This window comes from Oratosquilla oratoria, chromosome 6 (assembly GCF_046742065.1).
Source record: "Oratosquilla oratoria isolate Oo_2021 chromosome 6, ASM4674206v1, whole genome shotgun sequence".
In the NCBI taxonomy this organism is placed as follows: Eukaryota; Metazoa; Arthropoda; class Malacostraca; order Stomatopoda; family Squillidae; genus Oratosquilla; species Oratosquilla oratoria.
In genome coordinates, this window is record NC_134782.1 from 37,092,780 (window position 1) to 37,157,339 (window position 64,560).

General features: G+C 38.6%; 1 protein-coding gene across 7 annotated transcripts; it reads right to left on the reverse strand.

Annotated features, from left to right (window-relative positions):
* Window positions 1-7,519: 7,519 nt before the first annotated feature.
* LOC143026398 (galactosylgalactosylxylosylprotein 3-beta-glucuronosyltransferase S-like) lies at window positions 7,520-60,623 on the reverse strand. 7 transcript variants are annotated; one of them, XM_076186699.1, is made up of 8 exons: window positions 60,248-60,622; window positions 35,178-35,234; window positions 33,513-33,635; window positions 27,676-27,771; window positions 25,279-25,462; window positions 21,885-22,150; window positions 21,637-21,735; window positions 7,520-14,875 (listed from the first exon to the last, which is right to left on the reverse strand). In XM_076186699.1, the coding sequence occupies exons 1-8, from the start codon at window positions 60,293-60,295 to the stop codon at window positions 14,645-14,647; spliced, it is 1,104 nt and encodes a 367-aa protein (XP_076042814.1). In that variant the 5' UTR covers window positions 60,296-60,622; the 3' UTR covers window positions 7,520-14,644. The 7 variants fall into 7 exon arrangements, with proteins under 7 accessions (XP_076042814.1, XP_076042820.1, XP_076042817.1 ...); XM_076186705.1 differs by lacking the exon at window positions 35,178-35,234 and adding an exon at window positions 38,231-38,335 and having other exon boundaries at window positions 60,248-60,621; XM_076186702.1 differs by lacking the exon at window positions 60,248-60,622 and adding an exon at window positions 43,928-43,970.
* Window positions 60,624-64,560: the final 3,937 nt, after the last annotated feature.

A 64,560-nucleotide genomic window follows, 5' to 3' on the forward strand; every position in this document is an offset into this window, starting at 1 on the left:
CAAAATTACAATTTGCAATATCTGCACTAAAACATGAAACTCTTTGTCAGTCAAGTTACAAATTGTCCCCAGAACCTAATTGTAATACTGCAGTTGTAATGCTTTTGGTAGTTTTTGTAGTAGTATTTTTTCTTATTAACTATTAGTGTCTAATGACCAGATATGTCATGATTGCAGTGATGATTTTTAATAGAAAGAAAAACAATATATTGATGTCTGATGAGGGTAAATGTTAGGTAGCTCATTCTTGGCAGGATTTGCCTCATATGAACAATGGTGAGTGTTGGTGGTTCTCCAAGGCTAATGATGTTGAGTGTGGAGACTTGACACTTACCTTCAATCCTGTCCTTTCCAGAGGCAATGTCAAGCCATAATTCATTGGGATTTAGCTTCTCCCTGCTTGAGGTGTCAATTTGAGGCCCCTGCTGACACAGCGCTCTGCAGGGCCCCACCTTACATATTTTTCTTATCTACAATGAATCCTGTTTAAAGATTTTGCAGCCCTTTCCATCCTATCTCCTACCTATGAAAAGGCAAGGTCTCTGAAGTGGATTCGAAAGTAGATTGAAGTGAAACTATTACCTCACCTAGAGTGGGGAAATGACAGAGACTTATAGTATATTCAGTCATCATCTCTCCCTTTTAACAATAACTTCATTCTTCTAAATGACCTTAATTCCAATGGCAATGGGGTTTGGGCCAGATAGTGATCTCTGGAAGACCTCAGTCACAACCACATGGCAGCTGGTGTAAGTTAATTGGCTGCCCTGTGTGAAGATTCAGAGTAGCACAGCTTGGCAGCTGCTTACATTATCATAAATAGGGCTGCTCAGTTGTGTGGACTACTGCTGAGCTGTTACTCTGAAGTCCCTGCTGTGCAGGTTGTGACCAAGGGCTTTAAGAGACCACCACCTGTCCCCACCATTATGCACTATCACCATACTTTTTGTTGGTAGTAGGAAGAATGGAGTTATTGTTAGTAGGAGAGAAATTTGACAGTGATTGATGATATTGTCAGTCTCAGTCACTACCTGACGTTTTCTATGAGGTGGTGAGGCAGCAGTTAGTTTTCCTTCAACCTTTCAAATCCCACTTCAAGATCTTACCTCCCTCATTATTATGCAGGAGATGAAACAGAGGGTTGAAAAACCTTAAAACAGGATTCACAGCAGGTAGGGAAAACTTCACCCACATACAGGGGGATCAATGAGTAACTGTATATTAAGGACTTCTTCACCCATATAAGGGAGGTACCCAGTCAAGGAAGGTATGCACCCATTCCACTCCCATCGATCACCCTTGTTTCCTTCCTATCTTAGCTCCTCATGGATATAGGGTCATTACTGTCTCCTGCCCAGGTCAGAGGCAATATATTCACAACAGGGCCGCTTCACTTACATGGTGACCCTCCCTCCTTGTCCACTCATGAATCAGCAAGTACAAATAATTTATGAGAAATGTTGCCAAGCAGTTGGATAGAATCACTGAAAAAAGGTGAGGATATTATTCTAACTCTGATGGATTACTTAACCACTTCGGTATGAAGACGCCTATGTAGGCATATGAGGGTTGAGTGGGTACATGAGGATGACGGTGTCAGTGTCTTGATTGTATACACATTTTTTGTAGTTGTACGTAAGTTACCCTCAGATTCTGTGAACTGATTTCATCACATTTTCTGTGTTTTTTATTACTCAAGAGTAAAAGAGAACAGGTAATACAATGGTGACTTTATACTTTATAATGAGAGTAGTGTGTTGCACTGTACATATGGCAGACAATGCTGCACACAAGATTTTGACTCATACTGAAGTGGTTAAACTATGGAGAGGTGAAGTAGAAGAAATGGGACAGTTGGAAGTGAGGACTCCTGAAGCAATATATTGTTAACAATCTATGTCCAGTATATACCAAAATGCTTCTTCCTCCTTATCTGGGAGGCAGCCAGCCAAGACAAGCACCCACCCTCAACCCATCTGTTAAAAAATATAAATAAATAAATAAATGAAAAAATAAATAAAATAAAATAATAATCATTCCTCATGGAACAACCCACTGCTTGGGTCAGAATCAATGCAACAGGGCCCAACAAGCAAAACGGGTTTATCTCCATTGCTTCACTTAGTAAATGAGGTGTGGAAGGTAGAGGTGGAGGAAGTCAAGATGAGAGGGTGACCAAGGATGAGATGGATGGATGGGGTAAAAGAGGCATTGAGAAAGAGGGAGATGTTTGTTGAGGAGGGAGGGGAGAAGACAGAAGATAGGGGTGAGTGGAGAATGGTTGTGTATGGATGATGCTGTGTTGCATGGGAGTGAAGGAGTTTGTGTAAATATTTTGATGCAGCCCAAAGGTATTTCTCCCTATCTTCTCTTTTTCTGTATGAGGGGACGGAGAGGCCTTGCTCTGGATGTGCCATCTTGCTGCATTGATTCTGACCCAGGGCAGTGGGCAAGGTGTAGGTATGACCCATCACCCAGGAGCCAAGAAAAGAGGAAGGGAGGGATGGTGAATGGGAGTGATTTGGGGATGAAATGGGAGTGGATTTATGCCTTTGACTTTGGCTACTTCCCTTGTAAGGGGGAAAAAGCCCTGGTATATGGTATGGCTTCATTTACATGGCAACCCTCCCCATCTTGTCCCCTCATGACTAAATTGTGAAAACAAGGAGAATCTCTTTGGACTGTGTTAGTTTATCATTCACTCACAGCAATTTTCTATTCACACCATCTCCTGTCCTCTCCCTTGCCTGCTCAACACATTTAGTCATTTCCTTCAGTTTTCCAGTTTCATGTATAGTTCCTAATTATTGTATACCTTCCTACCTATTCCATTTTCTCCCCCATTCAATTGTACATTAACCTTGTGTTCTCTACTTTTAGATACAGCTGTTACCATATATTGTTTTTACCTCCAACAGACCTGACCAAAATAATATACCATCCTCTACAAACCCTTATCTGTCTCTTATAAAAATATAATTTTTTTCTTTCATGAGCTCTATTTGTTGTCTTTGTACAATGCAAAGGAATTAGTTGTGTCATATCAATCAATCCATTGCCCCAATTCTCTCTTGTACAAGACATGTGGCCCCTAAGAACCCCATGGTAGGGGAATAAAACTTCTTTGATTGATGGGCTAGTAGGTGGTGTTTGTTCTGGTTCATTCTATCTGTCTGTCAACTTAGCACCACTGTTGTTGTTGTTGTTGTTGTCGTTCCCTAGACTGTCTGTCCGAGCAGTCCCATCTCCCCAAGGAATGCCACAGCCGAAATGGGGTTTTCCCACAAATCCTTTATAGAGTGTGTGTCGTGTTGTTTGCGTGCATGATTGTGTATAATGCAGTCTTCCATTATGTGTTGTATGGTATGGGGTGAAGTTTACATCCTGGGCAGCTGTTCACAATGCGGTCATCCAGCCTCTTCTGGTAGCTTAGAAGTGCTGGGTGGTGGCCACACCGCATTCTGGCCAAGTGGACTCTGTCCTTTCGTGGGAGAGAGGATTCAGAAGGGTGGATATCAGGGGGTCTGGCATGCAGCAGTGTGTTGTCTTTCAGTGTGTTAATGGAGCGGTGAGTGATATGATTGTGAATATGTTTCCGGAGGCTGGTATTTGGTGGTTGTGGAGGAAGAGAAGAGAGTATCTGTGCGTGATAAAGGTCTTTGGGTGTTGTTTTAATGTTTCTTGGTGTGTGTGGGTGTTCTGCTATGTAGTGTAGTGGGTGTGATGTGTTTGTGGTGGCTGCGGCAAGTGTTTGTGTGCCTCTCATGTCGAGGTGGTCCTTGACTTTGAGGACTTTTGTTTCATGGTGTAAATGGTCTGTAGGTGTTGTGTTTGTGCAGCCTGTAATTGTTTTTAGGGCTTTGTTTTGTATAATTTGAAGGGTGTTGTGGTGTGTCTCACTGAGATTAGGAGCCCATGCAGGACTCACATAATTCATCACTGAGCGTATGCATTGTTTGTATATTGTTGTATTGGTTTCTTTTTGTCCAAATGTCGTTCCAGTGATTGACTTAAGTGCGTTAAGTCTAGGTGTGCATTTGTTTTTTATGTTTGTGATGTGTTGTTTGAAAGACATGGATGTATCGTATGTTACACCAAGAATTTTCTGTGTGTTTGTGTGTGGTATTAGAGTGTTGTTGATGTAGAGATGAGGTATGTATTTGTGTTCTATTGTCCAGTTGGTGAGAAGTGTTGCTGTAGATTTGGTTGGAGCTATTTTGAGTCTGTTTGTGATGAACCATGTGTTGAGTGTATCAAGGTATGGCTGGATTATTTCTGCAGCTTTGTCTGTGTTACGATGTGTGCATGTGATTATGTCGTCTGCGTAGGAAGAGATTTGTATTTCTGAGGTGTCTGGTGTGGGTAAGTCATGCATGTATAGATTAAATAGTGTGGGGGATAGAACTGAGCCCTGTGGTACTCCATTCTTAATGTTTCTGATGTGCGATGATTGGCCATTACAGACGCTCCTCTACTTACGTTCATTCGTTTTACGTTTTTTCGATATTACGTTTGAACCGACTGTAAAAAAAAATTAGTGAATTTTTTAGTTTAGCGCGCTCTCCGGAGTTCAAACGATACTTGCACATGTCGCTGCGTCCATTGTTTACATTGCACAAATGACAAACTGAACATGCCTTGCCTCATCATCATCCTCCCCCTCCTCCTCCACCATCCCAATTTATGTTGCTTGAATTTAATTTATTTGAAATTAATGTTATTATTTTACAATGTTATGTGTATAATTAATTATTTAGGGGTGTTTTATAAGATACGGTAATAGAATTTACGGATGTATAGTACAGTAACAACTTACGTTCATTTTCAACTTACGTTCGGCCGTTCGGAACGTAACTAAAACGTAAGTTGATGAGCGTCTGTATATGACACGTAAGCATTCCTACCTGCCAGATAATTGGCCAGCCATCTTTTGGTGTTATTGTGCATGTCTGTGTTATATATTTTATTTGTTAGGTTGTGGCGGGGGATAGCATCAAAAGCTTTACTAATGTCTAATGTTATGAGAAGTGTTCTGTGGTGGGGCCTATCTGAATTGATGCCATCTAAAATTCTTTGTGTTAGGTTTATCAGAAGAGTGTTTGTGGAGTGTAGTGGCCTAAAACTGTGTTGTGAGTCAGCATGGGGAATATGTGGTGTGACAAGTTTAAGTATTAGGCGTTCAATGACTTTAGAGGGGGTGCAGAGAAGTGTGATTGGGCAGTGCGATGTTGGGATTATTGGGTCTTTGTTCGGTTTTGGAATGGTGATTATTTTACCATGCTTCCACATGTCGGGTATAGTGTTGTGTGAATAGCTGTAGTTTGCAATGTTTGTGAGTGCATGTATACCTTGTGGTCCAATGTGTTTTAGGTGGATGTTGCTTATGTTATCAGGGCCACAGGCAGATGAGTGCTTGAGATTATGTATTATGAGTTTTGTCTGACTGTCTATGAAGGGTGTATAGTCTGAGTCTGTGGGGAAGTCTTTCTTACGTCGAATGGTGCGTCGGTCGTCAGGGTGAGAAGTGAGATGGCTTGTCTGTGCAAAATGACGTATGAGTGCGTTTGCTTGTCTGTTTGAGGGTAGATTATCTGTTGTTGTGATTATTGCTGCGTGAGAGCGTGTAGTGTTACTGTTGGATAGTGTAATGCTGTTGAGTGTTTTGTACAATTTGCTGGTGTTTGTTTTGTGATCAAGTGTATTGATAAAATTTTGCCAATTTTGTGTTTTTTGTTCGTGTATTTTATTGGCAATCACAGTGTTTAGTATTTGTATTTGGTCTGCTATGTTTTGAGGGATAGGTGTGGAGGTATCGTGTTTAAGTGTATCACGTTGTCTGATGAGGCCTTGGATTTCTGGTGTGAAGTTGGGGTTGTGTGATTTTCTGTTGCCTCTAGGGATGTATCTCTTGTCTGCGTTTTGTATGATTGTATTAAAAGTGTGCACAGCATTGTTTATGTTTGTGATTGGTGTACTGTTAAGTGTTTCAAAATGTTGTTCTGTCTCTTCAGTAAAAGCTTCCCAGTTAGCTCTTTTGTAATTGGTGTATGTGTGTCTGTGGCCAACTGGGGTGCATCTTGTTTTGGTGGTGATGATGATTGGAAGGTGGTCAGAACCAAGGGTTCCGACCACTCTCCATGATGTTGTTGGGGTTAGGCAGGGGGAGCAAAAGGTGATATCAGGAGAGGAGGGAGTGTAGAGGGCTTGGTGTGGGATATGTGTGTTGTTCATGATAGTCAATGAGTCAAACTGAGTCTGTATATCAAGCCCTCTTTCTGTGTCAGGGTTATCGACATACCAGGCAGACGACTTGGCATTGAAGTCGCCACCCATGATCAGGTTGGGGATTGAGGCTAGTTGGCTAAATTGAGGCCTGAAGGTGTTTGGAACTGTGGGGGATGTTTGGGGGGGAATGTACATGTTAACTATTGTCAGTGTTGATTTGTTGCCTGTGCGGATTCGAATGGATTGGATTTCTGTAGTGTTATCTGTGGTAGGGAGGAGAATTTTGGTTGTGGCACTTGTGTCCACAAAACAGATGGAGTGATCAGGGTGATGAGTCCACTGACATTGCCGTCGGTCCGGTCTTGTCTGATGGTGGTGTAATTATGAAATGATGGTGTTTTGTGTGAGTGTCTTAGTTTTGTTTCTTGTATAATCACAATGTGTATGTTGTGTTGTTTAAGAAAGAGTTCAAGTTCATGTTATTTCGTGTTAATACCGTCAATGTTGTGTTGTAATATGTTGATGCTGTGTGTTTTGTATATGTTGTATGTTGCCGTTTGGGGTTGAGGTTATGGTGGTAATGGGGAAGGTGTAGGATCTGGGTTAGAGGGGGGGAAAAGAGAGATCGGGGACAAAGGAAGGGGAGTACTGATCGGGGGTAAGGGCAAAGGGAAATTGGGAGTGGGTAAGGGTGCTGGCTGTGGTTGGGGAGGTGGGAGTGGGGTTACTGGAGGGCAGGTAGAACACATGTCCAAGTGTTTGTGTATTGGTTTGTGTCAGCAAGTGTTGTACAAGTGAGGTGGGCCCAGTTTTTGCACATATTGCACTGAACAGAGCCCTTTGTCTGTCTGCTCGAAGTAATGGGTTTAGAGCATGTTGGGCATGTGTATTTTGTGGTGGGCCCAGGATTGCTCTCTACATCTCCGGCTAAAAGTAGAAGAGGGGTGATCGCCGGTAAATCACCCCTCGGTGCAGAAAATACATAACATTGCATGTTGGGAAAAAGGATTGTGGTACTCCCCAAGGTAGGCGTAGCTCCTCTTGGGGATCAGTGCCACCTGCGTAGAGCTGATGGCCAGGGGTGGTTGCTGCTGTTTGGCCCCCAACTCTTGGGGTTGGGGGGGTGGTCCCATGACGTAGACGCTGCAGCTCCAGGACCTGCACCACTGTTGGAAGGCAAGGCTCCAAAGTACCTCTTGTGGTGTGATCATATAATACCTCATCTTCAGCTTGGTCTAACATGATTCCTTTCAAACTACTTGCACTTAAGGCAAAATGAAGCAGAAACAAGATATAATTTCAAGTAATTTTTACATATTTTTTTAGGACAATGCTTACAAAAAAAAACTGAGTAAGGGGAATTTGACCAAAATATTTACAGTTTTATATCAATGTACTTCCTGGAGTGAACTTTCCACAAGTACAAGCTAAACATTCATTTAATATCAAGCCTCCATACCAGTTTCTAAGTAATTTTGAATGTGACTTACAGCATACATCTTGAACACATACATTTTTCAAATTCATTGCTTAGATTCATTATATTTACAAGAGTATTCCTAAGTACAATATTCAACATTTCCATTCATGACTCAGTTAAACATCAAATTGGTGTAAACTATCAGGTTGTAATAACACAAACTGTAGACTTACACAATAATATACAAGATCATGGCACAAGTGCTAATGTACTTGTAACCACAAATGATATGTAATTTTGTCCAAGAGACACACCAGGCCTCTGTGCCAGTTACCAGATTAATTTGAATATGACATATGACACATCTTGAACACATACATTTTTCATTTCATTGGTTACATTCACAATATTAACATCTGTAAGTACAATATTTGGCACTTCCATTCATGACTCAGTTACACAACATCAAATGGGTGTAAATTATCACATTATAACAATACAAACTGTAGATGTACACAATAATATACGAGATCATGGCACAAATACTGATCATGGGTTGTATTTTCTCTTCCAAGTCTGGGGTAACTGTAGGATATGTAATAAGCCAAATGAAGAAACACTCTGTGCATGTAATTCATATCATACTGTATCATTTATCATACCATGTTTATGTTTAACCTTGCTGCATAGCTTAGAGTATGGCAACATCTTGTCTCAGTCATATCCTTGATCTACATATGGTATCATTAATATCAATTGGGAACTATGTACGTCTGAATGCTCTGAGAATATGTGATGCATTAGTTCAATCATTATGCCATTTGTGTCCCCAGATAACTCTGTCTGTAAAACCTCCTTGGTTTATATTATACTTGTCACTGGTATGCTATGGATCCTTGATAACCTTATCAACAGTAACCTTTATTGGGAAATAATTACATGAAAGATCTTGTTTGTGTTTGTGGGGAGGGTGACTATATTGTTATGGATGTTGGTTGTGTTGAAGAGGTCTTATGGGATTGTTGTTGGAGTTAATTGTTTTGGTGGGGAATTGTTCAAGTATTTTGCATTCTCCTTAATCTGCTATTTGTGTGTTAACCTCTTCCATACGATGACACCTATGTAGGCATCATGAGGCACGAGTGGGTATATGAGGATGTTGGAGTCTTGATTATATTGACTTTGTAGCTCAGATTTTTCTCCGACTCAGTCACAAGTGCAGTGTCAGCAAACAATAACATGGTGACCTCCCACTTCCCTCCACTCTTTCTAATCATCCCCAATCCTCTGCCCATCACCCTTGCATCACCTCCTTTACCACCCCATCCATGTACACATAAAACAGCCATGGAGAATTAACATAACCCTGGCACAAGCCCACTTTCACCACAAACCACTAATTCACCATTCCAAACATTAGCACAAGCTCTATTACTTGCGTAAAAACTTCCGACTGCCCTTAACAGCAGTCCATGCCAAAATCTTCTTGCAAATCTGTTTTACCACAAAAATTTGACTCTTGTACCCTCTACTTTTCCTTAATACATACTGTTCCTCTCCTAATCCTCTAAATTAACACCCATATCCAAAGAGTCTAATAGTAGTGACACACCTTGGGTCTCCCTCTGGAACAACCAACCAGCATCATTCTGGACTCTGATCCCCATCAGGCTAGCTGGAGACAACCAAGAGAATCTTCGAGGACCCACTGGCTTTATGTCATAGCCTGGGACCTCAGGACATGCAATATCATCCTGGATCAAGTCCAGCAATAGATTTAAACTACCTCATATGTGATCACCGCACGAACACCTCATACTACAATGCCCCACACTAACACTCCCTAGATTGCAACATATCTTCCCCGAGTGACTTATGGTCCTGCCTGGAGGCTGTTGCTGGTTACCTGAAGGCTGCAGGTCTTCTCCAAGAAAGACCAGGGGCAATGGATTGATTGATGATGATGCACACAATAAAAATAGCACATACAGCAATTTATTTGTCTTCATATTACCCAATATTTTGATGCAGCCTGAAGGGATTTCTTCCACCATCTTATCTATTTTTTGTACGAGGGGACAAGTAGGTAGGGTTACCACGTAAATGGAGTGGCCCTGCTGTGGATGCACTCCATCTTGCTGCATTGCTTCTGACCTAGGCAGTGGGCAGGAGATAGATGATTCTTCATCCATGAGGGGGTTAGATGAGAGGGAAACAAATGGGTGGTGGGTGAGTGGAATGGATGGGAGTGGGTGCATGCCTTAGCTGGCTACCTCCCTTGTAAGGGGGAAGAGGCCCTTGGTATATGGATAGATATATATATAACCCATGATTAATTTTTAACAAAAGCATTCTGCTTGAACAGATTCATTAAAACGAATATGATTATAGTATTTCAAACCTATCATCCAGGAGCCAAGATGAGAGAGAGGAAAGGATGGTGAATAAGAGTGGAATGGGTGGGAAATGAATTATGCCTTTTGAATTTGGCTACCTCCCTGGTTTATGTTCACGTGTTTTTTTTTTTGTTTTTTTTCTTGTGGTGATTGTAAGTTGTCGACAAGCACGCAGTTTTCATTCCCACCCCCACTCCCCCTATCGGCCAGATGCATAGACCAATTGACATACCCAGGTCAACATGGTCAGATCAGTGGTTGTCTTTTGCCTTTGCCCTCAGGTCAAGTAAGCCGTTAGCATTGGGGCGTAACTTGTCAAGTTGTAATTTTGGTTAGGTTTCTTTTCTTAGTTTAGGTACATTTTCTCTTTATGTAATGTAACCAGATTTCCTACAGCTTGTTCTTTAAACAGTTACCAAATGTCAGTACGCTGTGACGTACTCGAATTTTTGTATTAAATTCTCAAGTGTATTTAACTTGAATTTGTATGGTAACATTTTCTATTGCTGGCAAGCTATGCATGTCGAATTGCTGGTTAACTGCCTTATTGTCCTTTTTACTTTGTGTTACTATTAAGGTTATTATTATGTGCATAATATTCTTGTGGGTGTAATTTAAGGTGGTGTAAGTGGGTTAGGCTGTTTGCTATGATTCAAGTGGGCTAGGAAAAAACTTCCTTTTTGTAGTACCCTTTGGCCTATGGCTCCAGTGACCTATCAGGTCAATGGCGAGCCCTTTAAAAGAGGGGCATCATACCTCTCTCTTGCTTCTTCTTCCTCATCTTTTCAAGTTGGTAGCCAGCCATACTGTCTCCTTGTTGGAGACTTTTTCCAACAAGGTATGTAGTAACAGCCTAGGGTTTTAGTAACACGTAATTTTTTTTTTTAAGGAATAAATCCTGTGTCTGGTGCAAGGTTTTTGTTAGGATTGTAGGTTCACCCTTTTGGGATTTTGAATTTGGTGTGTCATACGGGCTTTTACCAATTTGTTCTCGAGGGTGACCTTGTTAATCTGTTTCTTCCACCTTTTGTTTTTCCCATTACATCCTGTGTATGGTGCAAGGTTTTTGTTAGGATTGTATGTTCACCCTTTTGGGATTTTGAATTTGGTGCATCACATGGGCTTTTATCAATTTGTTCTCATGGGTGACCTTGTCAATGTTTCCTCCAACCTTTTTGTTAATCCACATTACAGTTTGTGTTTAGGTTTGTAGGTCACCTTTTAGGTTTTTGAATGTTGGCATGTCAAATAGGCTTTTACCAAATTTTTAAGTCCCATGAGTGATCTTTAATTACTTTGTTTTCTACCACAGAGTTTTTCACGAATCTGTGTTGGTTTAGGGTTATTATTATCACCACATGATTTTCTTGTCTTCTGATTTTAAGTTATATTAAAATTAAATACTTAAATTGTGATAATATTTCTGTTACAAAAGTGCTTTCGTTGTATTGTGTAAATAAAATTTTAAAACGAAACTCACTTTTCCGAAACTGGAAATCAATACCAAAATAAATCAAATTTTAATATTTTCTCCACTGTTCCAATTTATAACGGTGGTGACCTTGCCAGGATTCACATGAGATTGTTAAACCCAATATTCTATTAGTGATACAAGATGGTATTTACTTTGAATGGGACTGAAATGTTGGACAAGTCACAAAGAGTGAGGGAAGAGCCAGGAAGTGATTTGGTCGGGTAGGTGAGAAACGTGCCAGATGAAGATTTAGAGGTACGCCATCTAAAGGTCAAGCTTAAGCTTATAGAGGTGCAAATACAGTTAGTGAAGTTAAATGCAGGTGGAAGTAGGTCTCCCCAACAGTCTTTTATTTTAGATGTCTGTGCCCAAGAGACAGGCCAATCCACCTTCACTGGGCAAAGGTAATTTTAAACGAGTGCCCATAAGTAAAGTTAAAGGCCGTTTACAGTGTTCATACTATAAAAAGAGTGGTCATGAAGTACATTATTGTTGGCAAAAGATGCAGGCAGAGAAGTCTAAGCTTGTAATCTTGTCTTTGAAGGCACCAGAGCCTGAGGTTAACCCCAAAGAGTAGGTTAAGTCAATTGATGTAGTAAATAGCAGGAGTGTTAGCCAAGCACCAGATGTAGGTCACCGGATCTTTTTGTCTGTTAATAAGGTCACTGTAGACGAGGAATCAAAACCTGTCACAGTTTTGAGCAACTCTGGGGCTCTACAAAACCCCATTCATGCTAGTTTATTAGAAGAGGAGACTGGGGAGGTTGTAGTATCATCAATTGGGAGTCAGAACAGTGCCCCCCCTGTTTGAGGTGCACATGGACAGAGTTTTAAGGGGATGGCTTCAGCAGCTGTTTTGCCTGAGCTTCCAACTCTGGGTGTTGATTTGGTTTTAGGGGATGATTTAACTGGAAGGAAAATGGGGCAGAACCCCCCTCCAATTCTCCAGATTTATCCAAAGTAGAAGAGGCCATGCCCCAGCTTCATCCTTTGTGTTTGGTCACCCGCCCAATGACAGCTGAACACCCACCTCCTGAGTCGTCAGCCCCCGTTAAAGAGAACGCGGGCATCCAACCCGACGATGATGTTTTTGACACTTCCTCCCTGTTTATCCAGAGTGATAAACATGGTCAGATCAGCAGCTGTCTTTTGTTGCCTTTGCCCTCGGGTCAAGTAAGCCGTTAGCACCAGGGCGTAACTTGTCAAGTTGTAATATTGGTTGGGTTACTTTTCTAAGTTTGGATACCTTTTCTCTTTATGTAATGTAACCGGATATCCTACAGCTTGTTCTTGTAACAGTTACCATATGTCAGTATGCTGTGACGTACTCAAATTTTTGTACAAGTGTATTCATCTTGAATTCGTATGGTAACATTTTCTATCGCTGGGAGGCTATGCATATCGAGTTGCCGGTTAATTATCTTATCCTTTTTACTTTCTTTGTGTTAGTATTAAGATTTTATTATTATTTGCATATTTTTGTGGGTGTAATTTAAGGTGGTGTAAGTGGGTTAGGCTGTTTGCTATCATTCAAAGTGGGATAAGAAAAAACTTCCTTTTTGTAGTACCCTTCGGTCTTTTGCTCCAATGACCTATCAGGTCAATGGTGAGCCCTTTAAAAGAGGGGTATCACACCTCTCTCTTGCTTCTTCTTCCTCATCTCGTGTAAGTAGATAGCCAGCCATACCATCTCCTTGTTGGAGACTTTTTCCCACAAGGTATGTAGTAACAGCCTAGGGCTTTAAAAACACGTAAGTGTTTTTTTTTTTCTTTTTTAAGGAATAAATCCTGTGTCTGGTGCGAGGTTTTTGTTAGGATTGTAGATTCACCCTTTTGGAATTTTGAATTTGGTGTGTCATACAGGCTTTTACCAATTTGTTCTTGTGGGTGACCTTGTTAATCTGTTTCCTCCACCTTTTGTTTTTCCCATTATGTCTTGTGTATGGTGCGAGGTTGTTAGGATTGTACATTCACCCTTTTGGGATTTTGAATTTGGTGTGTCATATGGGCTTTTATCAATTTGTTCTCATGGGTGACCATGTTAATCTGTTTCCTCCGACCTTTTTGTTAATCCACATTACATAGTTTGTGTTTAGGTTTGTAGGTCACCTTTTGGGTTTTTGAATGTTGGTGTGTCAAATAGGCTTTTACCAAACATTTAAGTCCCGTGAGTGATCTTTAATTACCTTAGTTTGCTCCCAGTGAGTTTTTCATGAAACTGTTGGTTTAGGGTTATTATTATCACATGATTTTCTTGTCTTCCGATTTCAAGTTATATAGAAATTAAATACTTAAATTGTGGCAATATAGACGCTCCTCTACTTACGTTCATTCGTTTTACATTTTTTCGATTTTACGTTTGAACTGACTGCAAAAAAATATTGTAAAAAAAAAATTTTCGAGTGAATTTTTGAGTTTAGCGTGCCCTCCGTAGTACATACGTTCAAACGATACTTACGCATGACACTGCGTCCATTGTTTACAGGGCACAAACGACAGACGGAACGTGCCTTGCCTCCTCCTCCTCCACCATCTCACTTTATGTTGCTTGAATTTAATTTATTTGAAATTAATGTTATTATTTTACAATGTTATGTTTATATCTAATGATTTAGGGGTGTTTTATAAGATACGGTAAAAGAATTTATGGATGTATAGTACAGTATGAATGGTCATACATTACTGGAACTTGCAGTAACAACTTACGTTCATTTTCACATTACGTTTGGCCGTTCGGAACGTAACTAAAACGTAAGTTGAGGAGCGTCTGCATTTCTGTTACAAAAGTGCTTTCGTTGTATTGTTTTGTTGTGTAAATAAAATTCTAAAATGAAACTCACTTTTCTGAACCTGGAAATGAAAATACATATACCAAAGTCTCTTTTCAAAATAAATAAAAATAAACTTAAATATTTTCTTCTACTCCAATTTAAAATAGTATGTATATATACAGTTCCATTCCAATACATACTCCCACATATATATAATTTTGTTCCACCCCTCTTTTTCTGTAAAAAAAATTAGGGTAATTTGAGGCTTGATATATTTTGAGTATTAGCCATTTCCCTTTCACTTCTGACTGTTCCCAAGAGTGCATTATAAAATGGTTCTTGTTTCTCTCCATTTGATTCACTTGATCATCCCCATTTGCCGCATATTATCTGTTAGTCTCTTGATGTTGTCATGCTGGTGCTTGTCCAGTCGTAGCGACCGAGTAGGATTTTTGGTAGTTCTTGTGTGCCACACCATAACTTCTGTGCAGCCAGAAGCCAAGACTTCAACATCTTCGTAACGGATATTAAGAGATTTCAAGAAACCATCCTCTTCATGTCCAGCAATATATGGCATTGTCACCTTTGGCTAAAAGTAAAAGAAAAACAAAAAATAAACAAGTTAGAAATTATTAGAGAACTGGAAGAGCATACAATCTGCCTTACCTTCCACATACTTGTATGTATACAAGACTAATATTATACTGTAAAGTTAAGTCTGGGGTATTGGCTGCATGTTGTTATGGCAAAGTAGCATGCATGCAGTTGATACTTTAGGGTCTATATGGGGCACCATCATATTGCCTGTGATAGAGAAGGAATCTGATCGCAGAGAATGATGAAACTTTTATTACACTGCTAGTGTCCCTCCGTTATGCTGTCCCCCAACCCCTTGTTACTGTCTTGTACCATTTCTCTGAATTTCATTCCCTTGTTTTGCCTACCCTGTGGTGGGGGGAAAAGAATACTGCCACCAAGTATTTCTCGTTGGATCGTAAGAGGCGAGAGAAATGGGATAGGGATTGGGACCAGGCATCCTTCTCCCTGTAGCCCCACAGGGGACATTCCTAAAAAAAAGTAAGGCATAAGAGGGTCTAGGAGTTTTCCAACCAGCACCCTAAGGTTTGGGTCTTTTAATGTGCGTGGATGTGGTACAGATGAGAGTAAAAGGGAAGAGATAGGTAGTATGTGAGACAAAAGATGGATGTGTTGGCTTTGAGTGGAACTAAGTTGAGAGGGAAAGGTGAGTGTGAGTTTGGGAGTGTAATTGGGAGGTGTTCAGGAGTGGAGAGAGGGAGAGGGAGAGAAGGGGTGGCTATAGTGGAGTGGAAGGAGGTTTCCTCAAGGGTAATGTGGATGAAGGTGAAACTGGGAAAGGAGATGTGGGTTTTTGTAAGTGCATATGGGCCTGGTAGTGAGAAGAGTGTAGAAGAATGGGAGGCCTTTTGGATAGACTTAAATGAGTGCATAGAGGGATTAGGGAGGAACCTCAATGTATTGGGAGACCTTAATGCTAGGGGAGGAAATGAACCAATTGACATAGTGGTTGGGAATTGTGGAGTTCCAGGAAAGAATCGTAGTGGAGAGCTGATGGTGGAGATGTGTCTAGAAAGAGAGTTGATACATACATACATACATATACCAAGGCTTTTTCCCCCTTCCAAGGGAGGTAGCCAAAAAGGGAAAGGCATAAAAACACTCCCACCCATTTCATCCCTCAATACACTCCACACCCCTCCCACCCTTCCTCTCATCTGAGCACCTCCTGGATGACGGGATGACGGGAGAGTTGATGATAGCAAATAAAGTGTTTCGGAAGTAAGTAAAGCACAAGTACACATGGGAGAGGGAAGTGGATGGAAGGGTGGTAGATAGAGCGTTAATGGACTATGTAGTGGTAGACAGGAGTATAATAGGAAGAGTTAAGGATGTACATGTGCTAAGGGGAGAGAGTGGGGGAATATCAGATCATTTTTTGGTGGAAGGTAATTTGAGAGTGGAGGATAGATGGAGAAAGAGGAAAAGGACAAAAGGTAGGGAGGTGCTTAGAGTGAACTCTTTACATGAAAAGCAGGAGGAATACACTATTATCTGCTAACGGTCAACTTGAATATTCAAATGAAGGAATGTGTAATATCTTAAACAATTATTCTAGCTCGGTATTCGTAAACAAAACACCTCAAAGTGAACTCCAAACTGAAACCTGTGAAAAGTCTAGGGTAAACTTACTCACTACGGTAAATATAACAAAAGAAAAAATTTAAAGGTGTATAGATAAAATCAGTTAATAAAACACCAGGGCCTGATGGTTGGCATCCAAGAATCTTAAAGGAAATGAAAAATGAGATTGTTGTTCCATTAGAAATTATTTTCAAGAAATCCATCATATCCGGAGATGTCCCAAGAGAATGGAAGCTAGCTAACGCTCCCATATTAAAAAAAGGTGACAAAAAGAAGTAAAATAACTATAGGCCTATAAGTTTGACTTCAATCGTAGGAAAAATAATGGAAACTATCATCAGAGATGCTATCGAACATCATTTAGAAAGTAACCGTTTGATAAATGATAGCCAGCATGGTTTCAGATGGAAACGTTCTTGCGTGACTAACTTACTCGAATTCTACGACACAGTTATCTCCAATTATGACAAAAGAAACAATATAGATTTAATATATCTAGACTTTGCAAAAGCTTTTGATACCATCCCACACGAAAGACTACTTACTAAATTAGCTTTACACGGAATAAGTGATAGCCTATTAGGTTGGACTAGTAATTGGTTGAATGGTCGAATACAGAGAGTTGTTTTAAATGGAAAAACTTTTAGATGGAAAAATGTTACAAGTGGAGTTCCTCAGGGTTCCGTTCTTGGGCCACTTCTATTCATAGTATATATAAATGATATAGACCATGGACTAAAATCTACTGTTTCCAAATTTGCTGATGATACAAAACTGTGCGGAATGACAAATGATCACTTAAACCAATTAGATATTCAAGAAGCTTTCGATAAATTACAGGAATGGTCTGAAAAGTGGCTAATGAAACTTAACACAAGTAAATGCAAGGTAATGCACATAGGTAAAAATAACAGTAAGTATTACAAGTTATTTGGAAATTCGTTAACAAAAGTGAATAGTGAAAAAGATCTCGGCGTAATTATCAGTAACGGCCTCAAATCATCCAAGCAGTGCATTTCAGCCTCTGAGAAAGCAAATAAGATTCTAGGACTGATTGCGCGATCTTTTGATAACTCATTAACAAGCTATATAAATCGTTAGTTCGTCCACATTTGGAATATGCGGTTTCCGTATGGTCACCGAATCTCATTAAAGACATTGACAGACTGGAAAAAGTACAACGGCGTGCCACAAAACCGATTCCAAATATAAAAAATAAATCATACGAAACTCGACTAAAACATATGAATTTGTTTTCCCTAAAAAAGCGTAGACTCAGAGGTGACTTGATACAGGTCTTTAACCACTTCCAGGTGATGCCTACATAGGCGTCATGAGGAGCAAGTGGGTACGCAATGATGCCGACGTCGGCGTCTTGATTATATTTATTGTAGTCATACCTACGTAACCTCCATTCTCTCTAAACTGGCTTCATATTTTCTATGGTTATCAAAATTCACGGTTGAGAGAACGAATGATTGAGCACTGACTTTATTTTTTATAATGCGATTATTATGACGCAACATCGCACGTCGGGCAGCTAATGCTGCCAGACGTGTGATGTGCCCCGGAGTGAAGAGGTTAAAATTCTAAAGGGAATTGACAACATCAAAAGTGACAAAATTTTCACATTGAATGAGAATCAGACAAGAACCAATGGTCTCAAACTGTCCGGAAATAGATTCAATTTGGAAGTAGGTAGAAACAACTTTGCCAACCGTGTAGTTAATGAATGGAATAAACTTCCTGCACAGGTAGTGCAATGTAGTTCAGTTCGAAGCTTTAAGAATCATTTAGATAAACACCTAAGCAAGATGCTGTAATGATTATAATTTATCTTATATTATTTGTTTTTGTTTGGTTATCATTTGTCTGTTTGATTTTCATTTATCATTAGTTATATGTCAATTTATTATCATTTACTATTTACCTGTTTGTTTATTATTTAACTATACCTATGCATTTATTTATGTATTTTATTTGTTATTTACATTATTATAGTTTTTATTTATTATTTTATTATTATTATGATTTTTTTTTCGCATCCGACCTAGATATGGACCAAAAGGTCTCCTGTCAGCATGCTCCGCCTTTGTAATCCTTTGTAGGAGTGGGAGGGAGTGAAGGATAGAGTAGAGGTAGGTGTGGAGGAGGAATGGGGATGGTTCAAGGAAGGAGTCACAAAGTGTGCAAAGATGGTGTGTGGAACAAGAAGGATGGGAAGAAATAGAAGGAAGGGTAGTGAGTGGTGGGATGAGGAAACAAAGAAGGTTGTAGAAGAGAAGAAGCCAGCTTTCACAGATTGGTTACAAAATAGGACGAAGGAGTCATATGAGAGGTACAAAGAAAAGAAAAGAAGTAAAGCACAAGGTAAAGGAGGCAAAGTAACAAAAAGATGTTTTGGAAAGAAATTAAGAGAGGAAGAGGAGGCAAATCAAGTAGAGAAGAAAAGGTAAAAGGTGTAGATGGAGAGATGATAATGGAAGAGAAGGCAGTAAGGGGAAGATGGGCAGAGTATTTTAGGGAGTTGCTAAATGTAAAGGAGGATAGGGAGGGAAAGATAGTTGCAGTGGGAAATGCTAAGAAAATTACCATGATGAGTGAGGAAAATGGAGGAGGAATAAGGAAGGATGAAGTGAAGGCAGTTGTTAAGATAATGAGAGCAGGTAAGGCACCTGGTCTGGATGGATGCCATGCAGAATGTCAAAAAAAGGAGGTACAGTGATGGTGGACTGGCTGGTGAGGTTATTTAATGTTTGCTGGAGAGAGGGTAGAGTGCCAGAGGACTGGAGGAGTGCCTGTATAGTTCCACTTTACAATGGAAAAGGGGACAAGTGTGAGTGTAGTAGTTTCAGAGGGATTAGCTTGTTAACCCCTTCCATACGGTGCCGCACACGTAGGCGTCATGGACTTAGATCTCGGTGGCAGCAGCCAATGCCAGCCGTACGACGTGTCGTAATAATACTCGCATCATAAAATATAGTCACCACTTATATCGATTGTTCTCTCTTCACCCGTGAATTTTGATAACCATAGAAAATGCGATTACAAAAGAATTAGAAAGAATGTCATTATGGAGGGGCGACTACAATAAATTTAATCAAGACGCCGATATGGCAGCCTCGCGAATACACTCGCTCCCCATGACGCCTACGTGTGCGGCACCGTATGGAAGGGGTTAAGTGTAGTTGGGAGAGCTTATGGGAGGATCTTGATTGAGAGGATTAGGAGAGGAACAGAGGAAGTGATTGGCGGGGTGTAGTGTGGATTTAGACCAGGTAGAGGTTGCGTAGATCAGATTTTTGAGGTAAGACATATGTGAGAAAGCTAAAGGAAAAGGTAAGGATGTTTTTTGGGCTTTTATGGATCTGGAAAAGGCTTATGACAGGTTAGACTGGAAGGCACTGTGGGAGGTCTTACAGATATACAGGATAGGAGGAAAGCTTCTCAGAGCTGTCAAGATTTTTTATGAGAATAGTAGAGCATGTGTCAGGATTAGAAATGGAGAGAGTGAGTGGTTTGAGGTAAAGGTGGGACTTCGTCAGGGATGCGTTTTGTCGCCCTGGCTGTTCAACTTATACATGGATGGGGTGGTGCGAGAGGTAAATGCAAGGGTGGTGGGTCAGGGATCGGAGATGTTTAAAGAAATTGGAGAAAAGTGGGAGGTGAGCCAGCAGTTGTTTGCGGACGACACTGCGCTTGTAGCAGGATCAGAGGAGGGATTGAGGAAGTTGGTGAGAGTTTGGAAGTGTGAAAGAAGAAAGTTGAAGATAAATGTGGGTAAAAGTAAGGTGATGAGATGTACAAGGGGTGAAAGTGGCAGCAGACTGGAAGTGAGCATTAAGGGAGAGCGACTGGAGGAAGTGGATAGTTTTAGATACTTGGGTGCAAATGTGGCAGGAAAGGGTGGAGTGGAGGTGGAGGTAGAATGTAGATTGTGAGAAGTGAGTAAATACCTTGGTGGATTAAAAAATGTAATGAGGAATAGACATTTGGGAATAGATGCTAAGAGGAGATTGTATTAAGGAGTGATTGTGCCAACAGCACTGTATGGGGCAGAAACATGGAACATAAAGAGAGGAAGAGAGGAGTTTGAATGTGTTTCAGATGAGGTGTCTGAGAAGTATGATAGCGGTTACTAGGCTGGATAGAGTGAGATATGAGGAAGTGAGGAGGAGAAAAGGGGTGATAAGGGAGTTGGGAGATAGGGTGGATGAAAGGGTTTGGACACATGGAGAGAATGAGTGAAGAAAGACTAGTAAAAGATGTATGGAAGGCAGATGTGGAGGGAGTGAACATGAGGGGGCGACCTAGGATGAGATGGATGGATGGGGTGAAAGGGGCTTTGGGGAAGAGGGGAATGTCTGTTGAGGAAGGACGAGAGAGGACAGAAGACGGGGTGAATGGAGAATGGTTGTATATGGATGATGTTGTGAAGCATGGGGTGCAATGGGTGGGGGGGATGGGGGGTGAGGTAGTATGCATGAGAAAAATTTGATGCAGGCTGAAGGGATTTCTCCCCGTCTTCTCCTTTTCTACATGAGGGGATGGAGAGGGGGGTCGCCGATTTAATGAAGCAGCCTTGCTGTGGATGTGCTGTGTTTTGCGACACTGCCTCTGACCCAGTGTAGTGGACAAGATGCAGGGATGACCCGTCATCCAGGAGGTGCCAAGATAAGAGGGAGGGTGGAGGGGAGTGGAGTGTATTAGGGATGGAATGTATGGGAATGGATTTTATGCCTTTTTCTTTTTGGCTACCTCCTTTGTAAGGGGAAAAAAATCCTTTGGTATATGTATGTATGTAAAGTTAAGTTCCTTATAATACAAAATTGCAATTTAGCATTATAGGTATTTTCACACATTCAGCATCTACCCAATTTTTTTTTATGATTAGTCATGAAATATAGGAGTTTAAACAAGTAATCTGAAATGGAGATGGGAGTATCATATGCAGTGTGCAGTGGTATGGTCATAAAAAAATATAAGAAAATTAGAAAATACAAAACTGCCAGAGTGAAGAGAGGTGATAGGATAATTATAACAAGATAAATTAAAAGAATTATAAAATGACAGGGAATTTGTTAGTATGGAATGAAAGAACAACTTAGTAAAATAAATAAATAAATAAATATGAATGCATGTTGGGAAGCATAGCTTTCTATACATTACCTGTTTTTTCATATAGCCAACATTTACAGCAAACCCAGCCATGTCAACCTGAAATTTCCTATCTGCAGGCCATCCATCATAAAATCCCACTACATTATCCTGTGAAATGTTATCAGAAGTTACAAGTTAATATTTTAACACCTTAACTGTTATTTCTCATCATGAAATATGTGCATCTAAATGTAAATGCTTTAACCTTAAAACTATTCTTTCCCCATTTAAATTTACATTTAATTGTAATACCTCACCATTTTATCTACAACTGGTGAACTGACTGAATAATCTCCAATCAATCCCACAGGCCACATGGACACCTTCTTTGTTGTTCTCATTTCTTCAAATAATCGGATATCAATGGCATTGTCATCATCCAAGAAGTATACAACAGCATGATTGACACCATTTTCCTTAATCCACTGAAGTGCAGCTCGCCTATTGGAAACTCCTCTTGGGATATAGCGTTCTTTTCTATAAATCTCTGGCATTGGACTGACAAGGTGTGTATAGGGTAGACCTGTGGGTGTACACACATAAGTTAGCAAGGTATCTCAAAATAAAAAGAGGTTTCCAATATATTGTGCATGCTTTTATATAATTATATAATTTCAATAACTGCTACCTTGAGTTTTACAAATCAGAACCTGCATCCTCACAATAGCAAACAGTGGTACACATGTCATCCCAAAAATCTCTAGGAACATTGTTGTATTAGTGTGGGTAAGTTTCTATAGATAGAATGAGTTTGAGAGGAAGACAGAATGACATGGGTGGGGTGAAAGGGATTTTGGATGCATATGTCATGTCTATCAAACAGGGAAGAGGAAGTGCAAAGGATGGAGGTGAAAGGGAAATTTAGAATGGATGGAGGTATGACACGGCCCAAAGGGAAGTTCTCATCTATTTTGCAATTTCTTTTGAACGAGTGTAAAGAGGGCTTACTATATGGTAAAGTAGTGAGGGAATAAACCAGCTTCAGTTGTGGGGGCCTAATGTGGAGCAGATATTCTTTACTGTATTTATTTTGACCTAATCAGTGTGGCAGGGGATGTAACAATATTTCATCCCTTAGGTACTGAGATCATGGGGAGTGGGGTGGGGGGACTGGATGAATTTTATTAATCTATAAAATTGGTATGTGCTTTGCCTCAGCTACCCCACTGTAGCAGGATCTGAGGAGGTATTAATGAAGTTAGTGATGGAGTCTGGGATGGTGTGTGAGAGGAGGAAGTTGAAGGTAAATTGGATAAAAGTAAGATGATAAGATGTACAAGGGGAAAGGATAGCAGCAAATTGTATTCAGGGAGAGAGGCTGGGGGAAGTGGATAGCTTTGGATACTTGGGGGCATGTGTGGCAGGAAAGGGAGGAGTGGAGGTGGAGTTAGATTGTAGATTGAGAGAAGCAAACAAGTGCCTTGGAAGTTTAAAAAGCGTAACTAGAAACAGACATTCGGGAATGGACGCCAAGAGGAGATTTTATGATGGGGTGACTGTGCCAACAGTAATGTATGGGGCAGAAACATGGAACATAAGTGTGGAAGAGTTTAAATGTGTTTGAGATGAAATGTGAGACATATGATAGGGGTTTCTAGGCTGGATAGAATGAGAAACGAGGAGGTGAGGAGAGTGTGGGTGGAAAAGAAGTTGGGAGATAGGGTTGATGAAAGAGTATTGGGATGTTTTGGACACATGGAAAGAATGAATGAAGAAAGATTAGTAAAAGAAGTGTGGAAGGCAGAGGTGAATGGATGGGGTAAAAGGGGCAATGAGAAAGAAGGGCATGTCTACTGTGGAAGGGAGGGAGAAGACAAGATTGGGGTGAGTGGAGAATGGTTGTGCATGGATGATGTTGTGATGCATGGAAGGGAGTGGGTAGGGGAAGGGAGGATTAGGGAATGGTTATGAGTGAATTATATTTTGAAGCACGAGGGGATGGAGAGGGGGTGTCAACAATTAAATGAAGTGGCCTTGCTGTGGATGTGCTATGTCTTGCTGCATTGCCTCTGACCCTGGGCAATGGGTGACATGTAGGGATGACCTGTCATCCAGCTGCTGAGAAAAGAGGGAGGGATGGTGAACGGAAGTGGAGTGGGTGAGGATGAAATGGGTGGGAGTGGAAATATGCCTTTTGACTTTGGCTACATCCCTTGTAAGGGGGAAAAAATCCCCTGGTATACGTATGTATGAAATGGGTATGAGCTTTGCCTCAGCTACCCCACTGTATGGAGGAAGAAAGAAAAAATTACAATGGTAAGACATCTGTGAGGACATTTGGGCTTAGAAATTTACTTTATGAGAACAGGCTTAGGCACCTTAACTTGCACTCTCTAGAAGGACACACAGTGCAGGGTGATCAAATAGAGGTGTTCAAGTGGATCAAACAAGGTCATCACATTAAGACAATACAACAGGACTCGCAGTAATGGACAAATTTAGATTTAAGAAGGAAACAGGCAAGAACTGGTTTACTAATACAGGCACACCTCGACTTACGTCGTTTCGACTTACGTCGTTTTCGAAGATACGTCGGCCAATAATGGAATCGCATAAACACCAAAACGTAAGCAATTCTTGTTACAATAAATAACGTAAACATCAACATATTGTATCTACTGCTTTGGTAAACTGAAAATACATTAAAGTTTTCTTAAAATAGGAAATGCACAAAAGTAAAATAAAGTACTGAAAAATGGCTATTGGCAGTTTAGCCTAGGCTACACCAGGCCTACCTAGCCTATTTGTAAGCAAATTCGACTTACGTCATTTTTCGACTTACGTCGTGTCTCCTGGAACCAATTAACGACGTAAGGTGAGGTGTACCTGTAGTAGTCAACAAATGGAATAGACTTTGTTACCATGTAAAGAGTGCTGAAACTATTGGTTGTCTTAAGAAAAGTTTAGATAACTTTATTGTTTGGGATGATAGGTGGTATTGGACATGAAACTGCCTAGTGTAGGCCTTGTGGTCTCTTGCAGTCTCCTTCATTCTTATGTTCTTTTATCAATCCTTTGCCTTTTTGTTAGGAATGTCCCCTTGGGGCTACAGAGAGCAGGATGCCTAGTCCTATCCTTTGCCCTATTTAGTCACCTTTATGACTCAAGTGGGAACACTTGGTGGCAGTATTCTTTCTCCCCTACCACAGGGCCCAGTGAAAATGGAAATACACACTTAGAGAAGTGTTACAGTATTAAGTGTGGGGGGACTGCATACCAGAGGGACAGTCACAGTATGATAAAGTAGCATAATTTCTATATGAGTAGAGATTTCCTCTAACAGACAAAATGATGTATGGCTCTGATCCACAGGGGTACCCAATTTAGACCCTAAGGTATCAGCTACATGCTACTGAGCAGATTTTTACCTCACAATAACATCCAGCCAATACTCCAGACAGGTTATTGCTTCCGCATGGCTTTTGACCCAGGGCAATGGGTGAGATGCAGGGATGAGCTATCATCCAGGAGGAGCCAAGAAAAGATGGTTGGAAGGAATGGTGGTGAATGGGAGTGGAGTGGCTGAGGATGAAATAGGTGTGAGTGGAATTATGCCTTTTGACTTTGGCTACCTACCTTATTAGGGGGAAAACCCCTTGATATGTATATCAATCCTCTTAAGGAATACACTTATTCTAACCAATGACTTACCAAATCTGGTCAAAAGGTTTGATATAACTGGTGAGCATTCACGGTTGTCTTCTGCAATTATCCAATGTATACGTGGGACTAGAAGTAAACTTTGGCCTAGTCTGGTTAACTCTGCAACCATTTCAGGTCTTTTGTATGTTGGAGTTACAACATAAATGATTGGTAGGCTTTCCTCCTCAGCGGGCTGCTCAACCAAAAAAGAAAATTAGTGTTATTAATGGTATTTTCTACACAATGGTGTTCATTATCTTATCTATATACACCTAGGAAGTCTCATAATCCAACACTTGCCAACTGCCACTTGTGCGGACATTTGGGCCCAGAACATAAATCTACTTCAGGAATTGGTGTTCCATGTCCTGGGCCCAAACATCTATACAAGTGTTGGATTAAAAGACCTCCTAGGTATATACTAAAAGGCTTCTTTGGCCTTACAAGGGAGGTAACCAGCCAAGGCATGCACCCACCTCAACCCATCAATCATTTCCCTTTTATTTCAGCTCCATGTAGATGAAGGGTCACCCCAGTACCATGCCTGCTGCCCAGGTTAAAAGCAATACAGCACATCCACAGCAGGACCAACCATTATTTTGTGCTTCCAAAATACGAGTTCACCAGATATTTTTGTAAACATTATACAAAGATAAATATTAAAATATGTATATGTGGTCAGTAAGTTAATGAAAAACATTAGTTTTATAAACTGTTAATCCATTCATCAGTAACTGTTAAAGCTAATCCACTAATTAATTCTGTTGTGAAATTAATAAAAATTAACTGTTAATCCGTAAATCTGCTTGTTGACACAAATCATTCCACCCTCCTCCAAAAAGATATAGAAAATGCAATAAAAAGAGACTGAAAAACTCTAATGCTGAAGGCCCAGACAAGATACCTAACAACCATTTAAAATAAGTAGGCCCAATAGCAGTAAAGGCACTGCCTAATATCTCCTCTCCTGGAAGCAACTAAATCCCAACAATCTTGAAAAAGTTATATAAGATCCTTCACACTACATTTCATAAGTACCACCAACAGAATGTAACAAAACAAATTACACCTGCAGCATACTACTCAAAAGTCTAACAAAATACCATCCACACCACACAAAACATCCTGACACAAATACATACATACTCAGATCACTAAACAAGCCCTTCAAGACAAACCACCAAATTCAATACAACAACAACCCCCAAACATAAAAAAAAACTCTCACCTGAAAAGAACTATACTGGCATGCCTACACACAGGACACCAATCAGCATCAGAATAGTACCAACAAAGAATAGGCCTGGCCAGATTCAAACTGCCCCAGATTCAACCACCATATATAGGACACAGAACACCTTATACTACAATGCCCCACATTAACAATCCCTAGACAACAACAACACAATATTTTCTCTAGGTGACTTATGGCCCCACCCAGAGGCTGCTGCTAGTTATCTAAAGGCTGCAAGACGGACCAGAGGCAACAGATTGATTGACCAAGGACCTAATGGTGAAAACTAACAAGAAATTAATCATACTAAGATCAGTAGCAAACACAGAATTTGTGCAGAAGAAAAAAACAGTATTCACACTATACAAGCTTCAAGATTATAACTTGAATATGTCTCTACAGCATGGTTCCCTAGAATCCAGACAACAAACACTATGAATGGAATAAACTTCCTACAGAGCCATGTATTACAGTATCCGAAAACAACAAAGAGTTTCCTTGATCCAAGCATCAAAGCGCTAAGTCAGAGCTCATTTGCTAAACTTCTTCTCCGACGACACGTGTGTGTGTGTATGGATGATACTGTGATACATGGAAGGGAGTGGGTGGGGGATGGGGGGTTAGGAAGTGGTTATGTGTGAATGATATTTTGATGCAGCCTGAAGGGATTTCTCCACATCTTCAATGTTACTGCTTGAGGGGATGGAGAGTGAGGATCACTAATTAAATGAAGCAGCCTTGCTATGGATGTGCTGTGTCTTGCTGCATTGCTGCTGACCCAGGGTGATGGGCGAGGTGCAGGGATAATCTGTCATATAGGAGGATCCAAGATGAGAGTGAGGGAGGGAGGGGTTGTGAATGGGGGTGGAATGGGTGGGGAAATGGGTAGGAGTGGAATTATGCCTTTTGACTTTGGCTACCTCTCTCATATGGGGGAAGCCTGTATATGTTTTTATCATTATTATAATATTTTTTCTCCATCCAACCTAGGTTTGGATCAAAAGGTTTCCTGTCAGAATGCTCTTCCTTTGTAAAACACAAAGCGAATAAAACCCATATACATTAATATTACCCTAAACAGAATGTCTATCCCACCTACATGTCAATACTTTCTACAAATGAATTGTATAACTTCTACTATATCAAAGCAAACTGCTTTTATATACACTCACTCCATAGATTGTTTCTCTTTCTAAAGAAAATGTACAAATTTTACGAAACTCTGGCTGTGTTGGTTCACTTGGGGCTTTGGCAACAACCAGTAAAACCTGTAAAGAAAAGAAAAAGAAATGACACATAGTAACAATATTCAAACTACATTTCAATATTCTAGGTTCCAACCATTACCATGAAAAAGTAATGTTGAGATTAATCACCTACAATAAACTTGTAGACAAACAACAATCAAATACTATACTTGCATCTTGTCTTTTTTATTATTTCTTAATTTCATTCTACACAATCTTGATTTAATAAAGACTTTATTAGAGTTACCCATTTCCATGATAGACATATAGTCCTTCAATCCCGTCAATATTCAAACTACATTTCAATGTTCCAGGTTCCAACCACTGCCATGAACAAGTAATGTTGAGATTAGTCACCTATAATAAACTTCTAGACATAAACAACAATCATACACTGTACTTGCATCTTGTCTTTATTATTTCTTAGTAAAAGAGGTATGGAAGGCAGATGTGGAGGGAGTGAACATGAGGGGACGTCCTAGGATGAGGTGGATGGATGGGGTGAAGGGGGCTTTGGGGAAGAGGGGAATGTCTGTTGAGGAAGGAAGGGAGAGGACGGAAGACAGAGGTGAGTGGAGAATGGTTGTATATGGATGATGTTGTGACTGCATGGGGAGAAATGGGCGGAGGGGTGGGGTAGTGTGTGTGAGTGAGTTTTGACGCAGCCCGAAGGGATTTCTCCCCGTCCTCTCCTTATATGCAAGGGGGGACGGAGAGGGGGGGGTCGCCGATTAAATGAAGCGGCCTTGCTGTGGATGTGCTGTGTCCTGCGACACTGCTTCTGACCCAGGGCGGTGGGCAGGGTGCAGGGATGACCCGTCATCCAGGAGGTGCTCAGATGAGAGGAAGGGTGGGAGGGGTGTGGAGTGTTTTTAGGGATGAAATGGGTGGGAGTGTTTTTATGCCTTTCCCTTTTTGGCTACCTCCCTTGGAAGGGGGAAAAAGCCTTGGTATATGTATGTATGTATGTATGTAATTTCATTCTACACAATCTTAATTTAATAAAGACTTTATTAGGGTTACCCATTTCCACAACAGACATATAGTCCTTCAATCCTGTCAATTATGATAATTTAGTTTTGCTTGCATCAAACAATTTCACTCAGCTGAGAACTGGCCAACAAAATACGGACAAAATTTTATTGATTAACTGACTGGACCAGATGACATATACTGATTTAGTCCAAGCTTATATGTTCTATTGCAAGACAATTATATAAAACCCTAGACTGATTCCTGAACTGAGGGAATTTTTTAATATCCAGAAGACTTCAAAACTAAGAAAAGGGAAACTATAGAACTAATATCTATATACCATATGTATTCTGTGTATAGATTGACCCTTATTTTTTTGGCCAGGGAATAATTTATTTTTATACAGATATATGACTTGACTAAATGATTGTTATAAGTGTCAAACAAAGGGAGTATTAAATTACAGGGTGTGGCAGAACCAAATAAGCAGTTATGAGGAGTCAATGCTGAGCGGGATGAGGGGCAAGGGAAGTGCATGTGGTTTCATTCTGCTCTATAGACATCCCCATTTCATTAGCCAACATGGTATGGATGGGAACACATTGCGGCTTTGCCATGCATGTATATTTTGAGAGCAATCAATCCGTGATTGTGACGCAAAAAGCTTTTCGTCAACAATTCAACATTCCCTGCAATGAGGACATTCCTCAGGCGAACATAATTCGGTTCTGGGTTAGGCAGTTGGAGGCAACTGGTAGTATAATAAGAAGAGATACACATGGCCAATGCAAGTCCATCAGAATACCAGAAAATATATAGATGGTGAGAGCAGCAATCATGCAGTTGCCAAGATGTTCTGCTCGAAGGCATGCTGTTGCTTTGGGAATCTCCGACTGCAGTATAAGGAGGATTTTGCATGTAGATTTGAATTTCCATCCCTACAAAATAATGATGGCTCGGCTCAAGAACTGAACCAAGCACACTACGCCAACTGCCAAAATCTGTGTGAGAAATTGCTTGGACAGATTGCTCCTGAGACAGCTTTCTTCAGTAGCAATGAGGCACATTTTCACCTCCGTGGGACTGTGAATAAGCAAAATTTCTGCTACTGGACTGAAAATAACCCCCAAATTATCCAATAAACACCACTACATTACCCTAAATTAATGGTGTGGTGTGCCACATCACAATTTGGTGTGATAGGCCCATACTTCTTTGAGGGGGAAGGAATGACCATGACTGTGAATCCAAATGTTATGTCTCAATGTTGCAAAATTTTCTGCAGCTCAGAATGGAATAGATTGTTGAATATGAGGAATTGGGGGACTTGTGGTTCCAACAGGATGGGACTACAGCTCACACAGCCTAAAAGTCACTCAATGGTTTGAGAAGAATGTTTCCCGGACATCTGGTCTCTCTGAGGGGTGATTTATTGGTGGCCTGCAAGGCCTCCTGATTTGAGCATTTGTGATTTCTTTCTTTGGGGATATCTGAAAGAAAAGGTGTTTAAACATTGCCCTCACACCCAACCACAGCTAAGTGAGCAGATTATTGAAGAAGTTGATGCCATACCCCTCAGGGCTGTACAAGACTTCAGAGATCGACTCCATCGGTGTGTTGCTGCCAATGGCCACCAACTTGAGGACATAATTTTCAAAATTTTAGAATTATAAATGTTATGTAATGCTAACCCTGAGTATAATAACATTTCTTTTCTATACGAGTATACCCCCATTATTTATTTATAACTTCAAACTGCTCAACTGGTTCTCCCACACCCTCTAGAATGGCTGGCAAGATTGTTTAATGGGTGTTCAAGGGAAGGAAGTGTTCCAGTTTACTATTTACTAAGTGTAGTCAATGAGAAATATGAAAGGCCAAGAGGATTAGGAGGGGAACAGAAAGTGCAGAATGGGTTTAAGGGGACCCCCCGCCCAAAATCTTTTTTTCTGAAGGATCTTGCTGATTTTTTCTGTGTGATATCTAGGTCTGAGGAAACCTTCACAGCTTGAGTTTTATTCAGATCTGACAAGTAGTTTTTTATTTTTTAATAAAAAACGTAAAAAACACCATATTTTTGGGCTTCTTTCAAATCCTATCTCCTCTTACAATTTTTATTCGATGTCTTCCATTTCACAGCAAAAGAATCTTCTACATATATGAAAAAATAAAATAGAAAGTTTTTTTTTAATATCTTTGTTTAACGCCGAGGAAAAAAATATAAAAAAATTATCGAAAAAAAGCGCAAAATTTTGACTTTGACACGTTATTAAAAAAATTCTATTTATCATATGCAAAAAAACTCTATTTCATTTTTTGTCACTTATCTAGCTATTAATAGAGACCTCATATGCAAAAATCGGTTGAAAATTGAGGGAGGAGATAGACTTTGTGTATAAAAAACTTACATTTTTCAGAAACGAGTGTTAAAGTTTTTTTTTCCTTAGTTTGACTAAGTTTGACTTAGTTTGACTTAGTTTGACTAAGTTTGACTTAGTTTGACTAAGTTTGACTTAGTTTGACTAAGTTTTTTTTCCTTAGTTTGACTAAGTTCTCCTTTGAGGAGGAGAACAGGGGTGGAAAAGGAGCTAGGGATAGGGTTGATGAAAGAATATTAGGATGGTTTGGACACATGGAAAGAATGAGTGAAGAAAGACTAAAAGAAGTGTGGAAGGCAGATGTGGAGGGAGTGAACATGAGGGGACGTCCTAGGATGAGGTGGATGGATGGGGTGAAGGGGGCTTTGGGGAAGAGGGGAATGTCTGTTGAGGAAGGACGGGAGAGGACAGAAGACAGGGGTAAATGGAGAATGGTTGTATATGGATGATGTTGTGATAGCATGAGGTGGAATGAGCGGGTGGATGGGGGGTGAGGTAGTATGTGTGAGCAAAATTTGACGCAGCCCGAAGGGATTTCTCCCCGTCCTCTCATTTTATGCAATGGGGGGACGGAGAGGGGGGGTCGCCGATTTAATGAAGCGGCCTTGCTGTGGATGTGCTGTGTCTTGCGACACTGCTTCTGACCCAGGGCAGTGGACAAGGTGCAGGGATGACCCGTCATTCAGGAGGTGCTAAGATAAGAGGGAGGGTGGAGGGGTGTGGAGTGTATTCAGGGGTGGGAGGGGTGTGGAGTGTATTCAGGGGTGGAATGGGTGGGATTGATTTTGTGCCTTTTTGTTTTTGGCTACACCCTTGTAAGGGGGAAAAAGCCTTGGTATATGTATGTATGTATGACTAAATTTTACATTGGACCTCCTAAGACCCATTGAAAACAGGTTCCATTGTATTTTCATGATGATTTTGCATCTTTCAAGTAACTTGGGCACTTTGTACCCTCCTACAGTGTAGGATATTATTCACTCAAATTGAGGGTCTCATAAGCCGCCACCTCACTCTTTGTCGCAAAGTTTGACTTCTTGGTCTAGAATGACCCAGCAAGGTAGTCTGATTGCTGGGATTCAGCTCTCTTTCTTTTCTTGGGTTTCCTTTCTGGTGTTGGAACAGGCTCTTGCTGCATCAGGGACATCACTGTGAGGTTTGAGACTCTAAACCCAAGGTGTTGCCACAAGGAGGCATCCTTGTGGCCACTTGTTAGCAAACAGTTGTTTGTGTAGAGACAACGTGTCTGATATAGGTGTAGAGGACAGAGGATCAGGTGCTGAGGATGTGGATGTAGATGGCAGGGAGAGAGCTGCTGGAGGGATACTAGTGGTGGTGGCGGAGGTGGTGATAAAGTTGATGCTGGGGTTCTTTCTTTCTCCCCTTGTGTTGCTAATGTAGACGTTCTTATCTTCTGCAAGTGTGCCTTTTGTTTGGATAGCTTAGGCATGGCTAATATCTTCAAATATCTCTTCACTGAAAAATAGATGCGAATTTCACACGGCAAATTAGTGAATGCGGCAAGCTAACGTGTACATGTCCTTTACTTTGTAAGGCTCAGGCCACTGCCAGTCGTGCAGGCTGAACTTCCTCACACCACATACTCACGTGCATGCCGGACGTAAGAGAAAACTTTATGAGTGCATCAAACGCAAAAAAATAGAGTAAAATATGGTCAAAACGTATGTAAACAATGGTCGTGCGCAGCATGTGGCTGCCGGGGGGAGGGAGGGTAGGCCCTTTAAAAATGGCGGTACAATAAAAACACTTTACCAGCATCTAGAGCAAGATCCCTATTATGTATTTATGCAATAAAACAATTTTTTTTTTCTTAAATCTGGGGGTGGGGGGGTCCCCTTAAGAAAGGGAGAGAATATGTTGATCAAGTTTTTGTATTGAGACAGATATGAATGAAGTTTTCAGCAAAGAATAAGGATCTTTTCAGCTTTTATTAACCTGGAGAAGGTTGAAGACTGGGCTGACAGAGAGGCATTATGGAATTTTCTTATTTCCACAATTTAGGTATTTTTTACATCAAAATCTGCAAATACTGTAATGATGATTGTGTTACTGTTTTTGTTTCAATAATGGATATATCTGTAATCAGTACATATTAAGTTTAAATTGTTTACTGGCAGTAACTGGGAAATATTTTTCATCTAAAATTAAATATTACTCCTAGCCATTCCCATAATGCGTAATTTTCAATCTAAAGAAACTATTACCCATACAAAGGTTAACCCCCATTTTTTTTTTTTTTGCAACAAATTTTGTCTTCACAACTCGAACTATACACAAGCATATATGGTACATCATTAACTATGGTACCAAAGCCAAATTGACAAACCTCACTCCATTTTATACACCCAAATGGATAGTTCTAAAAATGAAATACACTGGAAGACTGACCTGTGTGATTGTGAAGTAAATAAGAGAACCTCCAATGATAATTGCCATGATGATACGCTGACGGTGACTCATTACTTGAATCTTGTCCCACAGCAACACATCTAACCTGCTGTGGTCGCCAACCTATGATTAAAGAAGAAGGTGAGGTGCTTGTGCCAGGTGGTGCATAGCTGTGACAAAAGCTGTCACCTTTGTCCTATATGCTTGGATTGTTGAGGCAGGTAACAGTCACTGCTGGGAATCTGAGAGAAGTGCAGGATTCAAACCCACATCTAAGTAAATGCAAGACCTGCATGCTTTTGAGTATGCCACCAGCACATTATGGTTAAAGATAGGTGCATAAAATGAGAACCCAAACAAATATTTAATAGGTATTCCCAATGTCAATTCTTCAATAACATTCCATAATCAATGTTCAACATAAGCAATAAAAAGGAACATTATCAGTATCAATCCCACTGAATAGAACCATGAGAGTATATACAAAGGTATTGTACATAATTCATGCCAATGGTCTCACTACAATCTAATTGATAGGCACATTTGTCCACGCAAGATAACCACTAAAATTAATCTTTAGAAAAAGGGTTGGTGTAGTGTTGACAGGGATAATGGAGAGAAAAAAAAAAAAAAAACAGGAATGGTAAAATAATAATAATTTTCTTTCATATTCCTACCTCATTTTATATCTACTCTCCTCTTTCCTTTCCTCACCTTAGGTTTTGTATCTCCTCTTCTTGTATCCCTCGTGTGTTTCCCAACTCCGACTTTGCAAACAATCCATATATACTTGCTTTTTCTCTACCACTATTACTTTCACCTCTTTATTCCACCATCCATTACCCTTCTTTCTATTCCCTCCCATCCTCCTCATCCCACAAACCACCTTTTCACTTTGTAACTTCCTCCTCCTATACTCCTACATCAGCTCTCTCCCTCACTACCTCCCATACCTCTCTTAACTTCTGTTATAAGGAATAATATTATAGAAATAGGTCTTCTCCTGTTATAAGAAATAACATTATAGAAATAGGTCACTCCATGGTAAACAGTTTCTTGGGTAGCAACACTAGTTCTTGGGCATGATCCACTAATTACTAATGTGCTTTATACTGACCAAAAAAGGGATACCTGGAGCTAAATGTACACAAACTGAACATTGGATTTCATATTTCTGGAGTATGTGGCTAGGGGCACTCCTGTGTGGTGCAGTTACTTTACCCCCAACCTAAACCTAGCCCCTGCCTAAGCCTGCCCACACGTGTTGTCTCAACAGCTTTTAAAATGCTGGAAAAAAAAAAGTGTTAAATAACTACAACTACCATCTCTTTCAAGTTTTCCTGTGCTAATATAAAAATGAAAACAAGATTTAAGAAAAACAGACAGAAAACCTGGAAGTGAGATAACAAATACAGTAGGTGTTTGGGGGGAAAAGTGATCTAAAGCACAGTGCAGTAAAACCCACAGGAGTGCATGTGTATATAACATGAGATAGCTTCATGAATGGTGGTCAATGCTGAATAATCTACAGACTGTCATGTGGTAACACTGGCATAGCTTGTAAAAATTCTCAAAAGATGAAATATGTAAATCATATTAAATCCTTCATGAAGCTGTCTTAGCACCAATCAATTCTGTGTAGGAAAATAAGATGTAGATATTAACCGTTTTTTTCAATTCTCTTTCATTTAGTGGGAAACCCATGGTTAATTTCAGGTTCAACTGAAAGGAAAAAAAAATAAAACTTAATTAACAATTGTTACTTTACTTACATAATGATTAAAAAAAATCCCATGTAATCAGCAAACATTAAAATACATTTATTGTAACTTAAAGAAAATTGTAACAGACCACTACATGAAATACAAAATGTCTTACAATTACATAAACAATTCATTCAACTTAAGCACATTTAAATGATGGGAACTTGTGGTGAAGCAATAATGAAGCACATTGATAGAGTGAAGGGGGCACTGGATGCAAGAGGAATGTCTAAGCCAGGGGTTCCCAAACTTTTCAGCTCATCGACCCCCTGGTAAAGTTTAAGATTTTCTATAGACTCCCAAACTATAAATTCGCGAATTATGTCAGTTTATCAACTTAAATGGTGTTTTTATTGTTATTAATGCTAGTAATATTATTATTGTTACTATAGTTGTTCTAGTGTGTTCTAGTAGAAGGTAAATTGAGAATGGAGAATAGGTGGAGAAAGAGGAAAAGGGCAGAAGGTAGGGAGGTACTTAGAGTGAACTGCTTAAATGAGGAAGAAAAGGAGAACGAGTATAAGAAGCTGAGAGAGGAGTGGGACGGAGTGAAGGATAGAGTAGAGCTAGGAGTGGAGGAGGAATGGGGATGGTTCAAGGAGGGAGTCATAAGGTTTGCAAAGATGGTGTGTGGAACAAGGAGGGCGGGAGGAAATAGAAGGAAGGGTAGTGAGTGGTGAGATGAGGAAGCAAAGAAGGGTGTAGAAGAGAAGAAACAGGCTTTCATAGATTGGCTACAAATTAGGTCGAGGTACAAAGTGAAGAGAAGGGAAGTTAAGCATAAAATAAAGGAAGCAAAGAGGAGAGCAGATGTGAAATGGGGTGAGAGTATGACAGAAAATTTTGAAAGTACAGGTAAACGTCGACTTACGATGGCCGCGACTTACGATTGTTCGACTTTACGATGACGACGACGACGACGACGATATGATAATTTAACCCCTTCCATACGGTGCCGCACACGTAGGCGTCATGAGGAGCAAGTGGATTCGCGACGCTGCCATATCGGCGTCTTGATTATATTTATTGTAGTCGCCCCTGTGTTTTTACATTTTCTCAAATGTGCCCTAAATCCCATTCTCTGTGGTTTTCAAAATTCGCGGGTGAAAGAGAGAACGATCGATATAAGCGGTGACTATATTTTATGATGCGAGTATTATTACGTCACGTCGTACGGCTGGCATTGGCTGCTGCCCGCGAGATTTAAGAGTCCGTACTGAAAATACATATTATAGTGTTTGAATATGGTAAAAAGGATAAAAATAATTAAATAAACTACTGTACATGTTTAATAGGCTATATTCAGTATCTCTGGTGGTTAATATACAGGTAGGCTAGGTACAGTGACCACGGAACAGAGTGGGGATCGACTTACGATGAGATCGTCTTACGATGGCTCTATCGAAACCTAATGCCATCGTAAGTCGACGTTTACCTGTAATAAAAATATCTTTTGGAAGGAAATCAAGAGAGGAAGAGGAGGTGAATCAAGTAGAGAAGAAAAGGTAAAAGGTGCAGATGGAGAGATGATAATGGAAGAGAAGGCAGTAAGGGGAAGATGGGCATAATATTTTAGGGAGTTGCTGAATGTGAAGGAGGATAGGGAGGGAAAGGTAGTTGCTGTGGGAAGCACTAAGAAAATAAGAGTGATGAGTGAGGAAAATGGAGGAGAAATAGGGAAGGATGAAGTGAAAGCAGGGGGGCCTCTACATGATGAAGTGGTAGGGGGTAATCCAATGCCAAATAATGGACACTGCAGAGGAAGTTATGCATTTTGCTGCATTGCCTGCAACTTGAGCAGTGTGACAGTCAACAGATGACTTTACTGACAAGGTGCTAAGATGGGAAGGACAACAACCACTGGATTGACCCACAACTCACTCATGGAACAGATAATGTGTTGCCTGGATAAGGCTAGAGCAAGGCAATGTAGAACGAGGTGTTTGGTTTTCAGTGTGGTGACTGAATCAAGGGCAAGTTGTTTCTGTGGCCAAGCCTATTCTGTACTGGTACTGTTTCAGTACTGGAGGGTGCCTGAACACAGTTATGCTAATGTGGTTCTTGCTTGTAGCAAAGCAGCAGGCTTTCATGAACTACCAGTAACTACAAAAAGGACAAAGGCCCACAAAAACCAGACACACATGTTGCCCCTCCTTTTTAAACAAAGATGAATAAAAAAACTCCTGTGTGGAAAGCCAAAACAAGATTTCAAACATACATCAAAACCCCTTGGCACAAAAACAATCAAGACCTTGATAAATACCTCCAACCATTCCTGGAAGTACAACAAAATTCCAACAATAAGGAAAAGAGTACATATAATCCATACCTTCAAACCAAACAAACCATTAGAAAATCCATTTTCCTATGGATCAATCTTCCTACTATACACCATCCCTAAACGGGTGAAAAGTCTGCACTCAGAAAGAAAAAGAGAAAGACGAAAAAATAAGTAAATAGATAAACAATTAAATAAAATAAAAATCCAAGCAACAGGGATTAAGGAGTCCATGAACACAAGTAACACAAACATCACTCAACAAGTATTAAAGGGATTCAACAATATTGCACCACCTGAAAAAAGAGTTATGGTGGCAATGGACATCAATAAGGCATTTGACAAAATCCCCAGACATATTCTATCACAAAAGATAGCTGAAACAGACATCCACAACAAGAAATTGCTTAAAAACTTCTTGGCTCAAGGAAAGAGCAGAGTATCTCAAAACAACCACCTATTTGGGACCTAATATTTGTACAATGAAGTCCCCAAAGAAGCAATACTCTCATCTGCACTATTTAACCCTTCTCAAGTGATCTCCAAACACAAAATCCATTTAAACTGAAAACAGGTTTGGAGAGTGAACAGAAAAGCATTACTGGTATGAGAAGAAAAACCAACGAGGTTATGGTAACAATAAATGATAATGATGTGGTTTAACATCACAAACTCACCTCTATTGGGAGGCTAGGATGATGCCCCTTACAGAGGGCTTTGTGGCATGGAATTTAATGACTTTGCTGGTGGGAGGGTTCGAACTGCAATCCCCTCGACCTTCACTACAAGTAATAACACCCAAGCCAACACTAAATAAACTTGTTTATAAAATGTAAGGAAGTATAGCTTTCCACAAAGTGCAGACTTGTGGCAAAAGTTTGATGAAAATACAACCCAAGCAAATACTATAAAAGAATTCAAGACAAGGTTTGATAAATAGAGGAAGAGATGGGACTCTATGAGCATAGCTCCAACCCTATACATTACAACTAGATAAATACACACACAAGATCAAAAAAGTACAAAGGGCAGAAACCAAACTAGTTTTCAGTCTGACAGATAAACCATACAAGGGAAGACTAAAAGTACTGGGTCTGCCAACTTTGAAAGATCATATAGAAAGAGGTGATATAATTACAATATTTAGGTCATTAAAGGGGATACACTACATTGACAGAAGAGACCACTTGATTTGAGATAGGAGGGCTATAAGAGGTCATGAAAACAAACTATGAAAGATTATAATTACATATAGATTTATAAATACTTGGAATACTTTAGAAGGTGATACAGCCCAATATGAAACAATAAATGAATTAAAATCTAGATATGACAATTAGAAATTAAGAATACAGTATAGACCAAGTTGTACCATATCTGAGTTTGAAGATAGCTATGGTAAATTGGAGAGTAGGAGACAGGACCCCATGAGTTTTGATCCTATCCTCCATACTACAATTAGGTAAATATGCACATACATACACACCATTGTATTACCCATAAATTGTGCCATATACAGGTCAAGGAGAATGCTAAGGAAACTGTAATCCAAGTGATTAACCCATTCAACTCCGATGACAAGATGTCTTGTCATTTGGTCAAATAAAACAAAAAATCATAAAACACCAAAATGTTTGATCAAACACCAGAAAAATATGACGTCAGTCCTCGCTTCGCTGCGAGCGAAGCGAGGACTGACGTCATATTTTTCTGGTGTTTGATCAAACATTTTGGTGTTTTATGATTTTTTGTTTTATTTGACCAAATGACAAGACATCTTGTCATCGGAGTTGAATGGGTTAAAGAGAAAGGTAATTTGGTAAGGGACACAGTGGATAAAAAAAGATATATTGTAATCTATGGTATTAAAGAGAAGCATGCTGTTCCTAGATATCAAAGAGGAAAAAGAGATCACTAAAGAAATTCTGAAAGAGATTCAAGAGGAAGGACAAAGTATAAAGAAATTGAAGACATATAGAATAAGTAGATACTCAAAAGAAAAACAATATAGTCCACTAAAAGTAAAACTTAGGTCACAAATGACTGTAGAGTAAGTACTATCAAGAACAACAAAACTAGCAAATAGTAAACATCACAAAAATGTATGGATAAAAAAAGAAATGAGCAATGAAGAAAGAAAACAGAATTGAAGCAAATGGTGGACCTGAGGCTGAGAAAATGGTATATCAGGAAAAAGGAAACAAAGCAGACAGAAAAAGATGGAAAAGAAAAAAATTAAAGTTAACCTATACCAAAATGGATGGAATGATTTCAGGACTGAATGAATTAAATGACTATCTGACATTAGAAAAACCAGACATAATGGGAATAGTAGAAACTAAATTAAAAAGTACTCTACCACCAAATACTGTGGGACAAGGTCTATATAACTGTTGGATGAAGAATAGCAAGGAAAAACAGGGTGGGGGAGTATTATTTTTTACTAGGAAAGACTTAAATGTGACAAAGATAACAGATGGAAAAAACAATGTAGAATCAATCATGATACAAGTTGAAAGTAATTACATGAAATGTATAAAATTTGTAGTAGTGTATGTGCCCCATAAAACACAGTCCTGGACAGAAAGCTATCATTCCAAACTGTTGGAAGATACAAAATATGAATTAATATACTGAAAGAGGAAATATAGTAATTATGGGTGATTTTAATTCAAAGGAAATATCTTGGGAAGAAATGACAGAAAAGGGTGGAGAAGACCTCTATGGCTACATACTACTCAACATGACCATTGAATACACAATGACTCAGTGGATAAAGGAAAATACCAGATACAGAAACAAAGGAACCATCAAGACTGGATTTAATACAGTACTTACGACAGAACCTGAAATAGTGGACAAAATTTATTACAAAACTCCAATAGGAAAGAGTGACCATGTACCAATAGAATTGGAACTAAAAGAGCAAATGGACCTAAGAAGAAATGAGGAACATAGAATAGGAAGACTAATGTACAACAAAACGAATTTTGAGAAACTTAAAAAATTCTTCCGTAACACAAACTAGGAAAAAATTCCTAAATGAAGAAACAAGGATGGAAGAGAAATGGAATATACTAAATGAAATTTATAATGTGGGGGTGAACAAATATGTACCACAACAAAAGCAAGACAGTATACATAAAAAGCTGGTACAACAAAAAATGTAGTGAAGCTTAGGATAAAAGAGACAAAGCTTGAAAAAAAGAGCAATTATGTAAAAATACACAGAGATGGAAAGAGAAACTATGAAAAAGAAATAATAGAAAAATGCAAGGAACAACCTAAACCATTTTACAGGTATGTAAATGGTAAACTAAAGAATAAGCAGGAAAAAGAAAAGATGTGTCAAGGAAATTATGAATATACAGAAGAACTAGAAATGGCAGAAAGTATGAGCAATAATTTCAAATCTGTATTCACAATTGAGAACTCACCTGAGGGAATAGACAGAAATTCCCCCAATGAAGGAAATAACTAACACAGAAGGAAATCAGCGACCCTATAAAAAATCTTAAAGTCAGAAAATCACATGGTCTGGATGGAATTGCAAATTGGATATGGAAAGAATGCATAGAGGAGTTAACAGATAAAATATAATCAAATACTCACTCAAAGAAGGAAAGGTACCATAGGACTGGAAAAATGCAATTATTGTACCAATATATAAAGGAGGAAACAAGGAAAATCCAACCAACTACAGACCAGTCTCCCTAACAAGCACAGCAGCAAAAATATGTGAAAAGGAGATAAAAAGTAAATGGGTTAAACATCTGGAAGAAAAAACTATACTGAATCCAAACAAACTTGGATTTAGACAAGGAAGATCATGTGCAACAAACCTGATCTGCTTCTATTTGAGACTAATAGAAATAATACAAGAGAGGGAATGGGCAGACTGTGCCTATCCAGACCTACAAAATGCATTTGATAAGGTACCACACAAGAAACTAATAAGAAAAATAGAATCAATAGGTGGCATCAGAGGAAAATTATTGGAATGGATGGAAGACTTCCTGACTGGGAGAAAAATGAGGGTAGTAATTAGAGATAAATACTCAAATTGGGAAGAAATGATAAGTGGTGTCCCGCAAGGTTCAGTACTGGCTCCAATCATGTCTGCCATATATATAAATGACACGGATGAAGGAATAGAGTGTTATATGAATTTCTTCACATATGATGCAAAAATACTAAAGAACGATCAGAGGAGGATTGTGAATCATTAGTTAGACCTGGACAAAATCTGGAAATTGACTCAAAAGTGGGAAGCGAACTTCAACATCAAGAAATGTAGTATAATGGAGTTTGGAAAAAGTAAAAACACAATATCAAGAAATTATAAAATTGGTTAAGAAGTCAAAAAAGAGAACTCAGAAAAAGACCTTGGAGTAATAATCAGCAAGGACAGGACACCGGACAAATATATCAACCTATTAAGGTCAATGAAAGTGGCATTTGACTACTTGGATGAGGAAATGATTAAAAAAAAATTTAGTTACACTAATAAGACCAAAACTGGAGTACACAGCAACACTATGGACACCCAGTACTAAAAAGAATATAAAGAAATTAGAATACAAAGAGCAATGACAAAATTGGCACTAACTCTTTCCAAATTAACATACAAACAAAGATTGTCCAAATTGGAATTAGCAACTCAGGAACAAAGAAGAGAAAGAGATCTGCTGACTATCTATAAAATCATGAAAGGAATGGAGATCCTAGATAGGAATAATTTACTAAAATGGGACAATGGAAAAACAAGACACAAAAAGAAACTCAAAAAGGATAACTATAGATGAGATCTGAAAAAAAAAAAAATATATATATACATATATATATACATACATATTTATATACATATATATATATATATATATATATATATATACATACAGACGCTCCTCTACTTACGTTCATTCGTTTTACGTTTTTTCGATTTTACGTTTGAACCGACTAAAAAAAAAAAAAAAAATAATAATAATAATAATTTTGTGAATTTTTTAGTTTAGCACGCTCTCCGTAGTTCAAACGATATTTACGCATGATGCTACGTCCATTATTTACATGGCACAAACGACAGACTGAACATGCCTTGCCTCCTCCTCCTCCCCCTCCTCCTCCACCATCTCAATTTATGTTGCTTGAATTTAATTTATTTGAAATTGTTATTATTTTACAATGTTATGTGTATAATTAATGATTTAGGGGTGTTTTATAAGATACGGTAATAGAATTTACGGATGTATAGTACAGTAACAACTTACGTTCATTTTCAACTTACGTTTGGCCGTTCGGAACGTAACTAAAACGTAAGTTGAGGAGCGTCTATATATATATATATCTATATCTTTCCACACAGAGTAATGGATACCTGGAATAATATAGATAAGAAACAGGGTGTGCAAACACTATTCAAGATTTTAAGGAAAAACTTGACGCTGAAAGATACAAAGACAGGTCACCACAAGCATAGCTCCCTTCCCGTATAATATAACTAGGTACAACTAGGTAAATACATATAATAAGTTCAAATCTAAATATAATTGGAAAACAATATAGATTAAGTTGGAACCATATATGAATTTGAGTCTATATTAGAAAATTAGAGAATAGGAGATGGGACCCAACAGTAAGATAAATATAACTAGGTAAATACGAGGAGATACATAGGATTTTGGAACCTTATGTGAATGATGAATATGATAATTGGAGAACAAGAGACAGGACCAAATGTGCATTGCTCCTTTCCTGTATACAACAATTAGCTGAATACACACACACATACACACACACAAAGTCAGTGGCTGAGGAGGGCATGGAGATGAGAAAGCTTATTGAAATATGATATCATATTCATTATTGGGAAAATCAGTGGTGGGGTGTAAAACAAACAAACCCTAAGTCTAATAGGCAAGCATTAGATTAGGAAGTCATATGACATACCTTATTTGGTACTTTCTGTTTGAGCTTTGTGTGCAGTAATTTTGAACTGAGAATAAATTGAATAGAAAACAAGCTTTCTTAAAAGCAAAAAAATAATAAAGTTAAAAATACTTGCATCTACATTACTCATCAGGAGTGATAATTTTTTACTACTGAAGAGATCACATGTCAATGAAATAGCCTAGTGGTAACGCACTTAAAAATATAAGTACCACTCAATAAGGAACGGATTAAGCTAACCATTACCATGTAACACCAAACACTAGGTTAACACAGCTGAATTAATTTAAATACCCAGTTTAGTTTATACTACTTTGACCTTGTTTAATGGCATTCAGGATATATTCGGTTTGGGAACTGGAGATATTACATACGTCTGCACCTAATAAAGTGTTGATTACCTATGAAAATAAGATAATACTTACAGAGTGCTTAGCACATTTACCCCTGCTGCTTTCCCTTTATAACTTCCCAAAACAACACTAAGTCCGCATGAGTGACGTCAAGGAATACAACTAGCGCTATTATTTTGAAGTGGCCACGAATGAAAGTGCTGATTCTAAACAAACCCGAGACACTGCAGTAGGCCAGGGCTGTAGGTTATATCCCTACTATCTCTTTTTTAATCTCCGCAGGGTTGAGGATGGGGCATTGCGAGTTTCGCAGATATAATATGAGTAGAATAAGTATTTGCGGTGAGTTTCCAGAACTTGTTTATACAGTATTTCGTCATCGATACCCAACACGCTACCTTCATGACTAAATTCAAAATTGCGTCAGAGTGGTAGTCATATAGATGGTATAGGAGATATTTAACTCTATCTGCAAAAACGTATGGTCAAATCTATGTTGGCTGTCACCACACAATTTCATTCAGTAAAGGAAACCTTACATTCAAAGGGTTTAAACTTCTCGATTAACCTTGCAAATTTGCGCATCGTATTGTTTATCTGTATTGTATTGCAACTCAGGTGTATCATGAACTGTCAGGGCACCAGCCGCCTCATGTGAAGTTTTCTATGGTACGTTGGAATGGCTGTGAATGAAGTCCGAAATTAGTGTAATCCGCTCGACATTGACTTACCGCTCTAGTGTCCGCCATTGAGGAGAGGGGTTGGAATATACGATTGCAAAAAAAAAAGAAAAAGAAAAAAAAATCATTGCTCACCTCGAACTAGAAATTGCCACCTCAGTTTCCTTCGAATGTCGCTACTGCAATGACATATCGTGGGCACGATCACCTGGCTTTAGCGTGTGATGTTCTGCACCACCTGCCAGATTGAAGCTCAGGTTGGTACCAGCCCCCGCAATCAATAGATAAAATAAATAATAAAATAAACAAGCGATGATGACTTTTGAAACGAAATTTTGGCTGCCACCTTGCGATTTCTTTCAACAAGGGGGTACTTTTGTAGTCAAAGGATTATAATTACCTCGATTAACCAATTCCTCCGGAATTTATCAATCATATTCCAGTTTACTTTTATAATTTATTCAATGGTACACACCTGCAGTCTAAGGGATTCAAGGAGTGTAGCAGGAAAGAGGGGACAGTGGAGGTTGCAAATGATCATTCTTCTTTCAGAAGAGATCATTACCCTCTCATAAACAAGGTCTATGATATGTGAGTTTGGTTTTAGTAGCATTGTAGAAAGGATATTCTGTAAACATTTGGAGTGCCATATTGGACCAAGTATGAATCCAGAATTTCTAAACGAGAAGGGCTAGAGGTGGTAAAGGTAACTTTCACGTATACATGCACTCTCACCACATATATGAGCTTAAGTTCTTATCCGGGAGGGTAATAGCTTTCGATCACGTGATTCAAGAGAGTGATGAATCGCACACACACACGCACGCTCGCCTTTTCGTTTTTCTTTTTCCTATGACCTCATGATGTTCTTCCGTCCCAAAGCATAAGGTCTTCTCTATCATTTCTCTTCACCCCGAACTACATACCGCAATCACATCGCCTTTTTTTCCCTTTCTGTTTAGCTGCAAGAATGGGAACTCTGTCGCTTCGCTTTGTATTCTCTCGCTCTTTTTTAAACATTTAATTTTTTTTTTGTAGCGATACAATACGGCCACTGCGTATTCAAAAGAAAAAAAAAAAGTGGGGGGGGGGCGGATTGAAAAGCTACGTTGGTGCTCTTCGGCACTGCATGTCTCGCCCAATTATTGGAATGTTTGCCACGCAGTTTATATCCAATCAATATCCCAATCTCTTTCTCCGCTGTGCCTTCGTACTTTTTCACAGGTAATAATCTAATGGTAGAGTCTTTTCATATATTCCCCATTTTTAGATCGTTGCATTTTTTGAGAATGAAAATAATTTTACACACACACACACACACACTTTTGTCGGATGGACGGCGAGGATTAGTGTTCTGAAGAAAAAGTGACATTTTCGTGGACCTCAACTCAAAGGAAGTACATATTGTATTTACAGGGAAGGGGATAACTCGTGGTGTGGGAAAGTGAGGAAAAAGGAGAAGGGGAGGGATTACTGAGGGAAATGGATGGAAATGATGAAGGGGAGGACTTGGTCCAAGAGGCCAGACGTCTTGTAAGATAAGAGCAGCACAATTTAAGGTGAGGATAATCATTTCCAGGGATTTAATAAGGGTGGGGGGATACCAACCTCCCCCAATTGACAAGACTAGAGGAGAAACTTGATAAGATGATAGAACATTGGGAAGACAGGTTCGGTAACGTAACCAACATTGCGCAGAGAGTTGAACGATTGGAAGAACTAGAGAAGGCGAACAAAACTCTAATGAAATAGAATTAAAAAGACAGTTAAAAGAAGTTAAAGAGGAGAATGAGGAATTAAAGAGGAATAATAAAGACAATAAAGAGGCCATAGCAAAAGAAGCGCAGGGTTGGAAAAAATCCAGGAAAACAATAAAGTTGCATTTACTGACATAATTAAGCAACAAATGAAAGAACAAACTGAAGACTCAGTTATCAAAGTGATGAGACAGAAGGAGAATATAGTAGGAGACGTAGCAGATAAAAAGAAATGTATAATGATATTAGGATTGGAAGAGAAACATAACCTAGACAGAACTTCAAGAATCAGTGAGGAAAAAGAAAAAGTAAGCAGTTTACTAGAATTAGTTCAGGAAGATGAACCTGAAATCATGAAACAATTTGAAGAAATGTTTAGGCTCGAAAAATATAGTACAGATAAGACCAGACCAATTAAGATTAAATTCAGGTCACAAACAACAGCAGAGAATATCTTAGCAAAAACAGGGAAGCTAGCAGCAAATGAACAATATAAAAAGCTATGGATAAAAAGAGAAATGAATAAAGAGGAAAGAGAGGAAGAAAAAATGAAAAGGCAAGAAGCTAAAAAAAAAAAAAAAAAACGAGACCAGAACGGAGTCAGAAAAAGAGGAATTCTATTGGAGAGTAGTGAATATGAAAGTGAGGAAATGGACCATAACAGAGAGAGAGAGAAAAAAAAAAAATACAATGGAAATAACAGAAAGTTAAGAGTGTCCTACACAAATATAGATGGATTAATAACAGGACTGAATGAACTGAACGAGTATCTGAAGGAAAAAGAACCGGACATAATGGGAATTTTAGAGACAAAATTAAAAGGTCCACTACCACCCAACAGCATAGGACACAATGCATATAATTATTGGATTAGAAACAGAAAGATAAAACAAGGGGGTGGAGTTATGTTCCTGACTAAGAAGGATATAAGCATGAAGAGTGTCACATATGGAAAGAATAGAGTAGAAATGATTATGATAGAAGTAGAAGACAGATATAAGAAGAGCAGAAAGTTTGTAATAAACTACGTGCCCCAAAAATCAGCCTCGTGGGAAGAGAGTGAACATAAAAGTATGTTAGAAGACACAAGGATAACATTAAACAAGATAATGGAAGATGGAGGAAGAATAGTTATGATGGGCGACTATAATTGCAAAGAAATCTGCTGGGAGGAGATGACCGTAAAGGGTGGAGAAGACTCATGGGGAAATGTTCTACTTGAGATGATTATTGACCACACAATGACACAATGGATTCAAGAGAACACTAGGTATAGAAATGAAGAAGAACCATCGAGACTAGACCTAATAATCACATCAGAACCTGAAATAGTGGAAAAGATAGAATACCAGGCACCAATAAGTAAAAGTGACCACATATTGATAGAACTAGAACTAAATGAGAAAAAATACATGAAAAGAAATGAACAATATAGAAAAGGAAGATTGATGTATGATTTTTTTTTTATCAAATAAGAGAATTCTTTCAAAATGAAAACTGGGAAAGAATACACAAAGAAGATACAACAGTAGAAGAGAAATGGAATATTTTGACAAAAATTTATAAAAAAGGAGTGGAAAAGTATGTCCCAAGACTCAAACAAGAAAAGGAATACGTAAAGTGCTGGTACAACAAAAGTTGTAGAGTTAAAAGACAAAAGAGTCAAAGCTTGGACCCAATGGAAGACAAACAAAAGACCTGAAAAATGGAAAATATATACTTGTTATAGAAATGAATATGTACAAGTGTGCAGAGACGAAAAGAGAAAATATGAAAAAGATGTCATAGAAAAACGTAAAGATCAACCAAAACTATTCTACAGATTTGTAAACAACAAACTGAGAGACAAACAAGATTTGGAGAAATTAAGACAAGGAGGAGCTCAATACACAGAGGAAATTGAAATGGCGGAAATTATGAACAAGCGTTTTAAATCAGTGTTTACAAGGGAGAACATACAACCGGAAGAGATCGAATGGAAAAAGAAAGTCGCCCCTATGAAAGAAATAGAAGTAACAAAGAACGAAATAATGAAACACTTGAGTAATCTTGATGTCAGCAAATCGCATGGACCAGATGATATAGCAAACTGGATTTTGAAAGAAAGCAGGAATGAACTGGCAGACAAAATACATAGCATAATAAACAGTTCCTTGAAAGAAGGAAAAGTTCCAAAAGATTGGAAAAAGCAAATATAGTACCTATATATAAAGGGGAAAATAAAGAAGACCCTACCAACTATAGACCAGTCTCTCTAACAAGTACAATAGCAAAAATTTGTGAAAGAATTATCAAAAGTAGATGGGTAAAATATTTAGAAAAAAAAAAAAAAAACAGCGTGCTAAATCCAAGGCAATTTGGATTCAGACAAGGACGATCATGCGTCACCAATTTTATATGTTTCTATTCAAAGCTAATAGATATAATACATGAAAGAGATGGATGGGCTGATTGTGCATTTCTAGACCTAAAAAAAGCCTTTGACAAAGTACCATATAAGAAGTTGCTTAAGAAATTAGAAATTGAAGGAGGAATACAGGGCAAACTGCTTAAATGGATGGAAGACTTTTTGCAAGAAAGAAAAATGAGAGTAGTGATAAGAGACAAACACTCAAAATGGGATGAAGTAATAAGCAGTGTTCCACAAGGAACAGTTCTGGCCCCAATAATGTTTGCTATATATATTAATGATATGGATGAAGAAATTGAAAGTTACATGAGCTTCTTTGCAGATGATGCAAAACTATTAAAAAAAAAAGTGAACACGGAAGAAGATTGTGAGTCACTACAGAGTGATCTAAATAAAGTATGGGAAGGGAGTAGGAAGTGGGAGATGGAGTTCAACACTAAAAAGTGTAGTATAATGGAATTTGGAAAAAGCAAAAACAGAATAACAGGATCATATAAATTGGGAGAAGAAGGAATAAAAAAAAGTAGAAAATGAGAAGGACCTGGGAGTCATTGTTATGAATAATATGTCACCTGAGAAACATATAAACAAAATTTTTGGAGAAACTTATAATTTAATAAGAACAATCAAAGTTGCATTTACATACCTGGATGAAGAAATGGTGAAGAAAATTCTAATCACTCTGATAAGACCAAGATTGGAATATGCAGCAATGATGTGGTCACCAAGTACAAAAAAAAAAAAAAAAAAATGTATAAAAAAAACTTGAAAGAATACAAAGAGCAATTACAAAATTGGCACCAACACTCTCAAAACTATCATATGAAGAGAGACTAGCAAAACTTGAGCTACAGACACTAGAGCAAAGAAGAGAGAGAGGAGATTTGATAGCTATTTACAGAATCATGAAAGGCATAGAAATTATTGATAGAGAGAATCTGATAAAATGGAATGATAGAAATACAAAAGGACACGGAAAGAAAATCAAGAAAGACAATTATAGAAGATATCTGAAAAAGAACAGCTTTCCTCACAGAGTAATAGACAGTTGGAACAAGTTAGATGAGAAAGTGGTGTGTGCAAAAACAATACATGAATTTAAAAATAGTTTAAATAAAATGAGAGATGAAGACAGGACACCACGAGCATAGCTCCCCTTCCTGTAAAATACAACTAGGTAAATACACACACACACTTTCGTCGGATGGACGGCGAAGATTGGAGTTCTGAAGAAAAAGTGAACTTTTCGTGGATCTCAACGCAAAGGAAGTACCTTGTTGTATTTACAGGGAAGGGGAAAGCTCGTGGTGTAGTGGGAAAGTGAGGAAAAAGGAGAAGGGGAGGGATTACTGAGGGAAACGGAAGGAAATGAGGAAGGGGAGGACTTGGTCCAGGAGGCCAGGCGTCTTGTGAACAAGAGAAGGACCGATGATTTCGGTGAAGGGATTAACAAAAATGTAAAGATTAGAAATATAGATAAGAGCAGCACAATGGAAAGTGAGGATAATAATTTCCAGGGATTTAATGAGGGGGGGGGGAGGATACCAACCTCCCCAGATTATCAAACCTAGAGGAAAAACTTGAACAAATGACCAAACATTGGGAGAATAGGTTTGGTAACATAGCAAAGATTGCGCAGAGAATTGAAAAATTGGAAGAACTAGAGAAGGTGAACAAAAACTTAACTAAAGAAATAGAAGAATTAAAAAGACAGTTAAAAGAAGTAGAAGAGGAGAATGAAGAATTAAAGAGGAATAATAAAGACAATAAAGAGGCCATAGCAAAAGAAGCACAGGGTTGAAAAAAATAAAAGAAAATAGTGAAGTTGCATTTACTGACACTTTTAGTTTTCTGCCATTTCCATTGTATTTTCTGTTTCCCTTTTGTTTTTTTCTAGTATGTCGTGTTTCCTTACTTTCATATTCACTACTCTGCAATAGAATTTCATTTTTTCTGACTCCGTTCTGTTCTCGTTTTATTCCTTAGCTTCATGTCTTTTAATTTTTTCCTCCTCTCTTTCCTCTTCATTCATTTCTCTTTTTATCCATACCTTTTTATATTGTTCACTTACTAGTTTCCCTGTTTTTGCTAAGATATTCTCTGCTGTCGTTTGTGACCTGAATTTAATCTTAATTGGTCTCGTCTTATCTGTACTATATTTTCCAAGCCTATACATCTCTTCAATTTGTTTCATGATATCAGATTCATCTTCCTGAACTAATTCTAGTAAACTACTTACTTTTTCTTTTTCCTCATTGATTCTTGTGGTTCTAGTTAGGTTATGTTTCTCTTCCAATCCTAATATCATTATACATTTCTTTTTATCTCCTTCTGTCTCATCACTTTAATAACTGAGTCTTCAGTTTGTTCTTTCATTTGCTGTTTAATTATGTCAGTAAATGCAACTTTACTGTTTTCTTGGATTTTTTCCAACCCCGTGCTTCTTTTGCTATGGCCTCTTTATTGTCTTTATTATTCCTCTTTAATTCCTCATTCTCATCTTTTACTTCTTTTAACTTTCTTTATAATTCTTCCATTTCTAAAGTTAAGTTTTTGTTCACCTTCTCTAGTTCTTCCAATTTTTCAACTCTCTGCGCAATCTTTGCTATGTTACAGAACCTATTCTCCCAATGCTCGGTCATTTTTTCAAGTTTTTCCTCTAGTCCTGCTAATCGGGGGAGGTTGGTATCCTCCCCCCCCCCCCCTCATTGAATCCCTGGAAATTATTATCCTCACTTTCCATTGTGCTGCTCTTATCTATATTTCTAATCTTTACATTTTTGTTAATCCCATCACCAAAATCATCGGTCCTTCTCTTGTTTACAAGATGCATGACCTCCTGAACCAAGTCCTCCCCTTCCTCATTTCCTTCCATTTCCCTCAGTAATCCCTCCCCTTCTCCTTTTTTCTTACTTTTCCACTACACCACGAGCTTTCCCCTTCCCTGTATATACAATAAGGTACTTCCTTTGCGTTGAGATCCACGAAAAGTTCACTTTTTCTTCAGAACTCCAATCTTCGCCGTCCATCCGACGAAAGTGTGTGTGTGTGTGTTTACGTAGTTGTATTTACCTAGTTGTATTTTACAGGAAGGGGAGCTATGCTCGTGGTGTCCCGTCTTCATGTCTCATTTTATCTAAACTGTTTTTAAATTCATGTATTGTTTTTGCACACACCACTTTTTCGTCCAACTTGTTCTAGATGTCTATTACTCTGTGGGGAAAGCTATTCTTTCTCAGGTCTCTTCTATAACTGTCTTGATTTTCTTTCCGCGTCCTCTTGTATTTCTAATATCCCATCTTATTAGATCCTCTCTATCAATAGTTTCTATGCCTTTCATGATTCTATAAATAGTTATCAAGTCTCCTCTCTCTCTTCTTTGCTCTAATGTCTGTAGTTCAAGTTTTGTTAGTCTCTCTTCATATGACAGTTCTGAGAGTGTTGATGCTAATTTTGTAATTGCTCTTTGTATTCTTTCAAGTTTTGTTATACATTTTTTGTACTTGGTGACCACATCGTCGCTGCATATTCCAATCTTGGTCTTATTAAAGTAACTAGTATTGTCTTCACCATTTCTTCGTCCAAGTATGTAAATGCCACTTTGATTGCTCTTATCAAATTATAAGTTTCTCAAAAAAAAAAAAAAAATGTTGATATGTTTCTCAGGAGACATATTATTCATAATAATGATTCCCAGGTCCTTCTCATTTTCTACTTTTTTTATTCCTTCTTCTCCCAATTGATATGATCCTCCTATTCTTTTTTTTGCTTCTTTCAAATTCCATTATACTACACTTCTTGATATTGAATTCCATCCCCCACTTCCTACTCCATTCTCATACTTTACTGAGATCCCTCTGTAGCGACTCACAGTCTTCTTCAGTGTTCACTTTTTTCAACAATTCATATCATTAATATATATAGCAAACATTATTGGGGCCAGAACTGTTCCTTGTGGAACTCCACTTACCACTTCATCCCAATTAGAGTGCTTGTCTCTTATCACCACTCATTTTTCTTTCATGCAAGAAGTCTTCGATCCACTTCAGTAGTTTGTCCTGTATTCCTCCTGCAGTTTCTAATTTCTCAAGGAACTTCTTTTGTGGTACCTTATCAAAAGCTTTTTCAGGTCTAGAAATACACAATCAGCCCATCCATCTCTTTCTTGTATTACATCTATTAGCCTTGAATAGAAACACATTAAGTTTGTGGTGCATGATCGTCCTTGTCTAAATCCAAATTGCCTTGGACTTAGTACTTTGTTTTTTCCAAATGTTTTACCCACCTAGTTTTGATCATTCTTTCACAGATTTTAGCTATCGTACTTGTAAGAGAGACCGGTCTATAGTTAGTAGGGTCTTCCTTGTTTCTCCCTTTATATATTGGTACTATATTTGCTCTTTTCCAATCTTCTGGAATTTTTCCCTCTTTCAATGAACTGTTTATTAGGCTATGTATTTTGTCTGTTAGTTCATTCCTGCATTCTCTCAAAATCCAGTTTGCCATTTCATCCTGTCCATGCGATTTGCTGACATCGAGGTTACTCAATTGTTTCATTATTTAATTTCTTGATACTTCTATCTCTTCTATAGGGGGGACTCTCTCCTCCTATTCGATATCTCTAGGTTGTATGTTCTCCCTTGTAAACACCGATTTAAAATGCTTATTCATAATTTCTACAATTTTTATTTCCTGTGTGTATTCAACTCCTCCTTGTCGTAGTTTCTCTAATTCTTGTTTTCAGTTTGTTGTTTGTAAATCTGTGAAATAGTTTTGGTTGATCTTTACATTTTTCTATGACATCTTTTTCGTATTTTGTCTTTTCTTCTCTGCGCACTTGTACATATTCATTTCTATAACTAGTGTATATTTTCAACTTTTCAGGTTTTTTGTCTTTTTTCCATTTTATCCAAGTTTTATCTCTTGTCTTTTAACTCCCTACATCTTTAGTTGTACCAGCACTTTGCATATCCTTTTTCATGCTTTTGTCTTGGCACATACTTTTCCATTCCTTCTTGATAAATTTTTGTCAGAATACTCCATTTCTCTTCTACTGTTGTTTTCCTTGTGCATTCTTTCCCAGTCAGCTTTTGAAAGAACTCTTTTAATTTGTCAGTTTGTTTTTTCATACATCAATCTTCCTTTTCTATATTGTTCATTTTTTCATGCATTCTTCCTCATTTAATTCCAGTTCAACCTATATGTGGTCACTTTTACTAATTGGTGTTTTATATTCGATCTTCTCCACTTTTCCGGGTTCTGATGTGATTATTAGGTCCAGTCTCGATGGTTCTTCCTCATTTCTATACCTAGTATTCTCTTGTATCCATTGTGTCATTGTATGTTCAATAATCATATCAAGTAATACATTTCCCCATAGGTCATCTCCACCCTTCTCTGTCATCTCTTCCCAGCAGATTTCTTTACAATTAAAGTCACCCATTATAATCATTCGTCCTCCATCTTCCATTATCTTACTTAGTGATATCCTGGTGTCCTCTAACATATTTTTATGTTCTCTTTCTTCCCACGAAGCCGTTTTAGGAGGCACATCATTTACTACAAACTTTTTGCTCTTCCCATCCTTGTCCTCCACTTCCATCATGATCATCTCTACTCTATTCTTTTAATATGTGACATTCCTCACATTTATATCCTTCTTAGTCAAGTAACATAACTCCACCCCCTTGTTTTACCTCTCTGTTTCTAATCCAACAATTATATGTTCCATACCCTACACTGTTGGGTGGTAATGGACCTTTCAATTTTGTCTCTACAATTCCCATTATGTCCGGTTCTTTTTCCTTCAGGTAATCATTCAGTTCGTTCAAGCCTGTTATTAACCCATCTATATTTGTGTAGGACACTTTTAATTTTCTGCTACTTCCATCGTGTTTTCTATTTCCCTTTTGTTTTTCTCTGCTATGAACCATTTCCTCACTTTCATATTCACTACTCTCCAATAAAATTTCTGTTTTTCTGTCTCTGTTCTTTTCTCGTTTTTTTCCTTAGCTTCTAGTCTTTTTGATTTCTCATCCTCTCCTTCCTCTTCATTAATTTCTCTTTTTATCCATAACTTTTTATGTTGCTCACTTGCTGCTAGTTTCACTGTTTTTACTAAAATGTTCTCTGCTGTCGTTTGTGACCTGAATTTAACTTTAATTTGTCTGGTACTATCTGTATTATATTTTCCCAACCTATATATTTCTTCAATTTGTTTTCCTATTTCAGGTTCATCTTCTTCAACTACTAATATATCATTTACATTTTCCTTTTCCTCCTTTATTTTTGTAGTCCTATTTGGATTATGCTTCTCTTCCATCCCTAATATATTTATACATTTCTTTTTATCTGCTAAGTCTCTTACTATATTCCCCTTCTCCCACATCACTTTAATAACTGTGTCTTAAGTTTGTTCTTTCATCTGCTGTGTCACTCTATCATTAAACACAATTTTGTTGTTCTCTTGAATTTTCTTCTAACCCTGTGCTTCTTTTGTTATGGACTCGTTATTTTCTTTATTGTTCCTCTTTAATTCCTCATTCTCATCTTTTACTCCTTTTAACTGTCTTTGGTTCACCTTCTCTAATTCTTCCAGTTTTTCAACTCTCTGCGCAATCCTTGTAAGTTGACCGAAGCTACTCTCCCAATGTTCGGTCATTTTCTCAAGTTTTTCCTCTAGGCTTGCTAATCGGGGGAGGTTGGTATCACCCCTCATTAAATCCCTGGAAATTACTATCTTCACCTTCCATTGTGCTGCACTTATCTATATTTCTAATCTTTACATTTTTTATAATCCCTTCTTCTTCACCAAAATCATCCGGCCTCATTTCCTTCCATTTTTCTCAGTAATCCCTCCGCCTCTCCTTTTTCATCGCCTTCCCACTACACCACGGGTTTTCCCCTTTCCTATAAATACAAAAAGGTACTCCCTCGTTGATATCCACGAAAATTGATGTTTTTTCTAGAGTTCCAATCTTCGCTGTCACTTCGACTGTCGTGTGTGTGTGTGTGTGTATGTGTGTGTGTCTGTGTGTGTGTGTATTTACCTAGTTGTATTTACCTAGTTGTATTTTACAGGAAGGGGAGCTATGCTCGTGGTGTCCTGTCTTCATATCTCATTTTATCTAGAGACCTTGGCTTTTGCTTTGTTGTTTAGGCCAGACTTTTCTTATTCATTGAGTTATGGGCACCATGGATCCTTACCCTAAGGTCGTGAAAAAATTGCCTCCCAACTCATTTATCTATATATAAATATTTTAGGAGGCCATGTTCTCAGGTCGGAGGAAACATATATCTATTTTTCAGTCTGAGTTTTGTTTCATTTATACCTTCTCACTGGCCAGGCGGAAATAAAAGAGGAATTTCGCTGGTTTTCATCTTATTTTGAGTTCAGGTTTTCCATCATCGGCGAGACCGTAACCCAATGAATAAATAAAACAGTATGGCCTTAAAAAAAGATTATTTATGTGCATTATTTTGTACCAACCTCGATAGCATTGTAAATTTACCGTCTGAATGAATAAGCGGATGCCCAACAGACTCGTCAATTACACTGTACAACAAATTTCAGGATTAAGAAGAAAACATAGTTCTCATATGCGTTTTATTATGAAGTTCAGTGTGCTGAATTCAAATTTGATAACAAAAATTTCATGCCACGTCACAATTTTTTGTAAATCGCTGTTTTAATAATTATGCAATTTAATAAAAGATTTCCCAGGTTTCCATAAATGTATTTTGCTCCCAAAATCAGATTAAATGTCTTCATTGTATTTATTTAATTAATATATAATGAATCGGCATTTTGTTAGCTTTATATGAGGATGTATTAACCTACAATCTATTATTTACTTCTTCTTTTATAAGACGTCTCAGGCGTGTCACGCTTCAGGTTCCAACAGAAGTCAGCCAGCATAGCAGGGCTTCCATTTTTCCCTTGTACCTGTTTTCCATTGACGCTATATCTTGATGGAACCTCTCTCCATGTTCATCACTCACATCTGCTGCATTCTCTGGGAAGAAGGACAGATGAGAATGAAGAAAATGTATCTTCAGTGACAATTGCATCCGAGATCTTTGGTAGCATTTGATTAGCCTCTCCACTCTACGCTCTCGCTGTGACTCTTTTTGCTTTCCCTGTAGCCCTTTGAATACATTTCGTTCTGCATGCCAGGCCGCTAGCTCAGGTTCATCCATTGTCGCCTCAAAGTCCTCATCATTTATAAGCTTGCGAATCTGAGGGCCTACAAATATACCCTCTTTAATCTTGGCATCACTAATTTTAGGGAAGATCCCTTTGAGATACTGGAAACATGGCTTGTTAAATGTTGCAGTGCTTTGGTAAATTGCTTCATTAGGCCTAGTTTTTAATATGCAGTGGTGGCCCCCCCCCCCCCAAAAAAAAACATGATTTTCTCCTTCTTAACTAGTGGCTCATGAATTACATGATATGGCATCCAAGCGTCATAGATTCCCGAGATGGCCATTCTGAGCGTATATAATGTTCTGATTGGCCCTACTGTCCCACTTGCAAAGAAAGCCAACATAAATTTGGTGTATCCAGTTTGTAGCCCATTAAGTATGGCTACTACTTTCAAGTCCTCCACAAATTAACCACTCATGCTCTTTGTAACTTGTGCGGTCTAGAATAAAAGCATGGTTCTCATATGTCTCTCTCTTAAAATGACTGAGTAAGCAACTGGAACTGAAGGCATGGTGTTCCCAATGTGCAACAGAAACTACTTTTATGCTGTAAAGGGATCCATCTATGAATAGCCTCCACTCATTTGGTTCATAGGACAGCTCAAGGGCACTGAATAGGCCTCTGATATCATTACAAATAAGTCAAGTTGTTTTCCAAAGTGAAGAAATCCTGTAGATTTGCAGAACGCTGCCTAAATACTGTAATTCGAGCTTCTTCATCCAACAGGTGCCATTGTTGCAAACGTGAGGCCAGGAGTTCACTCTGTTGCTTAGTAAGTGTTAGATCACGAACTAGATCATTGAGTTCTGGTTGGGTGGATGAGGTGTGGTTTTCTTATCAGATTCAAGTTGTGTCGGTATACGTTGCATCTTGAAGATTCTGATATCGTCTGAGTTGCTCGTGTCATCGCTTGGTAGTTCTGAGGGCGGCTGTGGTACAGGAATATCACTTGAATGTAGAACTGGGCGAATAGCAGACTGGAAGATCTGGGATACACGATAGATTTCTTGCCTTTTCTGTTGCGACCTGCAGGAAAATAAAATAAAATCAGACCTAAAAAGATGGATACTATTGGTTGTGATCAAGTGCAAAAAATAGTGGAAGTGCAACTTATTATGTATTTCGATCTTTTTTATTGATACATCTCTTGAAAATATATATATAAAAACAGTAAAAAATAAACACTGAACACCCACCTTTAATATCCGTTAAGCAGAAGTAGCAATCTGTTGAGTGGTCCTTTGGCTCCCTCCAGACCATTGGTACGCCAAACATGAGGCCAGTCCCTTTGCCTTTCACCCAGGCAGAAAGGGAACTTGTACACCTGACACAACATATGTGAGGTGTGTTCCCAGCTTTTGTCCTGGTCCACCCACTTTACATCCAAAGTACAGGCTCATAAAAGTTTCTTTACACGTTGGAGTCAACTGTCCTCTTGTATTGCCTTAATGTAACTGATCCACATATATAACAAAACTTGTTCTGGCGAATTCTTGCATTCTCTAGGCATCTTAACTCTGTATCCTGTTAGAAAAAAAAAAACACATAGCTATGTGAAAAATTATATAAATGGTAAAAGCAACAAAAAATACCGTTCAGATAGACATTGCGGGCACTGCTATTTACGAAGAACTGGAGGGTCACAGAAAGAAACGGATGTTATATTCGTGATCTACGCAAAAAATTACTCTAGAAAAGGATAGTCTCATTTCCGGTTTTTTTTTTTTTTTTTTTTTAATTTTTATACAGTGTTATCGACGCACCTCCCTTATTCGGAGAGGGAAATAAACGAAAAAAAAAAAAAAAAAAAGCCACTCGAATGCGCCACGTTATAGGAGCTAGGAATGGGTGCAAATGCACCCGGCATGAGCGTCCGGTGTGATTCACCATGGTGCATCAAGTATTGGACTCGTGATAGCTATTTCCCTCCCGGAAGAGAGCTCAGAGCTCACATATGACCGATCTATGGGTAATGCTGTAACCTCACACGCACACAACTCCTCGCCCACGAAAGTAGGAGTAACGACTCGCAGTGCAGCGATACTGAAATTATTTCAGCCCTGAGCGGGATTCAAACCCGGACCGCCGTAGTGGCAGCCGGGAACTCTACCACCGCGCCATCGAGTGTGTGGGGGTGGAGGGAGCAGTTACTTTCCCCCTAAAAATTCAGGGTGTGTTTTAAAACTGTCGGTCCTCACGTATAACTACATTGAATTTCATTTAGAATATCAATGGATGACTAATGATGGTGAAAATGTAATGTAAATAGTTTATGCGGCCAATTGAAGTATCTTGATATATAACCTTATACCAACAACCATATGTGTATAATATATTCAGTCCACTCCTCTTAAAGGGGAATGATGTCTGGTGTTGAAGGTCGAGCGAGGATAGGGCAGGTTATCTGGCAGGACAAACACATGACACGGCTGGGGAAATGCGTACCAGCGCTAGGGAAAATACGCGGTTGTTTGCAGGCGCATACACTGAGAAATAAACTAGCATCTGATCAACGTTCTTCTCTCCATGTCGTGAATGCGTCCATTTTCCCGACAGACGAGCCATCCGCAGACTGGATAGTTTGCTTAGCAAATGAAATGAGTCTCTTCTCTATCATGAGATGTTAATTAAAAGACTGTAAATGTCACCTGAGCGCCATTGGCACCTAAGACTGATATCGATGTTTGGGAAAAAAATACCTTCATAAGTTTTATAGGATAAATATTTAGGGACTTTCGGCGTTGGAACGACGCATTGAGGGATGTGTGTCTGCCTGTCCAAGGTCAAAGATATTAAATCGAATTCATCACTGGAAACTGCGAAGATCGTCAGTACTGCTCGTTCTCATGGACGGTATTTTACTTATGTTTGTTTATGGACAATATGGCGCCACTATCGTGCTTGTGGACGTTGCTCACGAAGACGCAGCCGTTTTCAAGTGTATTTTACCTAATTGTAGTCAACAGAAACGGATGAGTGTGGATAAATACATTGACTGTCCCTTATATTGTGACATTCGTGATATATACAGTATAAGAAGCGTTCATTACTTATTTTCAGCACAATGTTAGATGATAATGTATATAAAGTTATACATCGTATAATACTAGAAATATATTTGCGAATGACTTGGTTAGAATACAGATTGCATCATTTTAGTGTAATTTTTGTCAGACCGTAATTTTGTTATGTGGATAAATGTTTATTCTACTGCTTTGATGTGGTCAATAAAATATATATTTGCTTTGATACTCCAGTCGATGCATAGATGTTTCAGTTTCTGAGATGTAAACAATGTCGCCATACCTGTGACAATGGTTTACCTATGTGAGCACTTACCTTTCCTTTCTTGGAATTCTGCCCCGTGGTCGACGCGTCCTCAAACATTATGACAATTTTCTCGGCTGGTATGCAGGGAATTTTTTACTATCTTGTATGTAATTCACCACTGTTTTAGATCACGTGTTGGGCTCGTGATCGGTAGCTATTATCCTCCAGTATGAGAGCTTAGAGCTCACACATGACCTGGTCTATGGGTAATGCTGCGACCTTACACACACAACTCCTTGCCCATGAGAGTTGGAGTGCAGGCTCATAGTGTAGCGATGCTGAAATTAGCTTTCGGCGGAACCCGAACACGGATAGTTAATTCAATGGTCGAGGAAGGTACCACTGCACTGTCAAGTCGGTGGTACAACTACCAGTCTCGATTATCAGAGATAAACAGCAGACCTCATGGGACCGGTTGACATTTTGTTTTTCGCTTCGATAAGATAAACGAGCTGTTGTTCAATGGTGAGCTTAGTAAAGGATTACAAAGAATTACAAAGGTGGAGCATGCCGACAGGAGACCTTTTGGTCCATAACTAAGTCGGATGCGAAAAAATATTAATGTTAGATAAATAAAAAAATAAAATAAAATAAATTATAATAACATAAATAAGAATAAATAAATATTAGAAAATGTGTCATGAGTTCATCTTGGCATTATGTTATCGACAGATGATTATATCAGAGGACAATACTGCTGTGTCCTGGTAGCCAAGTCGGACATTCTGGGCTAGCTACATTAGCTCATAAATGGCGGGTGAAGGAGGCGAGTGTGACGTCACGTCGTTGAGTGATGACGTAGGCAGCGTCTTTCCGTGACCATTCGAAATGTTTCAATGTGATATTGTTTTAGAACATTTCCGTTTGTACACTTACACACACCCATACTGCCCATGTAGGAACAATGAGACGTTATAAGTAGTGCATTATTCAAATTCCGTAATATCCGTAATAGAGTGAGTTTTTTTTTTTTTTTTGTGAACTAAAAGTAATATCTAAGAAATGTTAAAAGAATTATCTTTGTAACTGAATTCCTTACTAAAAAAGTCCACTTGTAATGAATCATTTTTGGAATCCTTTAATAAAATTTATATATTTACTGTAAGCTTCATTCATGATATTTCTGGTATGTTTTATGCGCATATGTGACATATATTGCCACCTATAAATAACATTATTTTCCTACATCAAAGATAACTACTGATAATAAGAAAACTGGGCTATCCATAGATTAATTCATGTGTATACCAAAGAAAACGATGTAGCATATTTGTACGATGGGTTACTATTTGCACCATCACAGAAATATGTATATCTAAAATATTAATATTAGTTCACATATTTCACTTGATTATGTTACAATATAATTGTAAAGTAAACACATATCAGAGCATGAAAAAATTCTTAAAAAAGAAAACAAGGGAAATATAAAGAAAAAAAATGAAAGCTGGGCGCGTTACCGCTAGACAAGTGGTGCGTTACCGAAAAATCTGGTGCATTTGCCAATGCGTATATTATATATATATATATATATATATATATATATATATATATATATATATATATATATATATATATATATATATATATATATACATACATATATTCTCACTTCTCACCTTCTCACCAGACGCCTGGAGGGGCCGTATACACAAAACTTGTTAGCACTAACAAATAGCTGTTAAGGGTAACAAATTCCTGTTAAGGCTAACATTTAGCTGTTAAGCACTAACAGTGATACAGAAAACTTGTTAGGGCCTTAAAAGTACTGTTAAGATAAAAGTGCTGAGGAGGACTATTAAGCTCTTAACAAGTTCCTGTTAGTAGAGAAGATGGCGGAGCAACAACTAAAAAGATGACTGCGAGTTTATCGACAGCGACGGGACATATTTAACGAGTACAATGATGACGAACTCATCAAACGCTTCAGAATGAACCGTGCTGGTATAATAAAAATGGCTGATTTAGTGAGGAACAAACTTCAATCCCGAACAGAACGGAATCGACCACTGAGTCCTGAGACGAAGGTGGCAATTACCCTATGATATTTAGCCACAGGTAAAATGCAACAGTGACGAATTTGGGACCTCGCAAGCATCAATCAGCCGTGTCATTACTCAAACAATTGATGCAATCAGAACCAGATATTGTAACTCAGTTTGTAAAATTCCTATTGACTCGCCAAGAAGTGCAAGTAAAACAAGCAGAGTTCATGGAAAACTGTAGGTTTCCCGGTGTTGTGGGTACCATAGATGGCACAAACATTAGAATTGGGGCTCCAAGTGTCGATGAACATTTATATGTAAACAGAAAACAATACCATAGCATCAACGTGCTTTGTCATGCCTCCCTCTTATCCTTGTGGTTTAAACTTGGCTTGAATCGCCCATTTATTATTATTTTTTCTCCATAATCACGTTGATCAAGAGGAGTGTTTCCTCTTGTGACAAGTTTGGCTTCCTTTTCTTTTTCTGTTTCTTCTGCCATGTCTATGTCCTCTGAAATTATTGTTGAATCTTCTGTCGGAAGATTTGTCTGTGGCACGGCCGCCTGTACAATGCGCCTTCGTCCAAAAATATCTGTCGTTGGTTAATAAGTACTTCTAAAAACCCATACATACGATATCTATGTGCTATCATGATACTTTATTAATAAATTCTGAACAACTGCATTAATAACACTGTTTTATGTGTGCAATTTTTGATAATACGTCCATTTACATGTTCATAAGCTGCTAACTTCAGCGCTGTTTAGCGGTACTTGACAAACAACTGTTTGCTAGCTAACAGTTGTTAGTTAAGCATTGGTGTATAACTTTTAGTGGTTTTCTGTTAGCTAGCAGAGATTGTTAAGGCTAACAAAAAAGTTTTGTGTATACGGCCCCAGATATTTTCTCGGTAACTGGTTCTCGTTCATTCTTTGCACATGTCCATACCATCTTAGCTTGCTTCTCTCCACCATCTCCAAAACTGATACAACTCCCAGCTCTCTTCTTATATCATCATTCTTCAACCTGTCTCTCCTAGTCACTCCTTTAATCATTCTCAGCACCCTCATCTCTGCAGCCTGTATCTTTGATCTTGTTCTGCTTGTCAATGTCCAGGCTTCTGAACCATAAGTCAGTGTAGGTCTTAATATGGTGTTGTATATTGTTGTTTTACATTTTCTGGGGATATTTTTGTCTTTCAGTAGTGGATATAGCATGCTTATATTTGAATTGTATTTACATATTCTATTGTTTAGTTCTATGTCCTGTCTATTTTCTTTTTTCAAAACAAACTCCAAGATACTTAAAGTTGGTTACCTCTCACTCCCCACCTCCACGTCCACTTCCACATTTCTTCTACCAACATACATAACTTCAGTTTTGTTTACATTTATTTTCATTTCCCTTGTTCTCAGCGTATTTTCCCATCTGTTCATTGCATTCTGTAGTTGTTGTTCATTGTCAGTGATAACTGCTATATCAACTGCATAAGCAAATGTGATTTCATTGTCGTCATCGCATATTTCTTTCATACATCTGTCCATATATATAATAAAGAGCAGCGGCGATATGACACCACCCTGCCTCACACCTGTTCTCACTTCGAACCATTCGCTCTCCATATCTCTTCCTCTAACTTTACTCATTGTCTCATGTAATATGCTTTTTATTGCCCTTTTTAGTTTACCAGGTGTTCCATACTCTCCATGTCCCAGTACTTCCCACAGTTTCTTCCTAGGTACCCTGTCAAAAGCTTTCCCCATATCAATGAATACAGCATATTTATCCTTATTCCATTCCCAGTCTTTTTCCAGAAGTAGTTTCATAGCAAATATAAGATCTACTGTTCCTTTTCCAGGCCTAAAGCCATGTTGCCACTTCCCAATTTTTTCATCTACCATTCCTCTGAGTCTCTGTTCCAGCACTCTTTCATATATATATTGGGCACACTATAGCTCTCCTCCAGTCATCTGGGATCCTCCCCTCCTCCCACGCTATGTTGAAAATTCTCCTTAGCCATGTCACTCCCACATCATCCAGTGCTTTAAATATTTCACTTGGGATTCCATCTTCACCCGTTGCCTTTCCATTTTTCATTTTCTTAATTGCATTAATTACTTCCTCTCTCGTAATCTCATCCATTTCCCCATAATTTCCATTGTTTACCACCTCCTCATGCACTAGATTTTCATCATTCTCCCTTATAAAATCCTCCACATTTAATAACCCTTCAAAATATTGCATCCATCTTTGACAAATATGTTCCGGCTCAGTAAGAAGCTCTTCCCCATCTGCACTTTTCAAGGCTCCTGTCATTGAATTCTCTCCTTTTCTA

What these genes read in the sequence shown, in the direction of transcription:
- LOC143026398 (XM_076186699.1), bottom strand. Translation starts at nt 60,295, where the DNA reads ATGTTTGAGGACGCGTCGACCACGGGGCAGAATTCCAAGAAAGGAAAG. An exon ending in AAAGAGAAACAATCTATGGA is followed by an intron (nt 25,463 to 27,675) that starts GTGAGTGTATAT and finishes TTGGTTGAGCAG; the next exon opens with CCCGCTGAGGAGGAAAGCCT. An exon ending in CACCAGTTGTAGATAAAATG is followed by an intron (nt 21,736 to 21,884) that starts GTGAGGTATTAC and finishes AACATTTCACAG; the next exon opens with GATAATGTAGTGGGATTTTA.